The sequence below is a fragment of the Montipora capricornis genome, chromosome 13, assembly GCF_036669925.1.
Source record: "Montipora capricornis isolate CH-2021 chromosome 13, ASM3666992v2, whole genome shotgun sequence".
Lineage (NCBI taxonomy): Eukaryota > Metazoa > Cnidaria > Anthozoa > Scleractinia > Acroporidae > Montipora > Montipora capricornis.
The window spans coordinates 42,432,853-42,503,949 of record NC_090895.1 but is presented as its reverse complement, the minus strand read 5'-3'; the positions used below and the strand labels follow the sequence as shown (position 1 = coordinate 42,503,949).

Genomic DNA, 71,097 nt, shown 5'->3' with positions numbered 1-71,097 from the left:
TCCCCCCAAATTTTGGATAAGCATTGTTTTTGTTTTCTCTTGTGACCATTGTAAGTCCCAAGAGAAACTGAAAACAATGCTTATGCAAAATTTGCAGTTATAAGCAAAGAGTATTATGGTATTTTCCACAGTGGCCTATTGCAATTGGCTGTTTGGGGTTTGAGGGATTAAAGGACAAGTAGGAATTTTGCATGACAGAGTTCAGCGGGTACTTAACCCATTGACTCCCAAGAGTGATCTGCATGTAAATTCTCTTATCAATTTCAATGAAACCTCAGTCAGACAGGTATTGAGAATGAAGATTATAATCAGCTTAAGAGGTGTGATCTTGATATAACATCAAATTTTAATGACTACCCAACAAAGAACTCCCTGGTACTAGTTGGGAGAATGAACGTTTCAATCGAGGGAATGTTAATGTGTTTGCAATTTGTAGTGTGAGGCGAAGGGTCCCTAGACTTTTGTCCCTGATTGTAGCTCTTGTACTTTTTAGCACGAATACGAACCTGCTGAAAACATGAAAAAGGAAAACCAAGAAATGTCAAAATCTGCACTTAAAAACAAGAAAAAGAGAGAAGCAAAGGCAAGAGCCAAACAAGAACAGGGAGCAGCTGCAGAGGTAAGTGTCTTGTTTTTAACTCATCCATGGACAACAGACTGTGCTGTTGGTAGTATGGACATCTATTAACTTGAAACTTGTGACCAAAGGGTCACGCAGCACACCCAACGCAACAATCTGCACAAGTCCTATCACGTGACCACCTATCGCAACAGTTCAAATCAACTGATTGCTACATACCGGTACATGTAATATGTAGCCTTGTCAATCATGTTTTATATGATTGAGTTGGCTCGCAAAGCAAATACCAATTTATTCACTTGATTTTTTGATTCGACAGTCCAGTGGACCACAAACTGCACATTTATTCTTAGTGATCTACAATGTACACCCTGTTTCTGCGCAATTTAGATGGAACATGAGACAAACATTTGTAGTGCTTCTGTTTTGCTTGTCTAGTATAAAGATGGCTTATGTGATCATAGTTAAAATCTCAAACTATTTCGATTCAGTCTATTTCTCCCTTATTTGTTAGGCCGGTATTTAAAGTACGATAGTTCTGTAATGAGTCAACGTCATTTTATTTGAAAGTGCATCAATTTCTCTTATCACAATTAATCGCTGGTTTTGGGGTATTGTTTTCACCTGACGTTACAGCAGCCATGTTGGTACACAGAACAATAGAGAAAAAAGTCATTTGGGAATGCGACTCTCTTATAATGCAAAACATGAGCCATAATTTGCTATTGTTTTGTGCAGCAACATGGCCGTCTCATCACGTGAGTGAAGACCATCTCTAGGAAAGGGGTGATATGAAAATTCTCAGTTGATGTTGTCAACCAAAAGACTTCTTCTTGGTTTGCTTTAGGCAGTGAGTCCGGTTCTTTCTTCACCTCCGTCAACGACAACAGCAGCAAGTTCAAGTGTTCCAGCAGACAGAGATAAGAAACTCCGGAATTTAAGAAAGGTACAATCATTTTAAGCCACGTTAAATAGGCCGTGTCATGACAGTGCATTTCATTTTGTGCACTTTTTTCCAATTACTCGCCCCTACTTGCTATGCAAGCTGGAGTTAATCCAGAAATTACTTTAAGAACAACACAAATCAAAGTTTCGTGACCAACACAAATGTCTGTAAAGCATACAAACTTATAAATCAAGTAAAGCCAGGATCCTCGCAGTTATGAACGCAATTTTCGGAATTTCGTAGAGAAGGCAGAAAAATTCAGGACTTCAACGGGGTTTGAACCCGTGAGCTCGCGATACCGGTGCGACGCTCTAACTAACTCAGCTATGAAGGCACTGACGTTGGGAGCTGGTCGTTTGTGGATTCTAATGTTCCCGTGATGAATGAATCAACGAATGAAATGATATATTTTAAGAAGACGACGAAACCTTTGAGTTCATAAAACATGTTTCCATAGAAACTTCTGCCATCCTCAGTTAGCCAACACGCAAAGCGATTGAAGCTGAATTTATGATAAATGGAAAATGCTAATGTGAGAAATAGTAGCAACGGAATGAAGCTAAGCCTGAAAATGCGGGAATCAAAAAGATAGTTTAAGGTTGACATGGTGTAATTGTTGATTCAAAGAGGGTTGTTCTTTCTAAATATGAATAACCTCTTTTATCGTAAGTTGAAAACTGGTGGAGGCGCGATCTAAAACACGAAAACAATCTGCTGAACACGACGCATGACAATGTTCAGCAGATTGTTTTCGTGTTTTAGATCACGCCTCCACCAGTTTTTTGTAGGAAATGATTTTAAAGAAAACAAGTCAGTTTGTCAGTTTTTGGCAAAGTCACGTTTGTCGCGAACGTGTTTCAAAGTATTATTTTTTGAAAGCTACTTGCATGGTTTGCCTTGGGTACGAACTAAATTGAACTGTCTTTGAATGCCGCAACTTAGAAACTTCGGCAGATTGAAGATCTAAAAGCACAACAGAAAGCAGGAAAAACGTTGGAGAAAAATCAGGTGAGACAATAATTGACCTTCGATTTTCCACTTAACTGTGTTTTAGTCCAATCGGTTAATCGTTGTACTAACGTAAGCAATCACATGAACTTGACTTGCCGTAAAAACACTTGGATGCTGCTAAGTATGGAAGACGCCTGCGAAAAGGATACACATTGTGATTGGTCGAGAAAGGAGCGGGAAAAAAAATTGCCCGATGACAAAGCGTAATGTTGCAAAACAAAGTAAGTCTAATCTGCAGATGTCACTTCTCTCCAAGAACACGGTCATTACAAGGTTGGAAGACTTAAATTCCATCCTCTCTGTGGTTGCATGAATTGAAGAAGGTTCTAGCTCAAGGATGATATTAGATTAGAAGCCATCTTTTTCGTGGTTTTGTCTATCTCACTCTTGAAGAAACTAAAAGCTCTGCTTCCGCCATGTTTTGGTGAAAAACTGTTTTGCTGAACAGTTTTCAAAAACCCCAATCTTCTTCAATTTTAGTTTTTTTCTTTTTGTATTTGCTTTTTTCTTTAAACTTTCCGTCACTATTTTGAGAAGTTATTTTCACGTTTCGCTTGATTTAGTTGCCAGTTCCCAGCCTCATTTACCTTTTGTTCTTTTTTCAGCTTGAAAAAATATCTGGAGAGGCTTTTCTTATAAAGGAAATACAAGAACTAGAACTTAGCAGCTGACACAAAAATTACAATTACAATGTAACTGTTGAAATTAACTACTACAGCGTTGTTTTGAAATTAGAAAATGGAGATAGGAGCTTTGTATGGAAAATAAAATTATTTTGGAAAGGATAGCTAAGAAATTTCAAGGGCTGGTTATTTGAACAGGGTTTAGCGGTTCAACACAAAAGTCAACTTTTTCAGCCAATCATAATACGTTAATGCTATTCCACTGTCAATAACAGTGTCGATTAGAGGAGTGTACTTGAAGCAACTCTTTTGTAGAAAAATCTGGATATAACACGATTGTTGTTAAACCTTGTCTAAATAACCAGCTTCAAAGATTTTGTGATGTCGCAGCTCTCGTAACGAAATAATGTAATTGGATCTCCACCCTAGCGAAAACAAGACAATGAAACAATGACTTAGACTTACAAATAATAGAAGGTTACGAGAGCTGCTACACTACTGGAAAGATTGGATTCATTGTTATGAAAACTAGTTTTCATTCAATGGGCCCTTTGCACGAAACTGTCACATGGTATAAAATCTGCCCTGCTGGATGGCAAGCTACGCACTGGGGCATCCAAAACAAATAAAAGTCCTGCTTGGCTGGTTGAAATTGCTTTGTTTTGGAGGCTGTTGCATACCTTTTGCCATCCAGTATGGTGGATTTTGTACCATGTGACAGTATCATGCTAAAGAGCCCATTGAAATGTGAAATGAATGATACTGTTAAAAAAAGGAGACTGAATTGTACTTGAAATAAATAGGTTATTCTTCTCTTAAAATCCTTAAAACCAGGAAAGTTAAAATGAAGAACGTGTAATTAATTATATCATTTTTGGCTGACCATGTGATGCTGATTGTGTCCCAACCCCTCTTCTGCCCTCGCTGTCATCCCCTTACCACACCCATCTATCCACGCGTACGCGGTAGACAAGGATAAAACACTCTAGTTTTAGTTTCTCTCGTAGTATGTAGATAGAGGTTGTTAACCCATAAAGCTTGTACCGATTCGTTTCAAATCTAGCTAGGTGATGTACCCTATTTCTTTTGTATAGAAACAAGATTGCTTGTTTCGCATGCACTCTAAAGAAAAAATATATATCGTGTGGCTTTTTATCTCCCTATAGCCTTTTCTTGAGTATCACGAGTTATTACTATATCAAATACTACATTAGAGAATTTGATGGGGCTCAAGAAATTTGAAAAATATTGGGCCACCGAATTGGTTTTGAGGTATTTATAAACGGTGTGTACCGTTAGCATGGCAACAGCATAGGCCTCTACCAAAGTTAAGAGAGATGTCGAAATTTTGCCTTGCTGATAGGATCGACAACCAATTGACTCTGACTTTGAAGCATTCTTGTTCGCAGAGCGCATAATTACTCTTGGTCAGCGCCTTCACTGGGCTTCTTAGTAGGGAGCTTACGAAACGAGGACGACCACGGCTAGGAGGACTTCATTTAAAATTACGAGTTCGCGTTATTCGCATCACTACGAAACTATTTCATGTCGTTTCCCGTTGAAAATGTGTAGTAACTATCGAGGAATTAAACTTGTATGAGTGGGTTGGAAGCGTAGAGAGAGAACTGAAAATTCATCGTCTTGTGGTAACGTCCTCCACAGAACCTTGAATTTGGTGATTTTACGTCGTCATTTAGGAGATGACGGCAAAGAAATGTACCAAAATGTAAAACGCACGTGCAGAGCGTGCAGAGCCATTGTTTTTGCTCACTAAACCTATTGTTTTGTAGAGTCGTCGTTGCCGTCGGCGTCGTCTTTTCGTAAGCTCTCTAATATCCCGTGTCCGACGGTTGTGAGGGCAAGCGGCTCGGGGACGGGAAGCCATCAAGAATCAAACTGACGTATTCCAAACAACGGTACCAGAAACCATACAACTGTACCCGTTCGTCTACGACTGCTCCCCAGCCGCCCATATCCTCAAAGAGTTATCAACTTGCATCCCTAGGTCCTGTTCCATTGTTTCCTCGTTATCACTATAATATCCGCGCACTTCGAACTGTCTTTGTCCTGAGGTTGTTGCCAGCAGAGGAAGGCTGGGGTGAAAACTAAAAAGACAAAATTAATAAGAGGAACGCTGAGGGCTAAGGTTCAATGATCTCCCCGAGTATAGTCAATTAGGGTCAAACCTGGACATATCTGATCAGAGTAGAGAAGGGCGTGGCCTGCGACTAGCTTCTGAAGTAAAACGTAATGGAAAGAGGAAACGGGAGAAAAGCAGCAGGGGACTCGGCAAGCAAGATAGGAATGATGAAGATAAAATAAAAAAAAGAGATTCATGAAAATAACTCAACCGAAAAAAACTACAACTAATGCAATGCAAGGCAAAGCAAAACGTAACGAAATGCAACGAAGGTTTCTTAGGTCTTTCAGTTTGGTATCCAGCACCTGGCAATAGCTCAGAATCCATTCTTGCTAATCCAGCCAGCCTGTCGGAAATGTGCTGGCAGAGGTGGACTACCATGAAGGAAACTCCATGCCCTACTCTTCGCTAACAGGACTCTAGGAATACTTATGAGCACAGTCCCTTCTTCCTTTTCGGCAAATTGGTGATCTTATAAAAAAAAAAATTCTTGTGATAGCTTTGTATGACCCTGATAAAGACACTTGAAAGGAAAGTCGAAAGGTTGGGTCCTTGAATTGTACCTTTTTAAAGCCACAGGGCCCACGGTTTACAGTCCTTGTACGACAAGAATTCAAGAAGTGAAGTGAAGACGTTAATACATGTAGTAATCTTCGGAGCTGTTCACGACCTTTTCACATGGCCACCATTTTTAAAGGGGCTAGGTCACGCAATTTTAGGCAATTTCAGCACTGATCGTATGGTCATAGAATTAACTAAAATATCAAAATAACTGTTCAAAACTATAGAAGAACTCTAACAAAACACAGGGAAGCCAAGAAGGGACATGGATGGACAAAACTGGAGAGGACTGAAATGGAGTGAATTTGGTCAAATTTGAAAAACGTCGGCCCACCTTTTTTCAAATTTATATCAGTCTATATCAAATTGTCATTTACACAGCTGGAAAATCATTCTCAGTTGTTATGTGGCCGTGATTTTGCAAATGAAAGACTCTTGCTCTGCCAATTTGACGTTTAGAGCTCATAATTAACAAAATTAAACAAAATTACCTAAAATAGCGTGACCTAGCCCCTTTAAGTCCGACTGACTGAAAACTTTTATTTTGGGCCCCCTGAGGGTCCCCTGAACTCGCGTCCAAACACATCATCCAGGGGCTCGGGGTATGAACTCCACTGTCTTTGACAAGCATGGCCGCCGGGTGATAAGGGTCCACAGAACAACAACCACACTCCAAGCCCTGCTCTTTTCGAATAGTGTGAGGGATCTTCAACGTCCCCCAGTGCTTATGAACTTGGGTTGCACTGAGACAGGGGCTACGGTTTATCGTTCTTATCCGAGAAGACTTGAAAGTCTAACCACTTGCAGATGAAATTACAAAGGCAGCACTTCCTCCTCAGTTATTTAAAGACCCTGAGTGTTGGTCCGGCGGGAGTTGAACTCACGACCTCTCCCACAGTAGTCCAATGCTCAAGCCAACTAAGCCAACTGGTCGGGGGTTGGGTAATCATCTGCAAGTGTCAATACGAAGGAAGCACTCTCCCCTCAATTCTCCTAAGACCCTGAGTTTTGGTTCGGCCAGGGTTCAACCTCTCTCACAAGGTGGTCCGATTCTCCACCAACTGAGCCAACTGGTTCGCGGTAAAGTCACGAACTAACTTTACCTCGCTCCATTTACGAAGTCTCCGTGAGCAACGAACTTCATAATTGGTTGCAGAGTAGCTTCTGTTGAAGAGTCATTTGTGGTTGGTGGAAGCGTTGTATCCCACACTGCTACGGTACCGTCCGCATTACCAGAAATAATGTACTGTCCAGATCTAAAAGGATAGCATCAAATTCAGTGTTAACCTTTAACACAACTTATTTACTTTACTCCTCTCGAACAGTATGTATGGGTTATTGACCAAGCTTTTTCGGTCAAGATGGCTGGATGTTGGCCAAGTTCAGTTCTTTTTTTGCGAGCTCGACTTCGACTTCATCTCGGTCCATAAACACGCAAAAAAAGAACCAGGCTAATATCCAGCCATCTTGACCGAACAAGCTTGGTCAATAAAGGAGTTATTATGTGGGATAAAACACTAAAAAATGATCTTTGATCTTGCGGGACAATGCGAGAAATCCCGAGCGGGCAAGATAGCTCCAGCTTGCCCGCTCGGATAGCCAATCACAGCGTGGGATTTGGTTCATCTTTCTCGATCACGGAGCTAGTCATATAATAAATGTGCTCATTGACTAAGGAGGGGAGGGGGGGGGGGGTGGGGGGCAGACTGGAAAATATTTACCTCGAGGATGTTTTGCACAGTTTGTGCACAGCGAGATCCGAGTACTTTGACAGAGAGCCAAGATTGTCCCGCCTGGCCCGACCTAACTCAGTCAATTAGTGTTTTACCACCAAGTCATCACTACCCCTCTTGGGCACGACTTCTTCAAAGGGAAAGTGCTAGGCGATTGTCCTAATACTCCAATGACTAAATCGTCTCTTTGTCAATGGAAACAAACAATGCCATATGTCCATTACTCAGAACAATATCAGTGCAATCTGGGTATTTCTGTTCTCCAGAGCTAAAGAATGGAGACGATGGAAATGGACTGAATCTCGACAGTCCTCGACGTAGCAGGGGCACCCAACGAAAATATAGCATTGTTAAACGTATTTTCGTATTTTAACAGTAGATATAGGCGTATTTTTATCCCCTAAAAATTTTCATCTGTTCGGATTCCCTAGCTGAAAACGTACCTTTTCGAAAATTTCGGCCAAAAAATGCTCTCGAAATTTATACCATCTTTTAGATGTTCGAAAATCCTAGGACAGGCAGGCAAGCAAGGAATTTTACAACAAATGTTCCGAAAATTCTAGATCTCAAATCGTCTTCCGAACAGATATTTTCCGAAAATTGACGTTGGGTGGCCCTGACGTGTTGTTCTCCAAACTTCGACAGACTCTTCCGGCTCTGAAAAATTTGATGCTCTATCTTTGAGTTGTCAGGAATGTCAAGAACCAAGTTATGAATTTAACCATTTTCATCTAAAAACAGTAGAACTAAGCTAGTCCAAAAATATAAAGAAAACTCTCCCTGAGATTTCCTGGCTAAATGTCAACAACATTTTCGCAACATCCCCCGACTCAATACCTGTCGATATCGAAGTACACTCGCTGGTTTGTATTCACAGACCGCATCATGGAATAAAGAACTGCCCCTGGATTACGAACATCCCAGCACAAGATTTCATCATCCTAAAGCACAAAATATAAGTAAGTATAGTATATGTATACTGCAGTCAATATACTTTTGTCAACTCACTCGATACATGTACAAACTAATTTCTGTGCTTTTAATTACTTGCCTACTACCGCACCACGGATTATTTAGGGGTTAGCCAGGGCACAGTTGTTCGAAAGCCAATTAACTTAATCCAGGATTAGCGTAAACGTTTGTTTCATGTTCTCAACTTTTTGGTTATTTTCGTTTTTTTGGGTTGACTTCCTCTAATGTAAAATTTTGCCAAATATCAGCGTTGAACAGCATTTGGGAGTAGAGAAATAGACTCTTTGGTAAATTTTTAATCTGGGATTAGCGTTAATCGGCTTTTGAACAACCGGGCCCAGGGGCTGAAGCATAGCCACAAGCTGCCATCAGAATAACCTGCGTAACTGGAGGTAATAAAGTTTTGGCGGCGGAGCCGCTAATCGCGAGCGGCGATTCGCCGCCAAAACTTTATTCCCCACGCCTACAATACCGCAGCTACGCAGGCTACAACTGGAAGTGAAGTTGGAACCTGTCTGACACTACCTCATTTATATTGCGAGGTAAGTTCTCACTATCAGAGGCAATTAGTTGAACAATCTGGGAGAATCTGTCCTGGAATGTGAAATGTTCACTTCCGGTTTCCATCCATAGCTAAAAACTTTATAGATCGTTTTCACATGACGTCACGGCGGCCATGTTGGTGTTCCAAAACAAAGAAATGGCGGCCATGATGGTGTACCAAACTAATCCACCGGTTTTATGCAAATACTTTCTTTTGTTTCAGTAATCCAAAATGGCTGCTGGTCACGTGAGTGAAAACGCTCTACTCACCTTTCTGCCGCCACTGTAGAGCTTGGTTCCATCAGGAGAGAACATAACATGTGTTACTCCACCCTGCTGGCCTTGAAGAAGGAAAACAAGCTGACCACCATCTGTTTCTGAATACACACCAACTTGAACAAAAAAATATATCAAAATATATTCTTGAAAATTTATTTATAAGGAGATGGCTATTGTTAACAGGAGTCGAACCTACTACCTTCTTATTACTGGTCCCACTTCTCTACCACTGAGCTAAAAAAATTCTTGCCGGAGTTCGGCCAATAAACAAGGGTTTCAAACTCATTAATAATTCATAATCCAAAAACAAAAGAAATCACCACCTTGAAGGAAGTTTGGATATGTGGTCTTAATTAGCATAAAATTTTGCCAACTTTGATCCCAAATATCTCTTAAAATACTGATTCCTTTGAGAAGCAATAACAAAGACTCGAAAGAGTGTTTCATCAGATATCCAAACACCTCGAAATTGGTTAAAAAACTCGGCCTCAGCCTCTTTTTTCAACTCGCTTCTTGGTGTTTGGATATCCAATGAAACACTCCTTCTCGTGTTTGATATAATTATTACTCTTCACATTGATCTAGTAACCGGAAAGTCATTGTCGCTTCCACTGTGTAAATAGTCAACTGATTGCTTCCTACCAAAACAGGGGGATGATCATGTTTTTTTGTTTGATTTGAAACTTTCTTGGCTGGTCATCATTTTAAAGTGCATTACATCCATAATGATAATTCTACCACTGTGGTAACTGTCGACACTGTACATAACAATAATTATTAATAATTCAAGTCGAATCCAATTAAACATTGATATTTTGAGAAAGGTTGAATCCAAGTGCCCTTTACATAGACAAACTGCTGCTCCTTCATTTACCTGACTTTGAATAAGAACCAAGAGCATACAGGCCAGAGATATCAGGACTAAATGCAATGCTTGATATGATCCCAGTCTGGCCATCCTTTTTAACTAAAACAGCATGGAGACAAAACTATATCAACCTTTCAATAACAAAGCCCTGATCAAAATGAAAGATGAGATGAAAGTCTAACTATGATATTGATAGTATACACAAATTAAAGACAAGAAAGAACATGGGTAGATACAAAGCCTTTGTAAAGTATTTCTATCTAATTTATTTTTTGTCAAATTTAACCCTTATCTGGAATATTGTCTCTTGTAGACATACGAAACATTCAGAGTTGAATCTGCACAATATGATCACCCTGACTATAAACTAGGGCAAGTTTGCAATGTACCAATGCCTCCCTATGGATCATGAATTCATTCACTGGCCTATTAACCTTCTAAATTCACCTGTAGTTGGTCTCTCCTGAAAATCTCTTCCAGGTCTTGCAGTATCAAAGACTCTCACCATTTTGTTGAAGCCACAATAAATCTGACTGCCATCCAGGTTGAATGATACACAGTTTGCAGCCACTACTTCGTCCTTATGAAAGCAAACAATTTAGAGAAGTTAAGTTCTGTTGATTAAATTGGATGGTGAATACTGTTGTTTGTTGACAAGCCCCAACAGTTTTAGGTGTTACAATTATTTTTTTCTTCCCCTTTTACATCCCATGGAGTTTTGTTGCAACTCTTTGTTCTGTGACTGCAATGTTGGATCTATTTATACAGCTCTCAAGCGAGGTGTGGCTGCACATGTATGTTATGCATGGTCTATAGAGATAACATGGCATTAACAAACTTCAGATTGCTCTATGAGAACAACTAGACTTAAATCCCATTCTGAACACCAAGTAGACTGCTTGCAATCTTCTTTTCTTTATGTCCAATGAGTGCGATGTTAATTAAACAATAGTTAGTGTGAATCAAACAGTTAATCATATACAAGAGAAGAAAAATAATGGCCCTTTGATCCAATTACTTGTACCCAAACTGAACTCTAAACTCATGTTGGCTTAGGACTGGACTCCTCAGAAGAAAAAAAAGACAGACGTACAAGTACATTCTGTTATGCCACCCTGTTTGAAAACTGGTTACTACCTTGCATATGGAGATATTGTTGCTGTGATATCTATTTGAATAATGATTTTCTCTAGAAAACAACATGGTGACCACACCCTTTGAATAAATAACAGTAACTCCTAGCTTATTCCATCTATGGTGCTGTGCCCCGAGGTCATGCATGGGTCGTGTTCTGGGGCCGAGCGCAGAAGCACAGCTCCTTCAGTCCAACCTTGCTGAGCTGCACTCTTATCAATTCACTATCTGACTGCAAGAAATGGCGATTAACAAGCCAGCCAGGTATATAATAACCTTGTTAGGTCATTACAGCAAAGTTGCTGGTGTAAACAAAAGAAGCTCTGATTATTTTCATCCCAACATCACGGCAATGAGTTGTCACCCGCATAAAGTCAAGGATACTACTGTAGTAACTAAATTACAATATTACCTTACCAAGTGATTGTAAGTTCTGTAAGTGCATCGAATTGTTCCCATGAAAGCGTCCCACATGTGGATGGGATGGTCACGACTGCTGCTTAACAGACTACACTTGGAGAAATTTGATTATGAAAACAATGCATTTAGAAAGTAATCTCAGTAAACAGTAAACAATACTAAGAAAGTACAGTTGACTCCTGATAACTCAAACCTTCAAGGGAACTTAAAAAAGGTTCGAGTTATCAGGAGATTGAGTTATTGGGAGTAAGGAGTTAAGCAGCAACCCTGTCACTGAAGTTAAATGCACCCTAAAACTAACAAAGCGTCAACTGGACTGACATGTTTTGTGTAAGGCAAAAAAGGACAAAGATTACAGGGCTTCGTCAAAATAAATTAAAACATTATTAATGGTTTTGGACTGCAGTACACTGTTTGTTTTGTCACATACTGACAGACGTGGTTTAAGTTATCAAAGTTAAAAATATAGAAAGAATGACCTAAAAGGAAATGGAAATTGCTTCCAGTTATCGGGAGGTTCAAGTTATTGAGGGTAAAATCGCAGTAAATGTGTAACAAAAATCCAGGGGAAATCAATTTTGGTTTTAGTTAGAGAGGGTTTGAGTTGACAATAGTCAACTGTGTTTTTGACAAGGCCAAAATTAAATTAATATGATATGAAGAATTATGCATGTAAAGGAGAGTATAATCCAACAGAGCCTTTATGACATCATATATAAACTCATAAAGTGTAATCTGTTTACTCATGTATAAAGGTCATGAAATAAAAATTGGTTTGTGCATTACTTGTTCTGATCTGAAAACACAGAAACTTTCATAATGTAACTCCTTTAATTTGCAGTAGCACTTCAAAAGAAAAGAAATAAATGGGACTTACCAGCAAGTGTCAGGATCAAGGGAGGACATAAAAGGATACCAGCAGTAATCATAAATTGTTTCTCCTTCTGGCATCCTTAGAACTGACACCTTTAACAAGAAAACAGAGCGGTTTTCAAATGAGTTTCGAAAGTAATTATCGAATTACTTTGGTTTTGCATTACTTCACTCAGTGATTGGTTTAAAGTTCTCAAGCCACTTTTCCAACCAATTAGAATTGAAACCAAAACCAATCTCGCGTGTGTACATTTTTCTGCGCTTTGTGTCGGCTACGTGTAGTTACCGGTACTTCGAATTTTGATTGGTTTACTGGATTGTCTGAGTCCTTTTTGATTGGCCAAAGTAATTACTTTGGTTTTGGTTTTACAATACTAATTTAAAAACAGCTCTAAAGAAAAAGAATTATATTATTATCTATTAGTATTATTGTGGTATGTCCAAAAAAACCATCTAATATTTCAGCTGCATGAAAAAGCATGGAAAATAGAGTTTTGTGTCACAGCAGCAATAAAATGTTAAGATTATATTTTGTAAAAAATAGCAGATTGCAATAACTTGAAAGAAATAAGCCATTACTATATTACAGTATTATTTTTGTTAACTGTGTAACATTTTGGATACATAAATTGTTATTTCAAGTGAAAATATCTGTTCTTGAAACAACTTGATAAAAAGCCTTTAATTTGTAAAATCTATAACAGCATGAATTTCTGGACAAGAGTAAAAATATTTTGTGGTGACATAGGTCTAGCAGTCAAGCAAACAGACTGAGGAGAAATCACAGGGACAAACATGAAATCTCCAAGCAGATTTATTCCTTAACTCAGGAACCAAAACTGGCCACCACGGCAACTAAATAGCATGTACCAGTACATATTTTCTTTCTTCAGTGGAATACTCTACAAGGAAGGAAAATGAACCCCAAAGCTAGGGAGCAAGGAATCAAATTAAAGATAATCTGTTCTCTAATAGCCATCAAATAGACCAATTTCGATATATTAAAATTCAGCCCAAAACAAAAGGCATCCTCTCGAGCCTCTCGGGAATAAACTCATACACACCCTTATATTTATTCCCCAGATCCTCGAGATGATGCCTTTTGTTTCGGACTGAATTTTAATATGTCGAAATTGGTCTATTCCACACCATCTCTGACAGTCCTTGCACAGCTGTCCCAGTGTACAGTTCCACAGGGAGATTAAATATCCTTAGTACATTATCATCACTGTTGGTAAGTATGCACGATCCATCAGGTGACCTGTACAAAATGAAATTTCATTGGTAAAAGAACTTGAAGTTACTGCCATTAACTTACGTTATTGCTGCTAAATTACTGGCTTGACTTACTTTTCTTTTTCAGATGCCTTCATGGGCACATAGATCTAACTTGTGACTTTAACAACTTTTTTTCTTTCATTAAGGGTCAAACGCACTATGCTTGCTTACGATTACGTTAAGACAAATCTTTCTTGCACATCTGCTTTTCGTGACTATTATTTTCTTTAACAGAATAACCTAAATATGGAACAATAAGAAAATAAAAGTTGAGAATGTTGCTGAAAGTGCCAAAATCCAAATGTCCAGACGTTTCGGGACTGTGCCCTTCATCAGTGCCATTCCACTGATGAATGGCACAGTCCCGAAACGTCTGGACATTTGTTAAGATTTTGGCACTTTCAGTAACATTCTCAACTTTTATTTTCTTATTGTCGTAACAAGTGCCACGCAGCATTCGAAGTTTTTAACTTTTTTGCTCATTATATGTGGAACAGCTTACCAAGGGATATTAAGGAATCAGAGTCTCTTGCCTCCTTTAGACATAAATTTTTAAAAGTAACTTTATTTATCAATATTAGACTTTTTAATATTTTAATGGCGATAATTTTGGTTCCTTTAACCTATTGACTCCGGTTTCGACCAGTTTTAAAGTAGTTTGTCTTAAATGTCGCCATGTAAATATTTTTTACATGGGTGATGGGGAGGGTTTTTTGATAATTCATGGGTTTAGGTTTGGTTTTTAAACCGAGTAGGGGACATGACCTATTGTTTACCTTAAATAAAATAACTAAATAAATATTTTAACTACAGAGATCATAAAAAAGGTACTTCATGACAAATTTAATGCTTTCAGCGCATGTTACAATCCCAGCCACCCAAAATGAAATGAAAGACAGAATAAAATGCACTGCCAGGCCCAAACTACATACAGTCCCTCCTCTTTAGATTGTAAGCGCTGGGTTCTTTAACTAAGTCAAATTCTTTATGAAAGTTAGCCACAACAAGATTAGCAGCTTCTCCCAGGAAAAAACCCGTCATTAAAGTGCAGGCTAATGTGGAACATTGCAACTATGTTTGAGCAGTTTTGTGGCATTAATTTTCAAGCAGTCCTGAGTGATTAAGTAGTGGTTGTTTTCAAAATCCTTCACTTCACTTCAGACTGTCTGACTCATCTAAAAGGAATGGTTTTTTTTTCTCTTTTCCTTTTGCACTGTATTTTTGGATGGGCTTTGATAGGTGCACAGTGTGAGACACAAACAACTGTGTATCAAGTGCTGCTACTGTAACGGCCCTACTATAGCACCCCAGGGAAGTCTCTATATCTTCAACCTGCCTCCCTTTGGAATAACAGTACTCTTGTTCAGGGAATTTGCATAGCTTCCAGCATCATCCCCTGAAAGGTTACCATCCTTTTTGAGGATAATGCAAACTATGGCACCATAATTTATTTTCCAGATCCACCTCTACAATCGCCATTGACAGCACTTTCTACTTCCACCACTACCTTTTCATAATCACAACTCCAGGTACCATCAAATCATTGTAGTCAGACTGGTCTGGATAAGCCAAATCCACAGGTTATCCCAAAATTTGTTCACATCACCTTCAGATCATGCTCTGCCACAGTTCAAGAGACCTTTTGGTTGTGCAACTGACGTTGCATGATCCAAGGGGTTACTTACGAGTAATTTGTAAATTGATTCTAGTGGACTTTAATTAATTTAAGCTAGGTGAAGTTTTTTGGGGAAACCATTGTTGTATCTTGTGTGCCTAAGGATTAAAAGCTGTTTAAAAGTGTGGATTTTTGTGTAATTTCTCATATGCTGCATATTGAAATAGTTGGGGAATGTAAATGTAGTCAGCAGCCACTAAGGTACAAGAGACTCATGGGCGCTGCAATCAGGAAAAAAAACTTGTTGAGATCCATTTCCTTTCAGAACCAATATTTTCAAACATGTCACTGTCCTTGTCATGCAAATCCACTCGACATCACCTCTCTTTGGGTGACTATATTGTTACTTCCAAGAGCACAGAGAAGGCTAGCTTCCAAGGAACACTAGACTATTTCTAGTCTAACATTGTTACCAGTAATTAAACTGGGATGCGTCAAGTCTTTGAATGAGATTTCAAGTTGGTCAGGTCAAATTAGCAGAGGGGAGCCAAGTGGTAATGAGGACCCGTCTGTTTGAAATTGCCAGGTCAAGTCATGTTTATACGTATATAACAACTGTGATGCATGGCAGAGTTAACGAAAGTTAAATTAATGTATATATTTGAAGATGGGGCTACAGAAGAAAGAGAGAAATGATCCTTGTGCACACTTATCTGGACAATAGGCCATTTTCAAAACATCAAATAATCAGCTTGATAGTGAGGCAGTGAGGACAAAAACAATAGAAACACATTGGAATGAATGTGAAAAATATTTACATTATCATCCACTTTCCTTTGTCTTTGTCCTCTAAACCTCTCTTTCAAGATGAATTTTATATATCGAAAAAGGTCCTCTTGAGCAATAATAATATTATTGTTTGTTTGAGACACCTAAAAAATTCCAGATAATTGCAAGGATCATTTATGTCTTTCATCTATAGGAAGGAAACACTACTATTTCTTGTCTAAGTAAGTAGGTGCGAGGATCCTTAATTTTGTCACCTTAAAGTTTAGACTTAATGTACCTTACATTTAGAACCAGATTTTTGTCCCAGATTCCACTACCCCATTACCCCTTTGATGTCCAAACTGGCCTAAACCGGCCAATCTTAGTATTTTACTCTGTCTAATACCAGACAATTTTACTCGTTGATGAGGAACCCGTGGGAGTCAATGGGTTAACCTGAGTTCTGGCAGGTTTACTTAAAGGGGCTAGGTCACGCTATTTTAGGTAATTTCGTTTAATTTTGTTAATTATGAGCTCTAAACGTCAAACTGGCAGAGCAAGAGTCTTTCATTTGCAAAATCACGGCAACATAACAACTGAGAATGATTTTCAAGCTTTGTAAATGACATTTTGATATAGACTGATATAAATTTGAAAAAAGGTGGGCTGATGTTTTTCAAATTTACCCAAATTCAATCCATTTCAATCCTCTCCAGTTTCGTCCATCCATGTCCCTTCTTGGCTTCCCTGTGTTTTGTTAGAGTTCTTCTATAGTTTTGAACAGTCATTTTGATATTTTAGTTAATTCTATGATCATTTGATCAGTGCTGAAAAATGCCTAAAATAGCGTGACCTAGCCCCTTTAAATAACTCATGCAGTTTTCAATCATTTTACCTACCATTTACATCCCTTTAGAAAGTTTGATGCTGAGCTCTCAAACTCTCCCCAGGCTCCACTCACTTGTTGAGGAGTGATAGCAAAATTATAATGGATCACTGGATACCTGGAAATTTAAGATTTAAAAAGAAATAAACATAAAAAGTATTAGTGAGATGAATGAAAGGGAATGCAAAGTTAACTCAATTTACAGGGATTCTGATACCATTGGGTTGGTTTGGTTGAGTATCGGACTACAATGCTACAAGTCACAAGTTTGAAACCCAAAACCTTCGACATTTCAAATGGAAATCGAAGACCACCCCTCCCCCCAATTTCATTGATGAAAAAATGGCAGGCTTCAACTTGTGCGCTGATTCATCATTGATTTTGGGGGAAGGGAAGTACTAATTTTTCATTTTTATTTTGTCCAAGAGTGCAGCTAGTTCAACACTCAGGTTTTTAAAAAACTGAGGGCTGCTCTATTACTTTGACCTGCAAATGGCTTGAATTCCAAGTCTTCTTGGCCAAGGAAAATAAAGTTGTAGGCCTTATATCACAACCCTTGTTTATAAAACCTCTGTGACATGAAAGAACCCATACGCGATATTCACTATGAGTAGGTCACAGAGTTTATGGTGTTGTGAACCTTTGAAATAATGTTCGCGTCTTAGCCTGCAAAAATCGTACATTAATTCATTATCTGTTTCCATTGACATGTCGTTTTCCTGCTTGTCATCACTTGATTCCTTTTCATGATTATTGAGTTTTGAGTCTATGAAATCCTCACTTTGATTGTCAACATGGGTAGACTCTAGACTGCCATCCCTCTCTTCTGGCTGAGAATAATCACGTAAGTCTTTCTGTTGCTCAGAGTCGTCCGGTTCAAGAACCTTAAAGCAATGTTGCTCTTTCACAAAAATGTCTGTTGCGAGTTTATCTTCATCGGTGCCTTCCGTAATGGCTGAATTTCTTCTGTAAGGACTAGCGACCTCATCTTGCAAAACATTTTGAGCGGGACAATCTTCCTTGGAAATACTAGTATTCGGCGACCTGACCAAGCCCAGGTTTTCGCTCTTGAGATCGCTGTTACTTTCAACACTTGCAGCACTTTCAGTTGTTGTAAAATTCAAATGCCCAGGTGTATTGTTATCGTTTGATTGAAAGATTCAATCGCTGAACTCTGCCCCACAGTCTCACATTCAGTTTCGTCATTTTTCCCTCTTTCTTTACACTCAGAGGTATCAGCAAGATTTGACATTGTGTTGGGTTTTTTGGTCGTAATTTCATGATACGCTATCACGAATATATGCAAATGAGTTAAAGGAAAGTGTAAGCTACTCCTCATGTACACTAAAATGAACTGTCTACATAGAAACAACTATCTACACTGTCTACAGTAGGAACAGTTATATACACTGTCTACAGTAGGAACAGCTATCTACACTACCTACAATGGGAACAGCTATCTACAGTGTCTACAGTAGGAACAGCTATCTACACTGTCTACAATGGGAACAGCTATCTACATTGTCTACAGTAGGAACAGCTATCTACACTGTCTACAGTAGGAACAGCTATCTACACTGTCTACACTAGGAACAGCTATCTACATTGTCTACATTAGGAACAGCTATCTACACTGTCTACAGTAGGAACAGATATCTACACTGTCTACTTTAGGAACAGCTATCTACAGTGTCTACAATGGGAACAGCTATCAACACTGTCTACAATGGGAACAGCTATATACATTGTCTACAGTAGGAACAGCTATCTAGAGTGTCTACACTAGGAACAGCTATCTAGATTGTCTACAGTAGGAAGAGCTGTCTACACTGTCTACAATTGGAACAGCTCTATACATTGTCTACAAGCGGAACAGCTATCTACAGTGTCTACAGTAGGAACAGTTATCTACAGTGTCTACAGTAGGAACAGCTATCTACATTGTCTACAGTAGGAACAGCCATCTACACTATCTACAAAGGGAACAGCTATCCACAGTGTCTACAATGGGAACAGCTATCTACACTGTCTACAATGGGAACAGCTATCTACATTGTCTACAGTAGGAACAGCTATCTACACTGTCTACAGTCGGAACAGCTATCTACATTGTCTACAGTAGGAACAGCTATCTACACTTACTACAGTAGGAACAGCCATCTACACTATCTACAATGGGAACAGCTATCTACAGTGTCTACAATGGGAACAGCTATCTACACTGTCTACAATGGGAACAGCTATCTACATTGTCTACAATAGGAACAGCTATCTACAGTGTCTACAATAGGAACAGCTATCTACACTGTCTACAGTAGGAACAACTATCTACACTGTCTACTATGGGAACAGCTATCTACATTGTCTACAATGGGAACAGCTATCTACACTGTCTACAATGGGAACAGCTATCTACATTGTCTACAGGAGGAACAGCTATCTACAGTGTCTACAATAGGAACAGCTATCTACACTGTCTACAGTAGGAACAACTATCTACACTGTCTACTATGGGAACAGCTATCTACAGTGTCTACAATGGGAACAGCTATCTACACTGTCTACAATGGGAACAGCTATCTACAGTGTCTACAGTAGGAACAGCTATCTACATTGTCTACAGTAGGAACAGCTATCTACACTGTCTACAATGGGAACAGCTATCTACACTGTCTACAATGGGAACCGCTATCTACATTGTCTACAGTAGGAACAGCTATCTACACTGTCTACAATGGGAACAGCTATCTACATTGTCTACAGTAGGAACAGCTATCTACATTGTCTACAGTAGGAACAGCTATCTACATTGTCTACAGTAGGAACAGCTATCTACATTGTCTACAGTAGGAACAGCTATCTACACTGTCTACAATGGGAACAGCTATCTACACTGTCTACAATAGGAACAGCTATCTACACTGTCTACAGTAGGAACAGCTATCTACACGGTCTACAATGGGAACAACTATCTACATGGTCTACAATGGGAACCACTATCTACACTGTCTACAGTAGGAACAGTTATCTACAGTGTCTACAGTAGGAACAGCTATCTACATTGTCTACAGTAGGAACAGCTATCTACACTGTCTACAATAGGAACAGCTATTTACAGTGTCTACAATGGGAACAGCTATCTACATTGTCTACAATAGGAACAGCTATCTACACTGTCTACAGTAGGAACAGCTATCTACATTGTCTACAGTAGGAACAGCTATGTACACTGTCTACAGTAGGAACAGCCATCTACACTATCTACAATGGGAACTGCTATCTACACTGTCTACAATGGGAACAGCTATCTACACTGTCTACAATGGGAACAGCTATCTACATTGTCTACAAAAGGAACAGCTATCTACAGTGTCTACAATAGGAACAGCTATCTACACTGTCTACAGTAGGAACAGCTATCTACACTGTCTACAATGGGAACAGCTATCTACATTGTCTACAATGGGAACAGCTATCTACACTGTCTACAATGGGAAGAGCTATCTACACTGTCTACAATAGGAACAGCTATCTACAGTGTCTACAATAGGAACAGCTATCTACACTGTCTACAGTAGGAACAACTATCTACACTGTCTACTATGGGAACAGCTATCTACAGTGTCTACAATGGGAACAGCTATCTACACTGTCTACAATGGGAACAGCTATCTACACTGTCTACAGTAGGAACAGCTATCTACATTGTCTACAGTAGGAACAGCTATCTACACTGTCTACAATGGGAACAGCTATCTACAGTGTCTACAATGGGAACCGCTATCTACATTGTCTACAGTAGGAACAGCTATCTACACTGTCTACAATGGGAACAGCTATCTACATTGTCTACAGTAGGAACAGCTATCTACATTGTCTACAATGGGAACAGCTATCTACATTGTCTACAGTAGGAACAGCTATCCATTGTCTACAGTAGGAACAGCTATCTACACTGTCTACAATGGGAACAGCTATCTACATTGTCTACAATGGGAACACCTATCTACATTGTCTACAGTAGGAACAGCTATCTACAGTGTATTCAATGGGAACAGCTATCTACATTGTCTACAATGGGAACAGCTATCTACATTGTCTACAGTAGGAACAGCTAGATACATTGTATACAATTGGAACAGCTATCTAAATTTTCTACAGTTGGAACAGCCATCTACACTAGCTACAATGGGAACAGCTATCTACAGTGTCTACAATGGGAACAGCTATCTACACTGTCTACAATGGGAACAGCTATCTACTTTGTCTACATTAGGAACAGCTTTATACACTGTCTACAATAGGAACAGCTATCTACACTGTCTACAGTAGGAACAACTATCTACACTGTCTACTATGGGAACAGCTATCTACATTGTCTACAGTAGAAACAGCTATCTACACTGTCTACAATAGGAACAGTTGTCTACACTGTCTACAATGGGAACAGTTGTCTACACTGTCTACAGTAGGAACAGCTACCTACACTGTCTACAATGGGAACAGATATCTAAACTGTCTATAATGGGAACAGCTGTGTATACTGTCTACAGTAGGTATACTGCCTACAGTAGGGACAGCCAACTAGACTGATTGCAGTTTAAACAGGAAGGAAAAGATGGGTTCATAACACTTGATTGAGAGGAATCATTAAATGATCATTAAAGTAAAGGGCCTGGCTTGGGCCTGGCTAGTTTGAAAAGTAGAAACTTCAGGAGCTGCAGATAACTGAGGCAGTAACCTATCTCAAACGGACACAGAACGAATCAATCCCTTTATCCAACAGCGTATCACCTCCAGGATGATCGCAAATGGATTCACAGTCCAAGTGGAGGAGACGTTTTTTTAAAGAGAGTTAAGGGAGACCGAACACTGGACAAATTCTGGAGAAATCACACCCGACTAGTGATGAGGGGGACGTGGGTTCAAATCCCGCTCAGGACAGTTACAGTTTTTCGATTTCCCCAGCAGTTGTCCAGTGTTGGGTCTCCGTTTTATATATATAAATTGCACTCGAGAGAAAATTGCTTTAATTCAAACCCAACGCGTTTCGGCTTCTGCCTTCATCAGGGGTTTTTGCTTCAGGTATAATTACAAATGGTTAAAAAAAATTACTGTGACGTAATAAATAGAGTGATTTAGTAATCACGTGCCAATTAGTTATGGACGTAATGTTCTTGCGTTCTAGAGCAGAAGGCCCTTTATAACTTATGTTTTTAAACATCATTAACGTACGTACTACTTTATAAAGGTCTTTTGCACTTCTAAACTCTAGCCAGTACGTTTATTCAGTACAGTAGGCTGCAGGGTTCTTAGCCTACTTTGCCAAATATGTCCCTTTCGCGGGGTAATTCTTTTTGCCGTTGAACAGTCGTATCAATACGTTGAATTTGCTCGATAATTGTAATGGTGACGTCGTTGTCAAAGTTATGACTTCTAGGGTTAAGGAGGAAGTGCTCCGTGATTTCGCAACTACAAAAAGCCTTTTTAATGTGGTTCCTGTGCTGGTTCAGCCGTATGGTGAAGCCTGGCTCACTCTTTCCGACATATTTTGTAAGTTGCAAATGTTACATTCGATAATGTAAATCACCCACGTTGATTGGCAATTCACTACATATATATATATATATATATATGATATATGATATATATATATATATGATATATATATGTGTGAAGCGATTCACGAAACAGGCTTGTCGGGAAATGTAGTTGCGTCCTTTTTTCCTCTTAAAATATTTATTCCGCTCTGCTTCAACGTATTGAGCACTGTTCCACGAGAAAATCGACTTACAGACTCCCTATATATATATATATATATATATAGGAAAGGAAATTAAAACATTAAAACACTACAGGGGATTGATTAGTGGGCGACCACAACACAGGCTTGTAGGGATGAACTTGTCGTTTTACTTGCTTTCTTCTTCAATATATACTTGAGCACTGTTTTGCGAAAATCAAGGGTTAATAAGCGCCGAGTACTATGACTCATGTGACAGGATTGAAATACTTCGCCATTGGCTGGACTCTAATTAAGTGTGATCTGTATGATTAAGAAGGTATGTTGTGTTTAAAATAAGTTCACAACGTAGATGCCACACGCATCAATGCCCTTTTTTTCAATTGGAACACTCATATTTAATGGGATCCTGAGCATTCATCACTTCAGGATTAGTAGGAGACATCAATCTAAGAGAAATCATTGATTTTGAATGAGCGTTGGTTGGGAGAACTTTGTGTACTGTGTTGTAGTCATTAGACGAGACGAGATACCAGGACGACGACGCATTTATGTAAAGAAGCAATATCGAAGGTATTAATACGTGAGGCTAAAAAAAGTAAATTTGGGCCAATGTCGAATTTGTTGAAATTGTCTGAGAGATTATTACTAGTAAATGTCCCTTGTCAAAAATCAGCGTGAATTTACACGCTGGCTGTAAATGATCAATACGACTGCAAAAATCCCGCGAGGGTGGTGCCCCTGCAAACAACAAAATAATCTTGTGGGCGGCTAATTTGGTGTCCCTTATGGAGAAATCTTGCAAGACCAACCACACACAATAAAATTAGATCTCATTCTCCTCCGTAGAACGCAATATTTAAGAGAACGCAAATATTGAGTGCTTCGAACGCGGATATTTCGAGTTTCCCGCTATTTCGAACCAAATTCTGTATTTTCTCTTTCCCTTGCGACGTCGAATTAACGGGGTTGTACTATATAAAAAAATGGCTCAGTGTATAGACCCCTTTCATAATGGTGGTCAAATTAAATATTCTTTTCAGTTTTAATGCTAATAAGCCTTTCTAGCCTCGTTACGACGAGCAAATTTCAAAAGAATATTTGTAGCCTGCAAGCAGGCTCTCCGAGGGACTGGGGTTGGGGATAGTATTTGTTTCAAAATGAGGGCACTAGGTCTAATTATAATTAACATAAATACAAAAGAATGAAAAAGTGGTCGCCATTTATGAAAGTGGTCTATAACCAAATTGCACAGTCTTGGAGGAACAAAATTTGATTGCAGGCTGAATGGGGTGAAACGTTAATAAACTAAATCAATATTCGACGTACACGTTAGTATGTGTCTATTTATTACAAGAAAGATTTTCGTACTGGCCCAAATAGAAGAAACTTTCGTAAAACATTAATGCTGCGTATTTCCTTAACTAGCGCTAATTATCTTTTAGTCTCGATTACCTTTAAATTTTGCTTCTCGCGCAAAAAGGGAAAAGAGGAGAAAGAAACTATAAAAGAACTCTTCATCGTAAGCTACCGTATAAATCGTTAAGCAAAAGTTATCGTGTTTAACTGTCCTTGATCAGGGGCACCCAACAAGAATATAGTTTAAAACTACTTAAACATAGCATTGTTAAACGTATTTTAGTATTTAAACGGTAGATATAGGCATATTGTTATCCCCTAAAATTTTTCATCTGTTCGGATTTCCTAGCTGAATGTCTAGTTATCCGAAAATTATAGAGATCAAAACTTTTCTTTTTGGAAAATTTCAGCCAGAAAAAAGGCTCCCGAAAATTCTAGGTGACCTTTTTAGGGTAAAAATCCGTTTAAAATGGACAATTATACCATTTTTCAGATGTTCGAAAATCCTACAACAAATGTTCCGAAAATTCTAGATCTCAAATCGCCTTCCAAAAAGATATTTTCCGAAAAGTGACGTTGGGTGCCCCTGCTTGATGGCTTATAGCTATGATTTCTAAGAAGGCATTGATTAAAAATCAGCTGGTAAGTGTTTATTGGGTCAATGATTTTCTTTCACTGATCGCAAAAGGTTCATTTTACCGATGGTATAGCATTAATTACTGTTATCAGACGCCTCCATTGACGTTCACTAGACGTCATTTCGCTGATTTTTGTTCACAAGTCTAATAGAGTGCTCTAATTCTCCTTGTGAATGTGTCTCTATTGGAAGGAACATAAGGGTATCGTGTTGTAAAAGTAAGTCAGCGATTTCATTATAAAGATTGGAAATCTGTTCGCAGTTGAAGCATAAGTCCTTTGATATAGCATATTTTACTATGGAAAAAGAACAAAAAACTCTAAAGCATTGAGAGACCCTGTTGTAGCCTTCTTTTCAATAGGCTTTTTGGTTGGGCTAGAGGTTATGGGCTGGGATCCACGTTTCCATGACATTCTTTGATTTTTCGTTGATTTTTTAGGTGTTGTGGTGTCATTCTTGCACTTAACTCCTCCACATTCCCCTTGACACTTGCAATTTGATGAGCATTCTCCCTTTAGAGACATGCATTTACAACGGCTCTTATAAACTCTTCTCAGCGTTCCTCTGCTTTTAACACTGATTCCACATCGACAAAATGAAAGTCTCGATGTGTTTCTGCTACCAAGTTGATTAACGCCTTGACAAGCAGTAGCAGTGTTTGCTTTATCATTTTCTTTAACTGGTACTAGCGCGTCATAATGTCCAGGTCCACTGTTTTCATATGCCAACATCAAAGGAGGGATACAGTCCACGTGACATCGAGGAAAAACAGATATAAATGGTGTCAGGTAATGTGGTGCCAAAATTGTTATTGGAATTTGCAAAACGTTTGCCATGGCCAATGGCATGGAATCTCCCAAACTACTCGAAAAATGGCCATTTTCTAGAAAATTTCTTGCCTCCTCTTGGACGTCTACGCCAACAAAGAATGGTTGGTAATCTTCGATAAAAGGACCTGTCCATTCCTGGACAATAAGACGGCGCAACAAGCGTACCATGTCTTTCGTTGAGGCATCACAGTGTATGCCAAGCATGTGAAAGTAATTTATCAGTGATGTCGATACGTCATGGTTTTCTAGAAGCTTCTGTATTTGGGCAGCGACCGCAGAAAAGAAACAATTGCCATCCCCTTCTATTTCCAATACTTTAAACCCAAAGGCGTTCGCCAATTCCTGTACTTTCGAGGGATTTGTCTCTCGAGTACTCTCTACACTTTCCCTTTCTTCTTCTTCTCCCCAGTTAGTTTTAACTGGTCGAGAATCCTGAATTAACGATTGGTGTTGCACAATTTTTTTTCCAAATATGTTTTGTAAGTAGTTTGCAGACCTCCATAGGCAAATTGAATTGTGCAGAATGTTCAGTTTTCTCTTTGTCTCTTCTCGTTCACTGAGGACGTACGAATGACATGGAAGTGACTGTAATGCACTGTCACAGTCAGCGAGGAGAGATTTGATATAGTTATCTACGGCTTGAATCTTTTCATCTTCTACAATATTTATGTTCCACTTCTTGTAACACTCCTCCTTTTCTCGGTATGCCTCGTTTCCGATGCCAAATGATTCTAAACGCTCCTTGGACTCTTTAGAATTGTTGTCACAATGATGTTCGTTACCTAACTCATTTTGCCAGTTATAAGAAGTAAAGTATTCCGTAGTCATTTTTTTCATGCTCGATAGTTCTGCAAACAATCTAAAACATCTCGCATAAGCAAGGGAAATGCCTATTTTGTTTGAAGACAAAAAGTCGTTCAAATGTTTGTTTAATCGTTCGTTTCTATTAGTGCCACATCCAGGAGGAATGCCTGATAAACATTCGTTAAGAATGTGAACCTAGATATTTTTCATTTCTCTTGTCGCATTGGTATTTAACGCCAGGTGACCATTACCATCTGTCACGTCTTTCCATTCCCTTTGAAACTTTTTTAAGTTATCAATGAGAACTTCTGGTTTAGGGGTTTCAAGTGCGCGTTGTTCCCCTAAATCCTTGGGGTCCCTAAATACCAGTGCGTAGGCTCGAAGAATCTTTGCATGGTATTTTGCTCTCTTGGGTATCGTGCTAGTAAAGCGTTGCACGGCGTGGAACAGATCCAGCTTGACAGAGACTCCTGGAAATATATCATTTAGTTTGCCAGCCCACTTACAACACGTGTCTGTAAAAATACCGCTCAGTGTCTTACCCTGAGTTTGAAAACGCTCAGCAAGTTGGTTAAAGATGTTTCGTACCTCTTCGAATTGTTCAGTTTTTGTGAACTTCCACTGGACTGGCTGGCCTCATTTGTTATGACAAAAATGCCTTTGAATTTCTTTATCCATCTTCCATCTGTAGTTCTGAAGTACCCTACGTTGGCCACGGATTTGTACGTGTGATCGCAAGCCAGCCATTCCGCCGACAAGGAGGTAAAGAGTCCCCTGAAAGCTTTCTCGTCTTTCTCAAACCTTGACAATATCGCAGCAGATAAAAGATTCGCTGAAGGAACGGGCCAGCTCATTCCTTCTAAATATTTCTGCTTTGATACTTTCAGCAGGGAACCCTTTTTTGGGTGTGTGTCCAGCCAAAACCTCAATTTGTTTTCTTCGTAAGTCTGCTCATATCGTTGTTTTGACAATTCTGCGATGGAGTTAAGACTAAGCCCCTTATCTAAAAGTTGTTCACAGAGTTGCAAAAGTTCTTTTGTAACACCAGACTTATGACTTGTATAAAAATCGATATACGCATCCGGAAGCTGTTTAAGAATGTCTGGATCACAGGCAACAATTTCTTTGTGCCCTCCGAAGCAGCAGTATAGTTTGGAAATGAGTGCAATAGGACTTCTTATTCCATATATTATTCGAGGGTTAAGTCTTGGAGTTTTGCCATTCTTCCATGAAGGCGTGTCCTTGATATATTGAATTTGTTTGTTCCTTAAACACAATGGGCAAAGAATCTTTGTCACGCCGGCCTTTTAAATAGGGTGGGAAACTGATTTAAAGGATCACACAATATGTAAGGTAATGTGTCGTGAAAATTCAGTGAACTTCGTGGGCACGTTTTCTCCAGTACATCGTAGAATTCAACCTGTATAGAGTTATAGAGTTAGACTACAACAATATAGAATTTAAAAAAAGAGTACTAAGGGCTTGATGGTCGTTTCTCTTCTACGATCCGAGTGCCTTTCCACAACTGACGATTTTTTATTCTAAATTGACTTTTGATCAGTAACAAAGATGTCTAAATAACAAACAATACAAACGATAGCAAACACAAAGCAAACAATACAAAGGTAAGCTTTCTATCGATAAACAAATAAAATAACAGCTCCTGTTGTACAGAGTAAACACATTAGCTCTTAGTAAAGACAGTGTACACAGCTGTTTCCATTCTACACATGTAAAGAGAGCTGTTCCCATAATACTACTGTACACAGTGTAGACAGCTGTTCCTACGGTAGACAGTGTAAATAGCTGTTCCTACTATAGACAATGTAGATAGCTGTTCCTACTGTAGACAGTGTATATAACTGTTCCCATTGTAGACAATGTAGATAGCTAATCCTATTACTGTAGACAGTGTAGATAGCTGTTCCCATTGTAGACAATGTATATAGCTGTTCCCATTGTAGACAGTGTATATAACTGTTCCTATTGTAGACAGTGTAGATAGCTGTTCCCAATGTAGACAGTGAGGCTAGCTGTTCCTACTGTAGACAATGTAAATAGCTGTTCCTATTGTAGACACTGTAGATAGCTGTTCCCATTGTAGACAGTGGAGATAGCTGTTCCTACTGTAGAAAATGTAGATAGCTGTTCCTATTACTGTAGACAGTGTAGATAGCTGTTCCCATTGTAGACAGTGGAGATAGCTGTTCCTACTGTAGACAGTGTAGAGAACTGTTCCTACTGTAGACAGTGTAGATAGCTGTTCCTATTGTAGACACTGTAGATAGCTGTTCCCATTGTAGACAGTGTAGATAGCTGTACCTACTGTAGACAATGTAGATAGCTTTTCCTACTGTAGACACTGTAGATAGCTGTTCCCATTGTAGACAGTGTATATAACTGTTCCTATTGTATACAGTGTAGATAACTGTTTCTACTGTAGACACTGTAGATAGCTGTTCCTATTGTAGACAGTGTAGATAGCTGTTCCCATTGTAGACAGTGTAGATGGCTGTTCCTACTGTAGACAATGTAGATAGCTGTTCCCACTGTAGACAGTGTAGATAGCTGTTCCTACTGTAGACAATGTAGATAGCTGTACCTAATGTAGACAATGTAGAGAACTGTTCCTACTGTAGACACTGTAGATAGCTGTTCCTACTGTAGACAATGTAGATAGCTGTTCCTATTGTAGACAGTGTAGATAGCTGTTCCTACTGTAGACACTGTAGATAGCTGTTTCCATTGTAGACAGTGTATATAACTGTTCCTATTGTATACAGTGTAGATAACTGTTACTACTGTAGACACTGTAGATAGCTGTTCCTATTGTAGACAGTGTAGATAGCTCTTCCCATTGTAGACAGTGTAGATAGCTGTTCCCATTGTAGACAATGTAGATAGCTGTTCCCATTGTAGACAGTGTAGATAGCTGTTCCTACTGTAGACAATGTAGATAGCTGTTCCTACTGTAGACACTGTAGATAGCCGTTCCCATTGTAGACAGTGTAGATAGCTGTTCCCATTATAGAGAGTGTAGATAGCTGTTCCCATTGTAGACACTGAAGAGAGCTGTTCCCATTGTAAACAGTGTAGATAGCTGTTCCTACTGTAGACAATGTAGATAGCTGTTCCTACTGTAGACACTGTAGATAGCTGTTCCCATTGTAGACAGTGTAGATAGCTGTTCCTATTGTAGACACTGAAGAGAGCTGCTCCCTTTGTAGACACTGTAGATAGCTGTTCCCACTGTATACACTGTAGATAGCTGTTCCTACTGTAGACAGTGTAGATAGCTGTTTCCATTGTAAACAGTGTAGATAGCTGTTCCCATTGTAGACCGTGTAGATAGCTCTTCCTATTGTAGACAGCGTAGATAGCTGTTCCTACTGTAGACACTGTAGATAGCTGTTCCTATTGTAGACAACATAGATAGCTGTTCCTACTGTAGACACTGTAGATAGATGTTCCCATTGTAGACAGTGTATATAGCTGTTCCAACTGTAGACAGTGTAGATAGATGTTCCAAATTTAGACAATGGAGATAGCTGTTCCCATTGTAGACAGTGTAGATAGCTGTTCCTACTGTAGACACTGTAGATAGCTGTTCCCATTGTAGACAGTGTAGATAGCTGTTCCTATTGTAGACACTGAAGAGAGCTGTTCCCAGTGTAGACAGTGTAGATAGCTGTACCTACTGTAGACGATGTAGATAGCTGTTCCTATCGTAGACACTGTAGATAGCTGTTCTCATTGTAGACAGTGTAGATAGCTGTTCCTATTGTAGACACTGAAGAGAGCTGTTCCCATTGTAGACAGTGTAGGTAGCTGTTCCTACTGTAGACACTGTACATAGCTGATCCTACTGTAGACAGTGTAGATAGCTGTTTCCATTGTAGACAGTGTAGATAGCTGTTCCTACTGTAGACAGTGTAGATAGCTGTTCCTATTGTAGACAGTGTAGATATCTGTTCCTACTGTAGACACTGTAGATAGCTGTTCCCATTGTAGACAGTGTAGATAACTGTTCCTATCGTAGACACTGTAGATAGCTGTTCTCATTGTAGACAGTGTAGATAGCTGTTCCTATTGTAGACACTGAAGAGAGCTGTTCCCATTGTAGACAGTGTAGGTAGCTGTTCCTACTGTAGATGATGTACATAGCTGTTCCTACTGTAGACAGTGTAGATAGCTGTTCCCATTGTAGACACTGTAGATAGCTGTTCCCATTGTAGACAGTGTAGATAGCTGTTCCCATTGTAGACAGTGTAGATAGCTGTTCCTATTGTAGAAACTGAAAAGAGCTGTTCCCATTGTAGACAGTGTAGATAGCTGTTCCTACTGTAGACGATGTAGATAGCTGTTCCTACTGTAGACACTGTAGATAGCTGTTCCCATTGTAGACAGTGTACATAGCTGTACCTACTGTACACAATGTAGATAGCTGTTCCCATTGTAGACAGTGTAGATACCTGTTCCCACTGTAGACACTGTAGATATTTGTTCCCATTGTAGACAGTGTAGATAGCTGTTCCTGCTGTAGACACTGTAGATAGCTGTTCCCATTGTAGACAGTGTAGATAGCTCTTCCTATTGTAGACACTGAAGAGAGCTGTTCCCATTGTAGACAGTGCAGGTAGCTGTTCCTACTGTAGACGATGTAGATAGCTGGTCTTACTGTAGACACTGTAGATAGCTGTTCCCATTGTAGACAGTGTAGATAGCTGTTCCTACTGTAGACAATGTAGATAGCTGTTCCTACTGTAGACACTGTAGATAGCTGTTCCCATTGTAGACAGTGTAGATAGCTGTTCCTGCTTTAGACACTGTAGATAGCTGTTCCCATTGTAGACAGTGTAGATAGCTGTTCCTACTGTAGACACTAAAGAGATGTGTTCCCATTGTAGACAGTGTAGATAGCTGTACCTACTGTAAACGATGTAGATAGCTGTTCCTGCTGTAGACACTGTAGATAGCTGTTCCCATTGTAGACAGTGTAGATAGCTGTACCTACTGTAGACAATGTAGATAGCTATTCCCATTGTAGACAGTGTAGATAGCTGTTCCTGCTGTAGACACTCTAGAGAGCTGTACCCACTGTAGACAATGTAGATAGCTGTTCCTACTGTAGACGATGTAGATAGCTGTTCCTACTGTCGCCAATGTAGATAGCTGTTCCCATTGTCGAGAGTATACATAGCGGTTCCCATTGTAGACAGTGTAGATAGCTGTTCCTATTGTAGACACTAAAGAGAGGTGTTCTTATTGTAGACAGTGTAGATAGCTGTACCTACTGTAGACGATGTAGATAGCTGTTCCTACTGTAGACACTGTAGGTAGCTGTTCCCATTGTAGACATTGTAGATAGCTGTACCTACTGTAGACAATGTAGATAGCTGTTCCCATTGTAGACAGTGTAGATAGCTGTACCTACTGTAGACAATGTAGATAGCTGTTCTTACTGTAGACACTGTAGATAGCTGTTCCCATATTAGACAGTGTAGATAGCTGTACCTACTGTAGACAGTGTAGATAGCTGTTCCCACTGTAGACACTGTAGATAGCTGTTCCCATTGTAGACAGTTTAGATAGCTGTTCCTATTGTAGACACTGTAGATAGGTGTTCCCATTGTAGACAGTGTAGATAGCTCTACCTACTGTAGACAATGTAGATAGCTGTGCCTACTGTAGACACTGTAGATAGCTGTTCCCATTGTAGACAGTGTAGATAGCTGTTCCCACTGTAGACAATATGTAGATAGCTGTTCGTAATGTAGACACTGTAGGTAGCTGTTCCCATTGTAGACAGTGTAGATAGCTGTTCCTGCTGTAGACACTGTAGATAGCTGTTCCCATTGTAGACAGTGTAGATAACTGTCCCTACTGTAGACAGTGTAGATAGCTGTTCCCATTGTAGACAGTGTAGATAGCTGTTCCTATTGTAGAAACTGAAAAGAGCTGTTCCCATTGTAGACAGTGTAGATAGCTGTTCCTACTGTAGACGATGTAGATAGCTGTTCCTACTGTAGACACTGTAGATAGCAGTTCCCATTGTAGACAGTGTAGATAGCTGTACCTACTGTAGACAATGTAGATAGCTGTTCCTATTGTAGACACTGTAGATAGCTCTTCCCATTGTAGACAGTGTAGATAGCTGTTCCTATTGTAGACATTATATATGGGCATACATGACGGTTAAAGATTAACGTATGACTCTAATTTGCATATATTCGTGATAGCGTATCATGAAATTACGACCGGTTTTTTCCTCTGCTTAACTGTCCGCCATGTTGACCACGGAAGCCTGGAGTGCACTGTGACGGAAGTTTTTTCGGCTGTGGTCGGCTGATTCCGACAAGGTGTCGAAAATCGGCCGCAAAGACACCACAACCGGAAAACGTCACTCTCTCCCCGGGGACTCTGGAAAGAAGGAAAATGGAGTCCCTGCCGAAAGAAATATTGTTTATGATATTTCAAAATCTTCATCCTTTAGAACTCGTGCCTTTGTCACGGGTAAATAATCGATGGCGTGATGTGGCGTTGCATCCCCGATTACACAAGTATTTTTTTATTGTTCTCTGTCGTTGTCAAATCGAATTTTCAGTTGTTAAAACACAGAGCGGGACTTCATTCTTCTCTCTTAGTGACTCTCAATGCTCTTTTCGCTTCCAGCAGAGTTGCTTTAATATATCTACGTATTCAATCAAAAAGGGTTTTCCATTGTTTGAATCAGGGGGGAGGTTTGAGTCTTAGAATTTTGGGGGTTATCCAAAGCTAAGAGTTCTAGAGTATAACAATAATTAATAATAATAATGATAATAATAATAAAAATAATAATAAAAATAATAATAATATTAATGATGATGATGATGATGATGATGATGATGATAATAATAATATTATTATTATTATAATAGTAATAATAGTAATAAGGCAATGATGATGGCGATGGTGATGACAATGATGATGATGATGATGATGATAATAATCAAGGTTGTTTTGCTTGGTTATGAGATTGGACATGTGCACCCACCCACACCATGGCTGGTACTATGGAGCTACACAAGTAGCTAACACCATCTATAGTCTATACCTCAAATAAGACAGGCGTAACACATGGTAACATCCCTTGTAGACTGTATTGGAAGTTCTCTGAGACTCTCCCACATGTATTAGTCAGGTGTTCTGCTTTAGCCCAAATTTTCCAAGCAACTGGAGAGGCATAACATACAAGCAGTATTAAAAGATGTTTAGAGAATTGAAGCTGGTGGGATCTGTCCCTCCATGTTACTCATCTGTAGTGTCCAATCCAGCCTATGAGCTGCCACATACACAAGCATACATGTACTGGGATATTCTGGCCAACAAGAATGGCAAAAAAAAAAAAGTTTGGGCTGTAGAGATGAGCTGCCATGGCTCAACAATCATGAAAACAAGCGTGAGGAGGAGACAGAGAAGTATTGCCCCTTGCAAATTATGGGATTTAAGAAACATTAGGGAACTTATGCAAGGATGAAGATGACATCTACTAGAATGTTACAAAACAATAAATTAATTGAAGTTGAAGAAAAAGAATCACTCTGCATGCTCCACACACATGGCATAAAATGACCAAATTTGAGGTTATTTGAAGGATGTGAGCACCTGACGATAAATTTTCAAATTTATAACAATAATTTTAATCCAAGAATGATTATACGCACTATGCATGCCAAAGGACTTGGAGTAATCTAGAAATCATTACAATAACAGTAAATAATAATAATTATTCTAAGACAGCATTCTTGTAGTCGTTGTCGTCATCCTTGCGTTAACTCCTTAATACAAAATTCAGTGGTGATAACTTCTTTTGTTTTTCTTTTGTTTCAGATGTTTACATTTACAGCATGGGCAACGCATCTCTTCTCTTGCTGTTTGCAAGTATATTAGCAAGTTCAAGCATTCCTTAGAGGATCTAAATTTGCAAGATTGCTACTGGCTGAAAACTGGCCCACTGTCTAGTGCTCTGCAAACATGCCGAAAGCTAAGGTCTCTTAATGTTATGGGTTGTGAGGTTTCAAAGAAAACAATTTGCTCTGTTTTCAAAAATAATAAGAATGTCTCTACATTGGAATGGTCATTGAATTATGATGATATGTACACCTCTACAACATCTCTGTCAAGAAACCAAGAACTCAAACTATTGACCTCATTCTGTGGTGAACTAAACCAAGCTTTCAAAGGACTGGACCGTCTGACAATTGCTATTTGTTTGACACGGAAAAATGCACAATTAATGAATAATTCTGCAGTGCCAATCATTTGCAGGGGGCTTTGTTTACGAAAGTTTACACTGCAGTGGACTGAGATTAGAGGAGGTCCATGTTCTTGCTTTGAGCTTGCTATTGAAGGAAGTCGTTCCCTGTTTGAAAATCAGAGTTGTAGTGGTGAACACCTTCCTGAGAGAAGTGTAGTATTTTCATCTAAATTGAAGGAAATTTTCTTGGTTGCATTAGCATCCCAGCGTGACTGTGGTAAACTGCATTCATTTCTTTTTCCTTACTGGGCCACCATGGAACCTCCTTCTTTGTACATCAATCATCTGCAAATTTTGGAGGATGTTTCATTAACCAACATTGATTTAGGAGACTTGCGTGTGTGTGATTCAACTCTTCTTTCAGCTATCCTCAGTAAGCAAACATTACATTATTTGAACCTCTGCGGATTGAAAATTGATGGTCATTTGTTGCAAGTGGTTGCAACGTCATCACCAAACTTAAAGGTTTTAAACCTGCACAACTGTGTTGGCTGTTTTGAGCTGGTAGGTGGTACAACAGTAATAATAGAGAGTATTTCCATGTCTGTATGTCAAATATTAATACATGTATGTATTAATGTTATACATGTATTCTCTATGATCCTCAACTTTTTGTGATGTCTGCCAGTATTTCTTCATTTAGCAAATGAATATCTTTGATGATCTTTCAAAAATTCTTCAAAGATCTTGAAGGTATAAAATCTTCATCGTCAAGGATCTTCTTAGGTCTTTCACTGGAGATACGTACATGCATTACTATTTACTTGACATGTTTATATCTGGTAAATTATGATACAAACTAGTTTTGGGAATTATGTACTCACTCAGCACAGCCAGTGTAAAACAAGGATTATTATAATTAGACTCCAGATTGAAAATTGAGAATTAAACATGGACTGCATGAGCACAAATACAGAATACAGAATGCAGACCCTGTGGTACAATAATTATTGTCAGCTCTAGTGTATGCAAAGTCAACAAGATGAGGTGTGGAACATTCTATATACACTCAAAGTTTTCTTGTGTAAATCAGTTTGGCGCAAAGAGAATTTTATGAGTAAGCTTCGATTAAGGATTCTTATTTTGAGAGGGCACAAAAAATAATTCCATTTGTTATTTTGTATGGGAAGAAATGAATCAATGCTTGATTTTAGAAGAAGAGAGGAGGTATTTTTGGCACAATTTATTTTCCCATTTTTAGACAAAATTTAGGATATGGAGTGAGTGCAATCATACAGTTTATATTGTTTTTCTCAGGGAAGAACAAATTATAATTTTACACTTTCACTAGTTTTATTAACAAACAATGGTTACTTTAAATCTTTCTACTTTCAAGCTTCAAGGATTGAAATCACTGGCAATATGCTGTCCCAACTTGTCCCAGCTGAACCTCCATGGAGTACACCTCCAAGCATCTAATGGAAAATGGCAAAATACTTTAATAGAGGTTATTGCAGAATTCAAGCATCTTGTGTCACTCAGTGTTTGTGCTTGCGTGTTGTGCCAAGCTGGTGAAAGCAAGAGGGTTGGGAGCAGTGTTGACTTTTCTGGTAAATTAATGAAGACTGGCAAAAGGGTTTCCCACTGCTCAAGTGTGGGGTCAGCAACTCAAAATGAGTTGAGCTGTGAAGGTTGCTTTGAACGAATGACAAAATCATGCAGGGAAATAACAGAATTTGAGCTGATACGTCTATCCGTACCTGGGCTGACTTTCACAAAGACCCACTATGATCCTGTTCAATGTAATACGTCAAGGTAAGCCAAATATGCAAGTGGCAGTTTTCAAAACTATGAAATTATTATGAACTGCCCTCAGTATGTGAGCCTGGCGAGTGATTATTGCACTGTGTGCCAACAGCGCTCAAAGAATTATTGATTTCTTGGAAAGAAAGTTGTTCAAAGTAATCTCAGTTTATGAGTCCATAATTTATTAACGAGGGTGAACACTGATTACTGATAACCCAGTCTTTTACATAGTGACCCTCAAACGAATAAAGCAAAGCAATACAGATGATCACAACAGAGTTAAGAATAATTAAGTAAAGTACAATCGTCTGGGTGTCGAGTGTAGTCCTGAGAAGAACTATTTGAGATGACATTGACTGATGTTTTGTCAACCTGAGCGGAAGTCATCTTCAGAGTCAAGTGATTTGTGTAACCTCAGTAGATACTATAAGAACTCCGGTTGTACATGTCATTGGCCAACTTATTCGTGATGTTATTGGTCAACTGTCAGTTGAGCGTAGATGTAATTGGCTGTGAAGACTGAATCGTGATTGGTGCGTTGCGATCCGTCTATAGGTCTAAGGCCGATCTGTATGACTGTGTATCATAGAATATGTTGGGCAGTACTGTGATAGAGTAAATCAGTGTGTTGATTGTCTCTTGTTGATGTCGGTGATGAGTCGTTTGTTGTACCCATGGGTTTATTGGTGTCTGTTCTAAGTAAGTATTAACCAGCTTTCCAGTACGATCTGTTAAGAATCCCAACTGTTGGTGGGCAAACCAGTTGGCTATTTACAAGTGCAGCTGAGGACTTGAGCCTGGGAACACTCAGAACAACTCCAGCTGGTGACCAGAGCGAGACTTGAACCTAGGACCTCCAGATGTCTCAAGTCCAGCAACCTAACCACTCAGCTGTGCTGCAGTTTTCATACCTGGCATTTAATTTGATCCAGAAAATGTTACATAGCAACATGACATGTGTTTTGTTTTATTTTGTTGGTTCTCCCTTTCTTTGCAAGAAAGTAGCAATGGAAAAAAACACTTCTATCTTAAGGCAGTGTTTAAAATCCACTACAACAAAATGAGACTTAGATGGAATTTTTGAGCAATTTTGTTTTGGTGTGTTTGTCAATTTCTTCGAGCCTTTTGCTCATGGCTTTCTAAATTTATTCCTGGTTTTTGTTCTTTGATCAATTGTAGTATAGAAAGGTGTCATTCTATAAGAGGTGTGTTTGACACTTTGGTAGCAGTTCAAAACTGGACAAGCCTACAGAGACTCACATTAGCAGGTACATGCTGCATTAAGAACTCATTCATATTGGTGTAGAAACTTAAACAATGAAAAGACCTAGGCCTGTAGGATTAATGACAAGCCAAAAATGTGGATATCTCTACTGGTCGTTGTACAGTTGCCGATGATGTACATGCAGTCATCCTTGCTATGAAAAGAAATTCACAAAAACCTTTGCAAATACTTTACTTGGTGTTTTTCTGGAAAAGTTGAACGGTTGCATTTTGACAAAAGAAAAGTTTGCATGCCTTGAACAACTTGGGCCTGATTTCTAACTCATGAAACCCTGCTAGGATACTGTCAGAATATGTGGCAAAATGGAAACGAGAAACCTTACTGTATTAATTAAAATGTAATGGCATCTGATCATGAGTTTTGAGCCCTATGTGAGGGAAACACTTAAAGTAACAGCTGAGATTAATTAATGAGCTTGTAGACACCACAGTACATGCAAAACTGCAAAAAAGACTGTTTGTGGAATAAATGAAAGCGTGTGCAGGACTTAAAAGTAATTAAATGCATGCTGATGTTAATAAGCATTACAAAGTTGTATGGGCCTCTTTTCACTTCTCCTCAATTTCAACATTACTTATGTATAGAACAAGAACTGCGGGTGATAATCAAGTGTCACTTTAACACTATTCCTCAAGTATACATAAAAACTGATGAAAATGTTCATTAACTGAAAAGAACACAAACGTCAGCATTGACTATGCTTTAATTTGTGAATGTACGCGAGTGGCACGTAATAGACTTAAGGCGCGTTCGATTGACCCTATTCCGGAATAAGAATACTTGGAGTGATGACTTAAATTAAAACGGTATGTCAGGCGTTTTGAAGCAACAAGGATAATAAAGATATGTTTAAAGTAGCATTTTAGCAGGTGTTTGACAATTTTATTGTGAATCTTCGTAAGAACAAAGGATTTCTAACTTCTATTCCATGTATTCCTATTCCGGAATACGGTCAATCAAACGCAGCCTTAATGGGACACTGTGTGGTGTTTATCAAAATTGGGTGCACACTTTGACCCATTGCTTCCTATGAGTGAGACTTGATTTTACTCTGTCAAATGCCAAACGATTTTACTCATCAATTGGGGGGGGGGAGGGGTGGTTTAGGAGTCAATGGGTTAACAACCTCTACATCCACTCAAAAGCTACATGTATATGTCCCCTTTAATACTTCCCCTCCTGGTTCCGATTGTTCAAAAGCCAATTAATGCTAATGCCTGGTAGGTTAAAAATTAACCAAGGAGTTTATTTCTGTTCTCCCAAATGCTGTTCAATGCTGATATTTGGCAAGATTTTGCATTAGAAGAAGTCAATTTTGAAAAACAAAAATTAAAGCAAAATTTAAAATGAAACTTTCACCAAAAAGTTGAAAACATGAAACAAACGTTTATGCTTAAAGTGCATCGTGCCTTACCGTGGCCACCCAACAAAGTTTCACATTTGACAGTTATGTGTAAATACGTCAACTCGACAACCCATGCAACGGCATTCAACTTACAACCGTACGAGCTTTGCAAGGAGGTGTGACTGTCAATCAAATTCACACACCCTTATTGGAGGATAATTTTTAAAAAACTTTGTTAGGTGGCTACGGTAAGGTGCGTTGCACTGTAAATCCTCAATTAAGTTAACAGGCTTTTGAACAACCTGGCCTTGGACGTAAGCATTTGAAAGGGATATGAGCAATATAGGTACCCCTCCCTAACTCTCTATCAGTAACTTGTCGGTAACCTGTCGTTAATGTGTTGGTAATCTGTTAGCCGACAGTGGACCAACTGTCGGTTGAGGTGAGCTGTTCTTCACTTTTACCCACCATTGGCTACGGTAACTTTTGCACTTTTTCTTTTCATTATTATAGTGCCATTTATGAAAGGCAACTTGAAATTCCTTACCGTTATAACACAGAACTGCTCCAAACTTCAGTTCTTATCTCTGGCAGTGATGGCTAGTCTTGGACATTCAGGCAATGTTGTCCTTCTTCAACAAGCACTTTCTTATTGTCATCAACTGAGAGACTTAAGGTACAAGACACAGTTTAGTCAGATTCAGTAGAAACCTAAAATATTTTTAAAGGGTGGCTAAATTATGCCATTAATTGGCTCCCAATATACCTTTTTTGTATCAGGTTTGAAGTGATGAACTGCGTGCTTTAAGATCACAAGGCAAAGGTTGTGTTCTTCTGGAAGGAACCATTTTCTATTAGCTTGATTTTTTCTCATTTTGTTGAGTGAAAGCCGTTTTAGTTGGTTGTCTCAGCCTCCTCCAAATAAAAAAAATATCTTAATTGAAATTGTTGCACACAATGGAGAATACCAGATTTCCTCTTTGCACACTTTTTAAAGTGGTCACGCATCACATTACAGGCGAGTTAAAGTCAAAGTAAACAACACAGAGAAATCAGGTGTTATGACTGTTCCTGAGAGTTCCTCCTCCATTTTCAACCAAAAATGGTTAAAAAAAAAAGTTACAACTCCCACAATGCAAGCCATTTTTAGTTGAAATGTTCAGTTGATCCAGTAGAACAGGACCAGAGAGATATTACAGTTTAATGCAGAAAAATAAAATCAAGAGTGGCAAAATGATAAGTATTTGGTCCTTTTTACATCAAGCTGTGCACACAACTTGCACAGTAGGCTCATTCAGCAACAGAACGGGAACATCAGTTGATAATGGCGCATGCAAAAAAAGATTAGCTGGTTCAGATCAGAGTAGAATTCAGACTATTCCGTATGCTCTCTGTCATCAACAGAGGTTCCCATTCTGAGCTAGATCAACCTACTGTCTGCAAAATCAGCCACCTGTAGCTAGGAACCTGTGATTGGACTTTCACAATTATTACCATTTTTAGGCAAATGTGGAAAAATAAAGATATCTAAGTATATAATAATTATTGTGTTTTAATATATACAGACTGGAGCAGCCAAGCTTTGGAATTACAGAGTCCTTTATGCTGACCCTAGGGCAACTAAAACATCTTGAACGAGTCTGCATCATTGCAAAAGGGGGAACTATGAAAATGTATCCTCAAGCAGTCCTCTCAGTGTTTGAAAAGGTATGTGAATTATTGCATTAACACTTGCTGAGTCCTGCTAAATTTAACCAGCATGAAGTAGAATCTTATAGAATTGCTTTCTGACATTTTTTTTTTTTTTTCAAATAGACTTTCTCCAAAATGGTGCCCGAAAATTTAAATAAGCTAAAATTAAAAACTAATATCGGAAATAGGAAGAACGCCTTTACTTTAGTAACCCTGCAAAGCTTCGGCATATCAGGTGTAATATCAGCTGAGAAAATGTAAGTTGAAAAATGAATGATTGGGGTATGGCGTATACCCCCAGTCATACAAACTTCTGTAAATTTGCCAAATTTCAACTTACATTTTATCAGCTGATATAACAGCTAAAACGATGAAACTTTGCAGGGTTACTTATAATAAGTAAAGGTGCTCTTTCTATTTCTGGTATCAGTTTTTCATTCAGTTCAATTTTAACTCATTCAAATCCGCTTTTAAGCAAATAAAAATTAATGCAATAATTGTGAAAATTTGTGAATAACTTGTGAAAACTGATTGCGAGTGGGACTTTGAACGAGATGTTCAGCGAGTTTGCCGAATATCAGAAAGGACTCTGAAGACTCTGAAGAGTCGCTTGGCAGCAACAAAACAACTGTTGTCAGACTAGCCATTACAGTATTCACAAGTCAAGTATCACAAATAAAATGTAAACTGTTTTGTAGGTTATATTTGTAGGTATCTGTTTTTTCTCATAGTGGCATATATGGTTCTTTTTCACACTTGTTACTCCGATTTGTTATCAACTCTGTATTCTTTTGAGTTGTTCTGGTCCAGTGAATAGGACGCTTGATTTGCATGTAGTTGTGCCATGTTCCGAATCCAACTCTGATCACTGGCTAGGTATGCCGTAATCAGTCCCAATGCACTCTTTGCCTCCTGTCAGTAATGTTATGTATCATTTGAATAGTCTCTGTTAGAGTATTTAAGTCTAGTTCCTGTGTACTGTCTTGCTTGCCAAGTGCACTTTTTCCATGAAGAAATAATTTTCTGGTCCCAATTGTTCAAAGCCTGAGTAACTCTACCCAGTGGATAAGTCATTTAATTTCCAACAGTTTAAACCTGTCCAAAGATTTCAGTATTTCCTCTTGAACGGTGAACTTGTATGCACACTTGGCTAAGCACATCTAAGTAAAAGTGTGTAGGAAAAACCCTGGCCAATGGTAAATGTAAAGTATAATCTGGATAGCGACTTTAATAAGTATCCACTGGATAGAACTAAGGGGCTTTTAATCAACTGGGGCGTGGCACTCAATGCACGACCCCATAAGCTGCATAGCTTTTGTTATCATCATGCTAAAATAAAGGCTGTCTGTCTGTCTGTCTGTCTGTCTGATGACAGCCAGACTCAACCGGCTAAATGTTTGAGAGGATAAGTTCTCTTTAGAAAATTTAACTCCCCCAGTGTATTTGGTTGCCTTTTTCTTGCAGTGTTGTAAGCTGTATTTCTTTCAAGTGCTCTGTGACATAACACTCAAAGCCAGCAGAGCCCTAGTGGATGCTGTTACTCAAAGGTGTGCATAATAAGTATTGTCACTTTCTCTCTAAACATTGTCCGACAATTTTGAAAGTGCATTATTTCTTTATTTGGCCAATCCTACATGTGGAATATAATGGTTTTTCCCTTGTCATAAACTGCGGCGAGAGGGCAGGAGCGATGGGGGAAAGCATTTGTCTGCTTGAAACATCTTAAAGTTCCAGAGGCAAAAAAAGACAGTTGACTACCGCGGTGGGTTAACCGGTCCCTGGGCCGTTACTCGAAAGTCCCGAAACTTTACTGACCATTTCCGGGTGTCACAATTCCCTCTGTATCTCAAGAACAGATAGGAATTAAGTCGTTAAATTTCGCAGTCAGTTTGCTTTTTGTTACCTTGAAACATGTTAAAGAATCGGCGTTCTTGTATAATCGGTTGGCTGGTTTACAAATGGCTTTTCAGGGCCGAAACGTTTTTGGGACTTTCGAGAAATGGCCCCTGGATCGCTGTAGCTTCCGTCTAGAGCAGTTTGCAGTCAATTAGTGGAAAGTCAAATTTTCTTACGTAACTACGTTTGCCAATCACGATGGAAAAGTTGGTTTTACCAAACGAGTCGACAACGGTTAAGTAACCACAGTAAGAGACATGTGAGCTGACGTTTCAAGCGTTCCCCCTTTGTCAGAGTGGCAACCGGTCGTTCTGCTCTACGTATTAGGGAGCTTAAGCACGCGCGCTTTTGCGACCCAGACGGCAACCGGAAGTGAGCTGTTTTCTCTTTTAACTTGTCTTTACACAAAACATTTACATTGCTGAGTATCTTTTCTCCATTAGAGATGATTAGTATAAAAAATCTGGGAGACACCACTGTCCTTGCACACGAAATGTTCTCTTCCGGTTGCCGTCCGCGTCTCAAAAACGCGCGTGCTTAAGCTCCCTATTGGGTCGACTCTGTGGCAGAACGACCTGTATTCGGATTTTTCCGATCATCCCCTATAGCTCAGTGGTGTTGCATGCGAACTAGTAATCAGAAGGTCGTATGTTCGACTCCTGCAAAGGAACACTCCCGAGTCACCATTCTCAGCAGTTACCAACTTCAGTCGTGTCTTACACTTTGTGACTCAGACAGTGCAAGACAAATAAATAATAAAGCAAAAGTAAATTAATAGAATTTCAAAGGAAAAGTTACATTTTTCGTGGTTATTCCAATTATATAGCTTGGGGTCGCTGATTGCCATTTACATCTAAATGTTCCATCACCCGGCAAGTGTCCATAACTTTTGGCTGTTTCTGCTAAAGGTGGCCTCATATTGAGACATCACTGCCAGGTCAGCGACTTTTTGCTGGAGAGAGTACAACAGACCACAGCGCTGGGAACTCTGTTTCCTACTTTTTCCAATAACAGTAAGGGAAAATGATGTTTTTTTTTTGCTTTTATGAAACAGGTTTGCAAAGGCTCGGCCTGGTCTTGTGATGTCAGTGGTTCCATTTCGTGACTCTCGTACCCAGTTGCTTTCATTTGACATTGCCAAGTCTATTCCAGTGGTCCATTTCAAAGAAATGTTTCTATTTGGCTCCACAGTTGCGACCAAACTTCCTGTTTAAAGTCACTTTTATTAAGTAACTTACTGTAATCCTTTGGCAAATAGTGACATTGGCTTGGTCGATAAATGACGTTTTAGACTTAATCAGAGCAAGGCAATAAGTATACTTTACTTGTAAGATTGTCAGGATTTCGGTTAATTCAGGTCCAAAATACAATGATGAATTGATTTCCATAGTCTCCGGTCAAAGAATGATTACGTTCTCCCACATCTAAACGATTCCTCCGTCTTCTTTCAATGTGTTACCCACGAGCCATCGCGACCCTTCAGTTTAAGAGCTTGCGCGATTCAGTTGCGAGTACCTTGCGAGTACGTATAACGAACCATTAAAACTTAAGACAAATAAAGCGTACCCTAATTGCTTAAAGAAACACCGGGGTTTTGAATAACTTATGAGCGCAGCAGAAGCGGTTCTTACTGCAAATTATTATGTAACTAAGCTTGAAAAAAGAATTAAACTTGTTTTACCTGAATAATACTATAATAACACTAGAGTAATACTATAATGTACTGCTCAGTGCTACTTCTGCTACTAAGCGATTTGTGTTGGAGTCATGGCCCGAGCTGGTCGCCTGCGAAATCTTTATGACTAAATTTAACAAAATGTTAACATTTGGCAAGATACACCGCCAAAGGTCTGCTTTGAAACTGGTTTTGTAATCAAAACAAGCAAGCAAGGTGAAATCCGTAGTCTATGAGTTTTAGCCGCAATATAAAAAAAAAAAGTTTAACTGCGGCACAAGGTATCCCAAGTAAGCGCTTGCACAGTGTCTTGTTTTAATGAGTGGTGCCACGTGCAAATTATATTTATCATTGACTCTATATTGGTTGAACAACAGCCATTTCTCAGAACAATCTCAGGCTCAAATTGCAAAAATATAAGAACGTGGAGCCTCAGAACAAAAACTAGATGCTATTATGGGGAATTTTAATTGTTCATTGAAAGAATTTCAAAGAAAGAGCACATGAAATGGTAATTTGGCTTTGAAACCCGATGTCGAAGCATCTAATACTCTTTTATTTCCCCTGTAACTTGAGCATTGAATCTCACTGGAGAGGATAAATGAATATAAAATTCTTTTGATCAGGGAGGAAAAAAAAAAAAAAAAAAAAAAGGTATGCGCCCAACGTGGGGCTCGAACCCACGACCCTGAGATTAAGAGTCTCATGCTCTACCGACTGAGCTAGCCGGGCACCGCTGAGAAGAAGGGAAATTTTAATTTAATTATACATAGCTTTTGGGAAAAATGCGTCTTTGGACATCAATAACAAAGCATTCTGGGAAGCACATGATTCTTCACAACCATGTAATGGCGGCGAAAGAGTCTGAATCCTCCGAGAAATCTTTGCCTTGGGGCCTATCCCCGGATGGGTTAGCCCCAGGATCTATGAAGGTGAGCGGCCACTTCTTGCTTTAGCTTTTCTTGAACCTTATAGGAAGACAATTTGTGGTCAAATGTGAGAAGTTAAGCAAATTACAGATCAAGATGGTTGCCAATTCATGTTCTTCTAGACTATCTCACAAAGCAAGTTAAAGTCTTTTTCTGTTGGAATGATGAACGCTGGTCTAAAGAAGTCTGCTAAATCAAAGCAAGATGTTGAAGAGAAGAAAAAGGTTTGGAAAGAACATCAGTGTTTGTGATTTACCTTTTAAATGTATAACTCACTTTAATTTAAGCTTAAGCTTAAATTAATTCGAAAAGTGGATCAGAAACTCAAATACTTTTCTGGGAGAAGAGATCACGAAATTTGTCGTTAAATCTGAATAGCATGATCCTTTCAACTTGTTCGTGATTTTGAAAAATACCATTCCCTGGGGATCAGAAAAAGAAAATACATAAAGAACGATCAATTTCTCATCCCTAGTGTCGTTGTACAGCTTTTAATGTACAAGGATCGTTTTAAGAGCCACCCTCTCCCACTCTCTCAATGACAAAGATATCACATGCCGCTAGTAAATATAAGGGATGCTTCCTGTACAGTAGTGAACATCTCTCGCAGACCACATCCCCTGCAACCTGGGTTTTAATCCATGTACTACAAAGTTCACACAGCTTAATTCCATTTATCTGAGGGTGGTAAAATGAGGAGCAATATTACTAGGACAAGTTGTGCATGTAATGGGTTAGGAGTGGCACCTATCCCTGCCATAACAATGGTAGAAGCCATACAAAAAGGAACATTCTGATTGCCTTTGACTGCAGTCTGTCTCTTGTCTCGTCTTGTCTTGTTTGGATTTGACTTGCAGCTGTAATGCAGTGATGACGTACATGTAATTCCTGCAATCAGGACTTAATAATAACTTTTATTTCAGAAACTAACAGCCACAAGGTGACCCTCCAAATTAAATTAAAGCACTCAGGGGTAATTCCAGAGATTCAGAGAAGAGTGCAAATTCAGGCTGGTAATTTTGTTGAATAAAACTGTGGTAATTTTCTATTATAGAAGCAGGAAGCCGAAGCTGCAGAAGTGTTTGCCGATTTTGTGGCTTCCTTTGAAGACTCGCGTGCGGCTGGAAAAACGTTTGTGCGTGGCAACACGATCAACCCTGAAACAAAAGGTAACTTTGCTTGAAATTCCTCGTAGCTGTTATAATATATGTATATTGTCCATGATGTTTCCTTTGCAGTGGAAAAAAGACTTAAAAACTACAGCATTGCACAACAGAGTACATGAATGGGCAGTTTATTTTCCATTATGATATATAAATAATATTATGAATTAATCTGAAATAATAATATTTTCATAGCTGATAAATCTGTCTGCTTGAAAAGTTGGCAAAGTCAACTTGATTTGAGGTTTTGATCTTCTATCATGAATTTAAAGAATCTTAGTGCCTTGTCTTTTGCTGTAGTACTGAGATGGCAGAAACATCGTTTTGTTTCTAATTATTTTTAATTAGTGTTTTGATTCTTAAAATGATTTTTAGTAATCTTTTAAGAAGTCAATCCTCTTTCCTGTTGGGTCACTCCATTTTTGTTGTGCTCAGCATTTGTTAATCTTGGGCATCCTGTGCATAGGGTGAGCTTTAGCAAATTTTTGGTTTTTCGTTCCTCTGCTTTTCAGGGCCATCTTGAATTACACTGTACATGCAATGGTCCATTTCCGAGTTGCTGTTTGTCTTGGTTTTGAAGTGAGTCTTGGTGCTCAACTTTTGAAAGGGAAATGAGTTTGATTTGCATAAGAATACGCAACTCATTTCCATTTGAATGGTTGTGGATCAGGACTCGCTTTGAAACTGAGGGATGCAGCAACTCGGAAATGGGCTATTTATGTGCATTGATATTTCATATGCACAAATGATGATCACACACATCATGATTTTCCTATAAGATTGTTTCTTTCCCTACCCTTGTCCTTTGCTTCCAAAGCAACTGTCGAACACTCTTTAATGGACCAAGATACCTACTTGTTTTTAAAGCAGTTTTTAGTAATGGTATTTACAGATAGAGCCATTCCTCTAGCTGTAAGACAACTAACCTGCGAATAGAGCCACCCTTCATTGCTTCCTGTTATTCCCATGGGAGTGGCAGTGAGTGAGAAAGGGCAGCTGTATTTGCATGCTATATTACTACAACTCCCAGGCAGTTTTGCCATTTGGGTCGGGAGGAATGCATACTTTTTTATGCATACTTAATTGACCGCTCCCCATAGGGGCTTTTCAGGGCCAATGAAACACAACGAAACAACAACAGAACAATAACAACAACTGTTAAGAATCCCAACTGGCCGGAGGCAAACCAGTTGGCTGGGAAGTTGAACCAGGGACTACCAGGAACAAATTCAACCAGTGGTCAGAATGTGTCTTGAACCCTGGATCTCCGGATCTCAAGGCAAGCGCCCTAACCACTGGGCCACACTGCCTCCACTTTTCCCTCTAATGGGAATTTTAAGATGCTGTTTTGTTCATGGAACGTACTAAATGGTGTTTTTGAACAAATTTTTCCTTTCTTTTTTATCAGAGGAAACTGCCTCCAAGCAGGCAGGAGCATTATACAAACCAATGGCCAAAATACAGACAGCCGTTATGGAACAGAAGATAAAAACTGAATTTAAACAGGCAAAACCTTCGGTATGTGGGATCGTATTATAAGGCTCCTGCCTAAGAAAATTTTTCTGGATCCCTTTAGGCTTCCAACATTAAAAGTTAGTAGCCCAAGTAATTTTTTCAAGAGTCCAGAATTAATTAATTAAAAGTGAGGATGAATCACCTTGTGATAAGCTAGGCGGCCGTTCGGGCTACTTGTTCAGAAATTTGGTCGCCCGCTCAGGGATTTCAGTAGAAGCCGGCAACCGGCGAACTCCGGCGGCTACTCCCCACTAAGGAGCCGGCTACTTTGGAAAACATTCAATATATCCTGAAGGCAGTCAGTGGTTTTTGGTGATATTTTGTCCCCTCTTTGCTTGTTGGGTGATTTTAAACGAGTTCTATTATAATTTACTCAACACGTGTACGGAAGAAGAGAAAGACTGGTGACAAATTTGCCTGGATTACGGCTGGACTGTCTTTGTTTTCCACATAGAAGAAATAATGTTCTTTTCAGGAAGTGAGACTTGTTATAATTACTCTGAGGAAAGGCAATTTTTGTCAATGTCAATAAGTCAAACTCAATTTGCTTCCAGGGGCTTCACCCCCTGGACCCCCAACGGGGCTCTGCCCCTGTACCCCGCTGGGGGCCTGGGCGGCCCCCAGACCCTTCACCTATGCGGGGGCCTATGACCCCCAGTGCCGTCTACTTTCACAATTTCTCCACCTACTTTAAATCTTATTGACAACCCTGTTGCTCTTGCAAGTAAGGTGCCTCAGGCAACTGGGCAACCATTAGGCAGCAGCCTTGTAGAGCGGAGGGGTTGGCGCAGTGGTAAGATCTCTGCCTTCCAACCCTAAGGTCCCGGGTTCCATTCCCGGTTCTGCCGAGAGTGGACTATTTGGCGACCTTCTTTCCCGCTGAAGTTCACTCAGCTTTCCATCCTTCCGAGGTCGGTAAAATGAGTACCAGCATGCATGGACTGCTTAGAAGCGGCTGCAATTTGCGCCTGTATATGCTTCCAGTCCGCTGGGGGTAAGTTGATCATTGTAAAGCGCCTTTGAGACGTTTGTGATAAAGGCGCTATATAAATGCACCACTTCACTTTACTTTACTTTGTATCATGTCAAGTTCTCACATCAAACAGTGTAACAAACAAATCTTTACTAGGGTGTTAACAACCTTTTACAAGCTTTGCTAGGGTGAGCATTCCTTTATAATCAAGGCTATAGGCATGTGGATTGATGACTCTCCCTGTTGTTTTTTTGGTTTTTTTTTTCAAGTCTAAAGCTTAGGGTTTTATTACTGCAAGTAGAGCAAAACAACAGCAAGAAAAAAAACTCATCTTTCTTTTATCTGCCATCCTGTTTTTCATGGTTTAAGTTTTCTGTGAAGAAGCCTGAACTCTATCCTAGGCCCATCATTGTGAGTAAGTGGTTCACAATATGGTTTACAAGAAAATATTCTTTTTGTTAAATGTGAAATAAAGCGTGTCAAGTTTGTTATATTGCAATCTTGGACACGAGTGAAAATCCAAGTAGAACGAAATTTAAAGTTTAGGGACACTTTAAAATTACTTTTTACTCTGGAAATGTTATTAGGAACTCAAGAAAAAAACCAAGGAGAAAGAAAAGAAGAAGAGCAATTTGGAACTCTTTAAAGAAGAATTAAAAAGGTAAATGGGTGACCTTTAATTAAAGATTATGGATTACTCTCTCAGTAGTATTCGCAGCCACTTTTGTATTAGGTCAATAGTGACCTCTTGTAAAGAATGAATACTGCAGGGTCTGGGTATTATCCAATTAAGCCATGCTAGGTTTGAGTACATTCAAGTTTGGTGAAGATTAATAATATTTATTAGTAATGATTATTATTACTAATAATAGATGAGCTTGGGGGAGGTGCCGATAAAAGCGGGTATTAGTGCCAAGCAAAATGCAGGCCTTGAGGAGGGTGCGCAAATATCCACGGCAACCTAGAGAGCGGCAACCACCACCAGGCACCGTCAATACTCACCAAGTCTTCCTAAGAGGAACGGAAGGGGGAGGGGCAAACTGCCGCACAAAGCACAATTCAGAACTCGAAACCATTATACAACCACATACAAGCAAGTATGTGTCATCTGACACTTGGCAAAATCTTGTACCTCAAATAGGCATACATGATCCCCGATTACTGGTGACCGGCTCGATTTTAACTTTACCTAAATTACGTGTAGTCACATTCATTATTACTAAATTATCATTAATTATTAATTACCAAAATTGAAGGATGCAACTGTACAACGATGGGTGCTGAGGTTCCCTGCAATCTACAGACTAATTTAGAATTTGCTTATCTAAGTATATTTCTCACCAGTCTGCAAGCTGGGCATGCAATGCTTGACTTTTCAACTCTGCACTGAGTTGGTTAATTTTCTCATCATTTACGCTTTGTGGCTCAGTAGATTTCCACCACTAGCCACTTCCACTTCTGTGAATAGTATGTTGTTAAATACATGTACATGTCTCACTCTAAGGAGGAAAACAGGTAACGTCTGTTTTTGTACATAAAGTTGTTAATTGAAATGTACTTCTTTAAATTTGTCCTTTGTTTCATTTTCACAGATACCAATTGGAACGTGAAATAAGACACAAAATTAAGAAGGGAGATTTCTCAGAAATTCCCAAAGATATGCTGGACACAATGGCTCCCGCCATGCTTGCGCCTCCAAAAGGTAAGGATGTTGGTATTTTGTGATAAATCAGGGATTTCAGTAAACATGGAAGAGAGGCATTGCCTCCTTTGTTCAATTCTCAAAATTTCAAAGTCAATCTTTTTACAATCACTGACGGACCGAAGCAAGCACAAATGCAAATAAGCCAATGTGTGTTTCATTCAACACTTTTCAATCAAAACTGAACAACTTCTTATTTTGCGGATTTGTGCTTCTTTGATCTTTTGTGCGCCTTTTGTTTGTCATGTATTATGTAAATCACTGATTGTAATTTATGGCATGCATGATGTATGTAAAGTTTTGTATTTTGTACAGTTATACCTGTACAAGGTTGCTGCCTAACGGTCGCCCAGTCACCTGGGGTGCCTTATTTGCGAGTGCTGGCGACCAAATTTCTGAACAGGTAGCCCGAACGGGCGCCTTACTTGATTCATCCTCACTTTCTTGTAAATATGATCCAAACTGGAATTAATTAATTCTGGGCTCTTGAAAAATGACTCAGGCTACTAACTTTTAATGTTGGAAGCCCGAAGGGCTACTGGACAATTTTCATAGTCAGCAGCCTTGATGTAGTGTCAAAAAATTAATTAAAAGAAAACTGAACAACTTAAGTAAAAAAAATTCTGTTTTGCTTTTGTTATCGAGCACAATCGATGGACCAAAAATGCACATAATTATCACATACATGCATAAAATAATTTATTGATATCCAACACGAGGTGTTCCATTAAGTCTGAGCATTTGTTACCAGTACGTTTTTCCAACAATAAAGTAATTATTGTTGAAATTAGGGTTATTTTTACATGTACATGTAGGTGATGGTAAATCCAGCTTTTTACCTCCACTTGAAGACCAGAGTTTAGAGCTTGCTTTGTGACGTTACTTGTCAGTAAGCCCACGAGTGACTTTGAATTTGTGGAGAAGAATTCTGAAGGGAACAATAATAATAAACTTATTATTATTATTAGTGAAACAGATCATTATTGATGTCATCCAACTATAGACCTTATTCCAAAATGGCCGTCATTTAAATATTCTTTTGTTTTTATTCAAATTAGCCCTTGATGCCTCGTTCTTGAGCTGAAAATCCACAAGAATATTTTGCCTTGAACGAGGCATCAAGGTCTAATTTGAATGAAAACAAAAGAATATCTAAATGGCAGCCATTTTGGAATAAGGCGTATACTGTAAGCACTTTTCTGGCCTTCTTTATCCATACAACACAAAGAAACCAGTATGTGGAATAAGTACTTACATGTACCCAAGATGTGTAAGTATATCAAAAGCACCAAAACAACTTGACTTTTGGGCCTTCTTAGCTTACAATTACAGTACCTACGTTCAGGAAATTGTATTAATTTTAACTGCCAGATATATATTTTGTCTTTTAGAGGAAACCTACTCCTATGGTTCACATGATACAGGAGATCCCAACACAACAAATTTGTACATTGGAAATATCAATCCTGCGGTAATAAATATGTTGAAACAAAATTGTTAAATGGGCAAAAGAGAGAAACTTAACTTGAGTTAAGGACGGTGCCTACTAATTCAAAGGTAATTTTCCGCGGTTTACTGAATATGCGGGAAAAGCAGATCTTAACGAGTGTTATTGAAATCCAAAAAGAAAATTGGGGGTAGCCTCACATTTTTCGAAGATAATTAATCAACAATATTTGTAAAAAGCTTTAAAATACAAAGCAATGTATGGCGTTCTTCTCCAAATTGAAGCCTAATTATCTCTGAAGAATGCGTGCTAAGTTCTGCTTTCTCCGCATAGTTTTGACCCGCGCAAAAGTATCCCTGTATTAATAAGCACCATCCATAGGAAATTCGAGTATCTCGAGATGCGCAGAACGTACGCGCAATAACAATAGTAGGCACCCTCCTTAATGCCCCCTCCATTAACCCTTCGACCCCTGGGAGTGAGACAAGTTTTAACAGATTTTATTCTGTCTAGCACCAGTAGATTTTACTTGTCAACTGGGGCCCTCCTAAGGCGTTTGAGGTGTTAATGGGTTAAGCAAGGTAAAAGTCTATTTACAAGCCTAGTGGCCCATTAGAGCCAGAGCTTATCCCTGTTTCTGTAGCATGAAGCGACTAGGAGTATTTCTACTCCCCCCTGGATGGGATGCTAGTCCATCGCAGGGTTACCCCCAGCAAAAAGTCGCCAGCACCCATTTATACACCTGGGCCCAGTTCCCCAAAAGCCGATTAATGCTAATCTAAGATTAAAAATTAACCAAGCAGTTTATTTCTCTACTCCCAAATGTTGTTCAACGCAGATTTTCGGCAGAACTTTACATGAGAAGACGTCAATATTGAAAAACAAAAATAAGCAAAAAAAACTTTCACCAAAAAGTTGAAAACGTGAAACAAAAGTTTACGCTAATACTGGATTAAGTTAATTGGCTTTCGAGGAACCGGGCCCTGGGTGGAGAGAGGCACCATGAGGGTAAAATGTCTTGCCCAAGAACACAACACAATATTTCCCGGCCAGGACCCGAACCCGGATGACTCAATCCGGAGTCAATCACTCCAACCATGAGGCCACTGCACCTCCCCAGCTTTTAATATACGAGTCAAACTAAATTAATCCTGGGCTTGCATAAATTATCTCAAAACTTTAATAAGGGTTGAAGGGTTGGGTGTCTTTCTCTTGATTTTCGGTAAGGCTTGCTTTCCACAAATTGAAGATACTGTAAATCCTTGACAATACGTGCTCAGATTTATCGTGTGTAATTTAGATGACCGAAGAGATGTTAATGCGACTTTTTGGCAAGTATGGTCCACTGGCTAGTGTGAAAATCATGTGGCCCAGGACAGAAGAGGAAAAGGCTCGCAACAGGAATTGTGGTTTTGTTGCTTACATGAGAAGAAAGGATGGAGAAAAGGCTCTGAATGCACTGAAAGGTTGAAAGCTTTTGAATAGACCATCTAGCTATTGATATATGTTACCTGTAGAACCACGTACAGTTACCAGTGAGCGGTTTAAAACTTATCAACAGAAGATTACCTAGGTTACTTGTACAGTGTACGTCCTGGTAGCAAAAAAAGTATTTTCTACTGGGAAGGGTGTATCTAAAAGAATCCTGACATTGCTGGTGTCTGCAGAATACTCACCGAAAGCTACTACTTAATGCTAGGAGCAAGTGTAGAGTTGGGAGTGCAACAAAACATCCATAAGAATGAACAACCCATGGCAAAATCATCTCACTTGTAGGCCGTAAAGCTTAGCTCTAGTAGAGCGAGTATTGACAAAAAAAATGTTCAAGTACCATATTTACTTGTAAATGCCACGGCGTTTTATTAAATTTTGAGCGTGTCCAGTGCAGCATTTATTCAAGGGTGGCGTTTATTTCAAAATCATATTTTGTAAATCACTGAGAACAATTATGGTAGATCATTTTGCAAGTGTTAGTTGAAACAAAAACATGTTAAAAGTTCCAATGTCTTGCATTTTTTCTGAGATAGAATCGTAATTGTCTGGCTTGTGATCGACGTTCAGAGAGTTAAATGCATATTTGTTTTTTTCTCACAATCCTTGAATAAATGCTGCATTCTTCTGATTGGGGCCGGTGTTTATTGGTTCTTTTCCTTCCATTTGGGAGCGTTTAATTAAGGGAATATGGTAAAGATCAACACTCTTCAAAGTTGCTAGGACTGGGGCTAAAAGATACTTGTAGTGATTCTCAGTCCGGGTTGTCAAGAGTAGCCAGATGCCAAAAAAAAATTCACCTTCGTATTAATTAGCACATATTAGACTAACTTTATTTTCCACCTTCTAGTTTTCAAAAACAGCTGTCTATTGCAAAAACCTAACAAGCCTGCTAAGTTTGGACAGTACTAAGTTAACGTTACCATACGTACAAAAAAAAAGACTTAGATTCACTGAGTAACCCCTTGCTTGTTGTTTTGTCAACAGGAAAAGAAGTCATGTCTTATGAAATGAAGCTGGGATGGGGCAAGGGTGTCCCTATACCTCCCCACCCTATATATATTCCACCTGAGATGCAAGAAGACACCACACCCCCTCCCCCCTCGGGCCTTCCATTCAATGCTCAACCTGATAACAAAAAGAAAGATGATTATTCTAGTGCCCCTCCCCCACAGGGTGGGGGTGAGGAACACCCACGTGATCTTGACCCAAATGGTTTTAACAAAGAGGTGAGTTGGTAACAACTTCATTATGATTGTAGGATTCTTATGTTAATAATATTATTGTCCACTACTTTCCCACTTGACCCTTAATAGTTGAGGGATTTCTTAGATGGGGAAAACCCTTTGGTACATGTATGAGCTGGAGTCACATTAATTCCATATCAAAACATAAGATTAAGGAATACAACCATTTGTCACAAAAAGGAACATGAGGCAATAATTATTATGCAGGTGCATCAAAAGTAAGTTGTAAATTCTCAATTTTGCTTAACTTTGTTTGTTCCTTCAATTTATTGAAATTCATGTACTTCTGGGATAAGCTTCAATGACTCTTAATTCAGTGTTCTACATTCTCCATTAAATTGTTATATGGAATACTGTAAAGGTAAATTAAAAATCACATTGAAAATCACCTTCCCACTTTATTTTTATAAAATTATGACTATTTTATTAGATTTTTTGTTGATTATTGTGTTAATTTATGACTCGTATATCAACATTGCTATTATTTCATGGTTAAATTTATTATCTCGTTGATGAACTATATTATTTTCAAGTCAAAGTCGTATGAAATCTTTGCATATGTGAATCTTTTAATGTATTTTTGGTTTGCGTATCAGTTGTTTTTAAACGTTTGCTTTTAAAACAAATATAATTTTAGTGTTGGTCATCTTTTTTTCAGCAATAGAAAAAATGTTACATCCCCATTCATTGACAAAACAGTTTTACATGTAAAACTGAGAAAAATAGTGTCTGGCAGAGATGTTTACCACACTGCTGCGAGAAGTACTGTTTTTGATGTTCCCAAAACACAATGTTTTATTTTAACTACTTCATAATTTGTAATAATTTTGTAGCTGTTTTTCTGAATACTCACAAAGTCTTTGGCAATTGTCTCTTAGACCTTAGCCAATGCGGTCGTGAAAGTTGTAATCCCGACGGAAAGGTACCTTAATGCAAACTGACTATAAAGTATACATTGTGATTTTATTCCCTTGTGGAATATCCTGGTTGGTATGTTTTCCAAAAGCTTTCTTTTTGCTAAGGTATGAACATGACGATTCTTAGCATGCGTGGCCTTACATGTGATTAATGATGTTTATGTCGCTGTTTGTATTATGAAATAATAATAATAATAATAATAATAATAATAATAATAATAATAAATTATTATTATTGCTTTGTAGCACCTCTCCACTGTCTTTTGACCTTCATTTCACTTTAAAAGCAAACAAACCTTTCTGACCAACAGAGTTCTTCCCTACACTTCCTCATCGTAGACAACATCTGTTTAGTGTTTCCTTTATATCTCTTCCTTCCTACTTAATTAAATTCATTCTAGTCTACCCCAAAAGCAATCCCAATTATCAATACAGCAGTATTCAGGAAATACCAAAAGTAATGCTTGGTGATTGACTTAAGAATCTTAGACAGATTTTATCGTTGACTACAGAACAAAACCACAGTTATGTTACAATGTCCAACACTTCAAGAAAATTACATGTTTGCCTCAGCATCTGTAGTAGTAGAGGACTTTTCCTTGCACGTTCTCCAAGAACCAATAACATTTTTCGTGTGGACCAGGTGTAATCTAACCATGGAAAGTTGGGTTGCTTAGCCACTAACTTTTATCTATTGTTTGTTGTCGTGGTAACCATGTAATTCCAACAGGAACCTGCTGTGCCTTGTACACCGAATGGTGGAGTTTGTGGTGCGTGAGGGACCAATGTTTGAAGCCATGATCATGAACAAGGAATTGAATAACCCTATGTATAGGTAAAGTGTGGGAAATTCTTTAATGCACTTACCCATATCAATGAACTCTTTTTTTTTTTTGAATAAGATGGTGTTTAAATTGGTTCCAGACAAATCAATTAAAAAATTATTCAGCTTTGAGTGATCTGGAGAATGTCACACAGTGATTTTAGTTGTGAATAATAATAAGAATAATAATAATGATAATAATAATGATAATAATAATAATTATTATTATGCATTCTCTCGCCGAAGGCGAAGTGATTATCGGTGATTATTCACCAATAATCACTGAGCCTGATTCGAATATTTTTTTTTGTATAAATACTCTGGTGATTATTTCAAAAAAGAGAAAAAAAAAAGATTTCAACTCGAAATCATCTTCAATTACAGTGTCAAAACGAATACTGGCAGCCATTTTGTCTGTCGTGGTGATTATCGGCTGATAATCCGAGATAGCGAGCCAATGAGAGCGTGCGATTTTGTATAATCACCTGTGTATTTATACTAAAATAAATTATGTGTTTCATATGGCAGCACTACAGTGTAGTTTATTGTTCCTATAAATTTAATTTGCTTAGTATGAATTACGATGTACAATTATGCAGTGTTTGGCTTTGTCATGTCATTACTCAGCTCTGTTGCACAGAAGATACTTTCTTCCTACTAAGCATCATTATTAGCTACTTTCATATACATGTACAACTGTAACCTGCAATGCATTTTGTTTTTCCCACATATTTTGCATAAAGTATTATCAACTATTCCTAAGTGCATTTGAAAACAATAGTTTATGCAAAATTTGTGGGAAAACAAAACGAATTGCTGGTTATGTGAAAGTAGCTAATAAAATAGAAATGAATGAACGAAATGATATCTTCAAATGAATCATATACTAAACTGTGGATATGAAATCAAGTAAAGCTATGATCCTTGCAGGGGATTCAAACCCAGTTGAAGTCCTGAATTTTCCAGGCGTCTCTATACAATTTCTAAAATTGCGTCCATAACTCCGAAGATCATAGTTTTACTTGATTTCATATCTGCAGTTCAGGGTGTGATTCATTTCATATATCCTTTCATTGATTCATTCCTCACGGGAAAATTAGAACCCACGAATGAAAAGCTCCCAACGTCAGTGGCTTTAATAGCTCAGTTGGTTAGAGCGACGCACCGGTATCTTGAGGTCATGGGTTCAAACCCCATTGAAGTCCTGAATTTTTCAGGCTTCTCTACGCAATTGCTAAAATTGCGGCCATAACTGCAAGGATCATAGCTTTACTTAAAGTACAAATGGTTAATTAAGTTTCCTAAGTTGCTTGTCTCACTGCTTAAGCTCTGTATAATTATTGTAAAGTTACACCAGAGCTTATTTTAATTCTTGCGTAAAGTAAATCTTTATTATTTTGTGTGAGTTCATTTTACAGTGTTAGTATAAAATGTGGCTCTTTTTGTATATTATCATTATACGCAGGTTCTTATTTGACAACCAAAGCCCAGAGCACATTTATTACAGGTGGAAATTGTTTTCCATTCTCCAGGTTTGTACCTGTGTTGCCTGTTCATTGTTCTATGCGGCACCTAATTTTTCATTTTGTGAAATTTTGATTAAACTTTTTGCAACAACACAATAGTTTTGCCCAATATTTCCACCAAGAAAAACTTACCACATTTAAAACACAGTTTGAAGGTTTTCTATTGGTGCCATGGAAACACTGAAATTTCTACTCAGAACATTTTTGTATCTCCTGTGTGTGAACAAATTGCTTCTGACAAAATTTATCGTTTTTCTTGAAGGGTGATTCCCCAACCAAATGGCGGACAGAAAAGTTTAAGATGTTTGAGGGGGGCTCTATGTGGAAGCCTCCTCAATGTCATAAATACACCATGAGTGCCGCAGCATTCAACGCCAATAAACAACCTGTCCCTCAAGTAGAAACCCCAGCATCGGCTGCTGCCGCAGTTGCTCCACCTGCACCCTCACCAACAGCTGCTCCTTCTCAGAGCTCAAGTGGTAGCCATAGCAGTAGTAGTGCATCGTCATCAACAGCTGCAGCGAGTAGAAAGAATGTACTGTCTAACAGGTGGGCTTTTTTCCTTCTGTTTTTTTAATCAAAAATTTGCAAAAATAAAGACCAGGGCCCGGTTCCTCGAAAGCCGATTAACTTAATCCAGGATTAGCGTAAACTTTTGTTTCACGTTTTCAACTTTTTGGTGAAAGTTTCTTTTGCTTCTTTTTTTTTTTTCAAGATTGACGTCTTCTCATGTAAAGTTCTGCCAAAAATCTGCGTTGAACAGCATTTGGGAGTAGAGAAATAAACTGCTTTGTTAATTTTTAATCTTAGATTAGCGTTAATCGGCTTTTGAGGAACTGGGGCCAGAATGATAGAGTAAAGTAAAGTGGTGCCTTTATATGGCGCCTTTATCACAAACGTCTCAAAGGCGCTTTACAATGATCAATTTACCCCCAGCGGACTGGAAGCATATACAGGCGCAAATGGCAGCCGCTTCTAAGCAGTCCATGCATGCTGGTACTCATTTTACCGACCTCGGAAGGATGGAAAGCTGAGTGAACTTTAGCGGGAATGATGGTAATGATGAAGATGGCAACAGCAACAACAATAAAATCACCACTTTGTTTCACAACATTTAACTTGTTGAATGGCGTATTTCAGCAGTCAACGTAACATAATACACTGTTTGAGATTTGCTGAACAAGAACTGTAACATCTGTTCATCAAAAGGTGGTGAACAGTCTGTGTTTTGCTGGCTTAAAGACACTTCTTCGTTTAGGTGCTCAATGAGGACAACCTCAGCCTAATATGCTGACATCCTGACAAAAGTAATGACACTTTGTTGTTGTTGTTTTTATTTCTGCAGACAACGCGACAAGCTAGAAGACATGTTGAGGGACTTGACTCCAGAAAGGGCTAAGATTGCCAAGAGTATGGTGTTTTGTGTCAATCATGCTGACTGTGCTGAAGAGGTGATTGCTTCACCATCATTTCATTTCTGATCTAATTTGTGTTTTATTGTTTCTTTCCCTCACTATCTTATTATTGGTTCTGCTGTTGTGGAAAACGTTTTGTCCAGCAATTGTCTTGAAAAGTATTTATTTGCACAGGTTGTCGAGTGTATTGCTGAATCATTATCTATCTTGGAGACGCCTTTGCAGGTTAAGGTGAGATACGTTTTCATGTTGTATCATTGCTCAGGCACAAAAGTGACTGATTTATTGTACCAAGAGAAATGAGTGATTCTACAATAGTCAATTTGCATCATTAAAAAGTGGATCTTGTAGCTGGGATGACACAGAGGTGTGAGTACTCTCCTTCTACCAAGGTGACCCTGGTTCAGTTCCCAGACTCAAGGGCATTTGTGGGTTGAGTTTGTTGTTGGTTATTTTCTCTGCTCGAGAGGTTTGTGAGGATTGAAAACTGTTCTACAGCAATTGTCTGATGTCAGTCAGTTACCTGATGATAAGTTCCATTTGTTCCCAGAATGAGATATAATGTTATCATATATTCTCAGTCAATACTGACTTAGACACTTGATTAACATTTATTAATTTTTGTCTCTAGGTTGCTCGACTGTATTTGGTGTCAGACATTCTTCATAACTGTTCAGTCAAAGTGCCTAATGTGTCGTACTATAGAAGAGGGTATGCAGTTTCAACCATTCTTTTAAAGTAACTTATAATGTCATCACTCATCAGGAATGCATAAAACCCAGGAGCAATAATATAGATAGTTTGAGATAGTTTTTTTAGCTGGTGAAGTGGATCCATTGTGTGAAATTTGATCCTGGGTTTTGTTGTTATTGTATGGTACGAGGTATTCGTCAAGTATTCAGTGGTTGCTGAGGTAGAACTTTGGCATGTTGACCATAGTTAAGTTAAGTTTTCTATGATCTTAGAATATATGAAATTCGTTTATTTGAACTGTGGAATAGACATAAAATAGTTACTACAGTTAGAAAGATTGTTGCAGTTTAGCAGGTGCAAGCAAGCCTGACAATCCACGCTTGAACAGGATTCAAACTCATGGCCATGCTTCAAGTTTTCTATGATAAAGTTATGCTCTAAGTTTTATATGGTAAACACATAATAATATTAATTTTATTTTTCAAGTGATTGCATGTTTTCACTTTACCGTGGTAAATGTAAATTAGGTTTGTTCACAACTTTGTAGAGTAAGCTTTTTTGGTCACATGATAGTAAAGGATTTTTTTGACAAAAAAACACAGGTTTCAAGATGTATTTACTTTTTTGTGACAGATTTCAGAAACTCCTCCCTGAAATATTTAACAACTTAAGCGCTTCATTCAAAGCCATAAATGCCCGCATGAAAGCAGAGAACTTCAGGGTAAGTCAAAAATCATTTACAGTAATATTATAAGTCATTTTCTTGCATTAAACCAGATTCTCCAAGGAGATTCAATGGCATCACTACACCATCTCTGCTTTTGGCCTTTTAAACCTTAGGACGCCCCCAGTTGAGGAGTAAAATTGTCTGGCGTTTGAGTAAAATCTTTTAGGTCTAACTCCCAGGGGGCAATGGGTTAAGAGTTTTGTAAATTCAATGTTCCTTTGTTAGTGGCACTGGTATGCACAGTCGACCATGTTTTAGCATTCTACTGGCTACACTGTATTTACTGTACCTGTGCCCTTGTGAAAATGTCAACTCGAAATGACATCAATTTTTTATGCCACGCCCTATATTTCAGTTGGCGCTACACTGCCATCAATATGGGAAAATTTAATATTCTGTTCACAAACAGTCTTTCTCTCATTTAGATCTTTCAATTTCTGGACCAAATGAACCCTTGTTTGTAGGTGGCATGTTATAACCAAAACGTATCTTAGCTATGAGATTACCATCCGTTGTCTAAACTGATCCCCTGAGCTGTGGTGATAGCCCCTTTCTGATTGTCAAACTCCCAAATTCCGTATTGAAGTTTGGCGTCGCATTCCACTTATAGTTTAAGGATCGTCCGGGTGAGAGTAGCCCTGATATAGACTGTTGTTTGTGACATTGACGTTTCTACAACCTTAGCGGAAAGTCAGCCGCAGAGTCAAGTGAAAATGTCTTACATGAAAATTACTTCTGCTAAGGCCATCGTGAAGTTAAGCCCCGTCTACACGAGCAACTGTTATGTGACAATGTTTATATGTGGCAAATACATTTGATTCTGTAGATAGCACAATCAAATAATTGTTGACAATTTGCAGTTAAGTGGGTCAGCAATGCCTTCGGACAGCAGAGACAAAGCAGAAATTAAAGGCGAGGTTGCCTGGTCCTTCTCCAATGACACTCGCTAAGAGGCAGAAATTTGCTACATTTTATGTGACAAGTCGTCTACTCGAGCAACTTTTCGTATTTGTTAACTTTTATTTGTTAATACAAGAGCTAACACGTCAGCTATTCAGCAAGTACATTTGTCGCGTAAAAATTGGCCAAATGTCCTCGTCTACACGAGTAGACACGAGTAAATAAAAATTGTCGCATAAGAATTGCTCGTGTAGACGGGGCTTTAGTCAATATCAACAGCAACTTCTCAGGACCACTCTCTCCCAAACGATTGCATGATATTATGGTATTAACAAACCAATATTACTTTTTCAATCCTCTTCAGAAACAAGTCCTTCGCTGTCTTGCAGCATGGATGGACTGGGCGGTCTACACACCAGATTTCTTATTTGAACTTGAGAATGTGTTTTTGGGTCATATTGAAAAACCTGGTCAACCAGAGGTAAGATAATCATTACATCCGTTTCAATATTTGCTTGAACGTTGGATAGTCATATTGATTGTTCAGATAAGAGATTGCATTTTGCCTAACAAGGGTTTGTTTTTTCTGATCAAGTTTTTTTTATTCCTATGCCGATTTAGGGAAATGTGATGAAGTGGAAAAAGAAAAAAAAAAGAGAAAAAAAAAAGAGTAGTTTCGCGCATAATACATGTATATATCCTGATGACCATTGCAAAAAACGTTAGGGTTAGAGAGAAGGAGATTTCCAGTTTCAGCCTCGGGACTTCTTCTACCGTCGGTAGTTGTTCGTCGAAACAAACGGGGAGGCTTAATGCTTTCATCTATTTCTTGGTATCTGGATGCCCCCGACGAAGAACTCACTCTCGTTTATGAGCCTAAGAGATTTCTTCTAATTGATTAAACAGTGATGTTTCTGCGCTACTCGTCTCGTCAGACTTTATCGGCAGCCTACCGACCGATGCCAATTCAATGCTGCGAAAGCGAGGAAACAACTGGCGGGTCAAAAGTGCTGGTGACTGGTAAAAGGCAATTCAACCCTTACCCAAGCCCTAACCTTAAACCAGAAACCCATAAGGGTTGAAACGTGTAACGGCCCCTTGTGTGCTGGGAAACAAGCTTCTGAATATTCAATTTGCTAAGTACCATATTTGGAACAACAAGAGCGAGGGGTTCCAAATATGGTACTTATCACTGAAACATTCAACCAATCAGCTCGCACTGAATATTCGGAAGCTGTGAACGCGCGTTACACGTTTCGACCCTTATGGTTTTCTGCTTAAACTTAACCCAGTTACCTGTTACCAGTTACCGTTTACCTTTTGCCAGTTACCAGTTACCAGCATTTTAGACCCGGCGGGAAAAATCTTTAATATCCGGGTTACAAAGTTAGTATCCGTTTTTCTTGTGTGCCACTTTTGTCAGGCTCCCGATGAACCTCTGCGTTCGTTGTACCCAGTGGATGATGGTGTTGGAAAAATGAAAGCCGATGTGGACGGAGCTCCTCTGGATGTTGATGGCGTGCCATTAAAAGCTGTGGACCTTGATGGTGTACCAATACGATCAGTGGACATAGATGGCGTCCCTTTAAGTAGTACTGATATCGACGGTTCTCCGTTAACTCGGGATGATATTGATGGAACCCCAGGTAAGTGTTTTAGCTGCTTGAAATCAAATGCTCAGTTTATCTCGAAGACGCGTCATAGAGGTTGAGGGTACATACCAAGCATTTGTCAATCAGCCGTGTTCTCATGCAGAACTCTGTCATAATTTGTACCTTGAATAATCCCGTTTAGAAATCTATGCGTAAATGTAAAAAAAAAATTGGCATTGTCTTTCTTGTTCTTAAGATCATCAGTCACAATGATCAACAATGAAAATATCTCTTACAACTTCCGTCATTGCTTTGCTGTCTATCGAACGCCATCTTGGATTATCAGTCATGTATGAATGAATTAGCGTGAAGCCACGTTTCAACCCTAAATGTTTTTGTTAAGGAAACTCGGCGGCTTTAACAAACATATTTTGCGGGAATTTAGCTTTTAATGCGTCGTAAAGCCTAAAGGTTGGCAAAACTTTCAGTTAACGAGCGTGTAACGTCACGTTACGTCTTTTCATGTGACGTCACGGACTCCAGATTAAGGGTGCGTTCGATTGACCGTATTCCGGATTAGGAATACGTGGAATATAAGTTTAACATCCTTCGTTTTTACGGAGATTCACATTAAAATTGTCAAACATCTGGTAAAATGCCATTTTAAACATATTTTTATTATCCTTCACCTTGCTGCTTCGAGACGCGCCAAACATACCGTTTTAATCATCACTCCACGTATTCTTATTCCGGAATAGGGTCAATCGAACGCACCCTAATTCATCGGAAAACGGACATTTTAATTGTTTTTCTTGTTTGCAGTGAATAACAAAAAGATGGCGGAGAAGCCACGCGATAAAGGTAAGCATGTGCATTGATTGATTGCTATGATTTTAGGGACGTTCACTGCATTAACTCTTAATCTTTCCCTCTGCGGCCCACGATTGAACACCTCCGGTAAACGAGCGACGCACCTTTGAGGCTCTATGGAAAACTGAGTGACACAGTTTATATTTGTTTTGAACTGTTTTTCACTGTATGAAATGCTTAAACTGCTCCCTTTGCATCAAAGCTTCCTCTCTAGAGGTTTTAGATATGTCCAGAAACGCCCAGAATTAGCTGCACGACGATTTTGATAAGCGTCACGAAGTGTCCTCTTGTTCTTCTCTGCAACTTCAACATCACTCACGTCTGGGATTACCTCAATGGGCCTTTTGCAGCTGGCGATCAACTGGTACAAAAACCGCCACACTGGAGAACAAATTGCGCGCAGGGAAATCTAAAACAAAGTAACTTCATTTCAATTGTCTTTGTTTTAGATGTCCCAGTGTGTAATTGGCTCTCCAGGGCCCGGTTGTTCGAAAGCTGATTACCGTAACTTAATCCAGGATTAGCGTAAAGTTTTGTTTCGTGTTTCGTGAAAGTTTCTTTTGCTTATTTTTGTTTTTCAAGATTGCCTTCTTCTTCTAAGTTTTGCCGAATGTCATCGTTTAACAGCATTTGGGAGTAGAGAAATGAACTCCTTGGTTAATCTTTAATCTGGGATTAGCGTTAATCGGCTTTTGAACAACCGGTCCCAGGCCCCGGTTGTTCAAAAGGTGGATAGCGCTATCCACTGGATAACTCAATTGGTTTTAATAGTGTTCATCCGCTGGAAAGTGATTTATTCGTTGGATAGCGTATCCACCTTTTGAACAACCGAGGCCAGTATGGCGGTTTTTGTACCATGTGATCACAAGCTGCAAAGGGCCCATTGAAGATAAACAGCTGCATGTAACCTCACCAAATAATAACACGAAGGCTTGCAATTGGCTCATTGTTAGACTGAAGTAGATAGCACGGGCTTGGACTAAAAGGGAAACTTGATGTGGGTCTAGTTACCTGCTTTTCATAACGGGGAGTTTTCGACCTTAGCTGTCCACTGTAAGAGTATCGTGAGGCCGAGACTTCATTGAAGGCTGTAATTAACACAACGAGTGTCACTTCGAGTATGAGTCCTGGGATTTGATTACTGCGCATCCGTACTGCGCAGCCCGGCGTGCTTAAGTCGTCCGGGCAAGTTGGTTCCCATGGAGTGTTCGAGATCTTTAAAAAAGCGCGAATGGTGCTGATTAAGAACGTTGTTTGCCATCAGATATTCCTCATGTCGCTTCAAAATGGGATCGCCCTGAGTGGGAACGAAGCGAAGAACCGGAATCAGCCGCTGTGTGAGTATTGAGCTGTTTGATTATTTCCACTGAAAGCGATTAAAGGAACCTCCACTCCTTCAAAAGAATAACTAATCCGGGAAAAAAATGTTTGTTTTCCGAACAAATTTGGTTATTTTTCCTTATTAAAATGATTGCGTTCTGTCGTTGTCGTTGTTGTCAAAATGTGACGGTGACTAAGGTTTTGTTTTCACTCTTCAGACCTTCCTCCGTCAAAGAGGATTCCCCGAGCAGACCCGAAGAGCCGACGGCTTCTTCCTCGGAAACACCGCGTGTCGCGGAAATCGATGAAGGCCGACGAAAAAAGCTTCGAGAAATTGAACTTAAGGTTGCAGAGTACGCTCAGAAATTGGAAGCAAAAGGAACTAGCAACATAGCACAACAGTGTGATGTGTACAGAGCCAAGCTTCTCGAGGTATAGACTGCTAATAAAGTCAGTGAGCTTTCTGTTTAATGCTATTGAGCCATTTAGATTCTCCGCTCGGTTGGCTAACTCGCTTGTAAGAAACATCTTCACTCCCTGCAGCGAACCAAACAGTGACTGGCTCCAGTCACGCAATTCTCTCCTCGCCCTCATGCGGGTTAAGCTGCAGTCACTTCCCTCGGCTGGCTGGCTTGTTTTCGTAAATTAAGCAAACAACTAGTCTCCTTCGCTCCTTCGCAGCCGTTATTGGGGCGTGGCGTCACGCGACTCTCGCCCCATCAACCAGCCGTTCTTTGGGGGGAGAGTTGCGTGACATTCAAAAAACGGCTGCGAAGGAGACTAGCAAACAACTCGTTTCTGGCAATCTGTGAAACGCGCCTGACAAGGATCAAAATAAAGTGGAATCGATAGAGTTTGCAGGCCATGTGCGCATCCTGAGCGTAAAAAGGTTGGGAAACATTTGACCGCCGACCGGTTGGCTCGAGCTCAGTTGATTGCACATCGGAGTAGCGTGAAGGAGGTCGTGATTTCAACTCCGGCCGCACCAACACTTAGGGTCTTTAAATAACTGCGGAGAAAGTGCTGGCTTTGTAAATGTAACTGCAAGTGGTAAGACTTCTCGGATAAGGACTATAACGATCCCACACGCTATTTGATAAGAGTAGGGCGCGGAGTTGCTGGTATTGCGGTCTGGTCTGAACTCTCCAGCAAAATGTGGCCGGCCTGGCAGTGATTTTTCACAACGGCTTTATGGTGTATGAGGCCACGTTAGCAAAAGCAACCATGTTGCTTAGTGGTGGAAAAATGTAGATGTAGATACTGCAATTTTCTTTGTTTGCCCCTCAAAGTCTTGCATAAGCATTTTTTCCAGTTTCTCTTGGGACCATTATGAATCCCAACAGAAAATGAAAACAATGCTTATACAAAATTTTGGAGTGACAAACAAGGAGTATTATGATATTTTTGATATTTGCTCAGTAGAAGAATTGTCAGAAACGGATTCCTTTCGAGTAAATACACATTGTGGCTTAGAGAAACTGGATCCAGGCTATGCTGTGCACTGGCTCTCAAACCCCTTCCATCCGCGTTCTGCGTAGTTCCGACAAAATTGACGTTAAGTTATTGTGTTATATTGCAAAGTGATATTTGTAACCTTTAATGGTCATTTCGTTGACTTGCAGGCAATCGAACCAAAAGAAAAAAAGAAGAAGAGCAGCAGTCATGCGTCTTCTCCCTCAGATTCCAAGCGTAAGAAGTCTCGCAGTCGTTCCAAGTCCCCCTCGTCAAAGAAACGCACCCGTCGTTCCCAGTCATCTGAAAGTCGCTCGACTTCACGATCCCCCGCGCGGAGCAGGTCACGATCGCCATTGGCTGTATCTCTGACGGTACTTCAACTTTTAAGTGTTTACTTTGGCTTTTACTTGACTTCCCTCGAGTTACTAAGCAGCCGGCCTCAAACCAAATACACCACGGGTAAAGGGTAAAATGTGAGGTCGACCTCTAAACGGAAACTGATCAACCTAAAGGCATCCAACTTTCAGTAAACATTACTAGAAGAGTAAGATTGTCTGTTGTTTCTCCTTGCTTGAGTGAGGCAGCGTGGTCGAGTGGTTGCCAACTGGTTGCCTCCTGCCAGTTGGGGTTCTTAATAACGTTTCTGTTAACTTTGAATTGTTTCTTTCACATTGTTAAAAGTGGGGTGCTTGTAAACTAGCTTCATAGCTAAGTGCACTTCCACCATAAACAAGGCATTTACATTTTTATTTTTTTTTACAGTGGAAATGAACCTTTTAAGTTATGGCCCCCTTTGGAAACTAGGGAAAATTAATTATTTTTTGGCAAATTTATGTTTAACTTGATTTTATTTGAATTTGTTTCCTTCTCAGTCCCTCAAGAATTACGAATCCCGTTCCCCTTCCCCTTCAAGCTCCAGAAGGTCAAGATCCCGCAGCCGGAGTTCATCTCGGGGACGCGGGAGATCCCGTTCCCGAAGCCGGTCTCCGGGTAGCAAACAAAAACGAAAGCGTTCCAGGTCCCGAAGTGGGACTCCCGTGAAAAAGGGCTCGTCACGAAAAAAGCGGTCCAGATCCCGCTCAAAGTCTCCGAAAAGGAAGAGTAAAAAGAAGAAGAAGTAGAATCCTGAAGATAAAATAAAAGACAGCTTCTCAGAAATTTTCCTTCTTTTTTTCTGTTTTGCATCCAAGTGGATGTGATTGCGTCACTTCTAAGCCGTCAACTAACGATTGTGTGAGGGGCGGTCACAAGCTCAGCGGACACAACTCGGAAGGAAACGACATGGCAGACGAGAGGAAATGGTCGATGGACAATATACTTCAAGAGCGCTCAAAATTACACTTGTTAGGGCCGTTTCTCGAAAGGTCCTTTGCCACTCAGGCGTATTTCGGCGGGCACAAGCAGTCTCTTTGTATTTTCAAACAGACACGGTTTAGAGGCATGAAAATTTGCAATTGATTTTCTTTCTGGCCCCAGTTGCTCAAACGATGGATAGCGCTATCCGCCGGATAAATCTCTATCCACTGGATAATTCAATCGATTCTGCTAGTGTTTATCCGCCGGATAGTGATGTATCCGGTGGATAGCGCTACCTATCGTTTGAACAAATGGGGCCTGGTCTTGTAAATCAGGTGAGAGAGCAGACTTCTAAAGTAGGTGGCTAGTATTTTCACAATTGGAGAAAGCCCCCCTCCCCCTCTCCCCCCTTTCCTGAAAATGAGCTCAGTGCTGGAGGTGATCTTCTCTCTCGTCTTCACCACTCTGGTATTTTTAGTAAAAAATTTTAAGTTGGTTGCATTAAACAGGACGACTGGCACAAGAAAACTAGCAAGGTCTGTATCTAAAGAAGGTTATGTCGGTCGAACACACAATAGTCAAATAACTCGTTGTCAGTAGAGTATTTGGTGGGTGTTTATAACCCGTGGACTACATTTCTATTGTTTGCAGAATTTTAATTGTCCCTGAGAAGTGTTGAATAAAGAAACCTAGTTTAAAAACGCCTAGTGGCTTTTTTGTGCCTTTCTGATGGTAGATGGCTTCGCCTTCAGGCGAAAGCACTAGTTAGTGTCACCATACAGAGGGATGGTTGGCTCTTTAGTGTGTCTATCCCAGCACTAAGAAATGACACTTTTTTAGACAAATGTGGCTTTCCAGTCGTGCATGAAACGGAAAGTCGGAAAGTCGACTCGTGATTGGTGGCAAATGGCGTCAAGAATCTTCACTTTCCAAGTAATGGCATCCGAAACAAATATTATAGATAATTATCTCATTAATAATAATAATAATAATAATAATAACAACAACAACAACAACAACAATAATAATAATGCCTAAAACGGAAGTGCTGAAAATGGGTGAAATGGCAGTTGTATGATTTCCTCGTAAAAAAGTATAAAGCGATATTCATGTTCTTAAATTGTAAAATAAGTTTCTTCGGTAAACATTTGTATAATGGAATTTGGGATTAAAAGTAAGAACGACGTTCGACTTTCAAGTTCGATTCAGGGAATGGTTGTGAAATGAGCATCTAGAGGCAAAACTTAACATACGTACATGGGAACGCGGAAGTATTAAAAACCAATAAAAATGTATAAATCTAAAATAAATAGATTTAGCCAAGCCTAAAAGTGGAACTCCCGGTTTTTACAAGTATTATTATTATTATTATTATTATTATTATTATTATTATTGTTATTATTATTATTATTGCTTTGCGTTTTGCTGTCTTACAAACTTCTCTCTGCAGTGTCAAACGCAGTTGGTCATGCAACTTCCCGCCAAAAAACTCTTGTTGCACCATAGTTTAACATTGGCATACATGGAGGCGTGGACGGTCGTATGTTTTTCTCACACAGATAGGTATAAGTATTTATTAGATTCTCATCCTCGGATAATGCATTTCGCGTGCTCTGATTGGTTCACTCAATCTCGGTTATCAGCTCCTATACCTTAGTTTAACCTTATATGGTAAGTGATTGCGTTAAGCGTTGCTAAACAATTTTTTTTTTCTTTGAATAAAGCCAAAAAAGAACAAAAACTTGTTTTTGTAGAAAGTTTGGATCAGTTCCGACGTTTAGAAGTACACGAAAAGGCAAGAAATGTTTTTGTGACCCTACGTCTGTCTGACTAAAGGTATCGCACAACATCGCATCTTCATCAAGTTTTCTCGATTTCGCTCGGATTTTCTTGCTTTTTTCGCTCGTATTTCGTACTTCCAAATTTTTGGAGTTAAAGGAATCTAATAAAACAATTATTCCGTTCGCGCTTGTTGGATATGGGACTGGTTATAGCCAACTCGGCGCTACGCGCCTCGTTGGCTATTTACCATCTCATATCCAACGCGCGCTCATAGAATAATTGTTAAATACCCACAAATGGGTTACGATATTTTCTTACCCATGATGCTCCGCTATAACAATGGGAAGGTGCAGGAATGATCCTCCAAAGAAGTAGCAATGAAATTAAAATATTGAAATGCTAAACCCTGGTTTTCACTGGCGACGCAACACAAACCCAAGCATAAGTAGCTAGTGAAAACGAACGCCGAAATAAGCATGAAAATCACCATTTTGTTCAATTGCTCAGACACGGGGAATCTGGAACGAGTGCTTTGATTGGCCAGACGTAGCAAATTTCCTTGTGCTTATGCTATGTTTTGTTCTCACACAACGCAAGCGAACGCAAGCATAAACGCAAGCACAAAGAAAAGGAACATTTTTTATCTTTGTGCCTGCGTCAACCCCGTTTCACGTTGAAACAATTAGCAACTATTCATCGAAGTTGAGGCGATATTCCGCAAGATTGAACAGGATAACTTTTATCATTCAACACATTGATGACAAGGCACAATTTTC

At 39.2% G+C, this 71,097-nt stretch overlaps 4 protein-coding genes and 1 non-coding gene across 8 annotated transcripts in view; 3 read left to right on the top strand and 2 right to left on the bottom strand.

Annotated features, from left to right (window-relative positions):
• The window catches only part of LOC138028424 (eukaryotic translation initiation factor 2A-like), a 20,533-nt gene extending 16,491 nt beyond the window's left edge, over positions 1 to 4,042 (top strand). Inside the window, exons 18-21 of the mRNA XM_068875963.1 lie at positions 494 to 619; positions 1,428 to 1,526; positions 2,469 to 2,534; positions 3,143 to 4,042. Coding sequence (XP_068732064.1) covers positions 494 to 619; positions 1,428 to 1,526; positions 2,469 to 2,534; positions 3,143 to 3,208 — 357 coding nt within the window. The 3' untranslated portion in view covers positions 3,209 to 4,042. The remainder of the gene's footprint in view (positions 1 to 493; positions 620 to 1,427; positions 1,527 to 2,468; positions 2,535 to 3,142) is intronic.
• Positions 4,043 to 4,459: 417 nt separating this feature from the next.
• On the bottom strand, positions 4,460 to 18,599 carry LOC138028425 (telomerase Cajal body protein 1-like). 2 transcript variants are annotated; one of them, XR_011127661.1, is made up of 12 exons: positions 17,912 to 18,599; positions 17,244 to 17,348; positions 13,833 to 13,944; positions 12,688 to 12,776; positions 11,808 to 11,898; positions 10,704 to 10,836; positions 10,263 to 10,355; positions 9,380 to 9,501; positions 8,432 to 8,535; positions 6,965 to 7,117; positions 4,996 to 5,265; positions 4,460 to 4,615 (listed from the first exon to the last, which is right to left on the bottom strand). XR_011127661.1 is itself a non-coding variant. In XM_068875964.1 (11 exons), the coding sequence occupies exons 1-11, from the start codon at positions 17,938 to 17,940 to the stop codon at positions 5,109 to 5,111; spliced, it is 1,188 nt and encodes a 395-aa protein (XP_068732065.1). In that variant the 5' UTR covers positions 17,941 to 18,599; the 3' UTR covers positions 4,460 to 5,108. The 2 variants fall into 2 exon arrangements, 1 of the variants encoding a protein (XP_068732065.1); XM_068875964.1 differs by having other exon boundaries at positions 4,460 to 5,265.
• Positions 18,600 to 32,965: 14,366 nt separating this feature from the next.
• Positions 32,966 to 44,547, top strand: LOC138029379 (F-box/LRR-repeat protein 18-like). Of its 3 annotated transcripts, XM_068877127.1 has the most exons (8): positions 32,966 to 33,163; positions 34,473 to 35,403; positions 36,236 to 36,654; positions 37,825 to 37,913; positions 39,789 to 39,951; positions 40,841 to 40,982; positions 42,432 to 42,514; positions 43,918 to 44,547. In XM_068877127.1, exons 1-8 carry the CDS (start codon positions 33,039 to 33,041, stop codon positions 44,075 to 44,077), a joined length of 2,112 nt encoding a protein of 703 aa, XP_068733228.1. In that variant the 5' UTR covers positions 32,966 to 33,038; the 3' UTR covers positions 44,078 to 44,547. The 3 variants fall into 3 exon arrangements, with proteins under 3 accessions (XP_068733228.1, XP_068733230.1, XP_068733229.1); XM_068877129.1 differs by lacking the exons at positions 42,432 to 42,514; positions 43,918 to 44,547 and adding an exon at positions 40,056 to 40,098 and having other exon boundaries at positions 33,001 to 33,163; positions 40,841 to 40,885; XM_068877128.1 differs by lacking the exons at positions 37,825 to 37,913; positions 39,789 to 39,951 and having other exon boundaries at positions 33,001 to 33,163.
• Positions 44,548 to 45,197: 650 nt separating this feature from the next.
• Trnak-cuu (transfer RNA lysine (anticodon CUU)) lies at positions 45,198 to 45,270 on the bottom strand. Its single transcript has one exon. It is a non-coding gene; the product is annotated as a tRNA-Lys (tRNA).
• Positions 45,271 to 45,373: 103 nt separating this feature from the next.
• LOC138028993 (U2 snRNP-associated SURP motif-containing protein-like) lies at positions 45,374 to 69,240 on the top strand. Its single transcript, XM_068876651.1, has 24 exons — positions 45,374 to 45,470; positions 45,590 to 45,691; positions 46,522 to 46,636; positions 48,039 to 48,148; positions 49,706 to 49,779; positions 50,711 to 50,820; positions 52,212 to 52,291; positions 53,568 to 53,733; positions 54,746 to 54,987; positions 55,884 to 55,927; positions 56,653 to 56,757; positions 58,211 to 58,277; positions 58,534 to 58,820; positions 59,617 to 59,722; positions 59,861 to 59,917; positions 60,318 to 60,397; positions 61,013 to 61,100; positions 62,371 to 62,487; positions 63,430 to 63,652; positions 64,421 to 64,459; positions 65,733 to 65,805; positions 66,007 to 66,220; positions 67,411 to 67,614; positions 68,116 to 69,240. The coding sequence occupies exons 1-24, from the start codon at positions 45,387 to 45,389 to the stop codon at positions 68,362 to 68,364; spliced, it is 3,036 nt and encodes a 1,011-aa protein (XP_068732752.1). The 5' UTR covers positions 45,374 to 45,386; the 3' UTR covers positions 68,365 to 69,240.
• The last annotated feature ends 1,857 nt before the right edge of the window (positions 69,241 to 71,097 follow it).

Coding starts and splice junctions, on each gene's coding strand:
- LOC138028425 (XM_068875964.1), bottom strand. CDS start 17,940: ATGTCAATGGAAACAGATAATGAATTAAT. Junction 13,945..17,243: donor TTTCTAAAGGGATGTAAATG/GTAGGTAAAATG, acceptor CATTTTGTACAG/GTCACCTGATGGATCGTGCA. Junction 5,266..6,964: donor GACTTCGTAAATGGAGCGAG/GTAAAGTTAGTT, acceptor TTGTCTTTTTAG/TTTTCACCCCAGCCTTCCTC.
- LOC138029379 (XM_068877127.1), top strand. CDS start 33,039: ATGGAGTCCCTGCCGAAAGAAATATTGTTTATGATATTTCAAAATCTT. Junction 37,914..39,788: donor ACAGAGACTCACATTAGCAG/GTACATGCTGCA, acceptor TCATTATTATAG/TGCCATTTATGAAAGGCAAC. Junction 40,983..42,431: donor TCCTCTCAGTGTTTGAAAAG/GTATGTGAATTA, acceptor TTTTTCTTGCAG/TGTTGTAAGCTGTATTTCTT.
- LOC138028993 (XM_068876651.1), top strand. CDS start 45,387: ATGGCGGCGAAAGAGTCTGAATCCTCCGAGAAATCTTTGCCTTGGGGC. Junction 55,928..56,652: donor GTTGTAATCCCGACGGAAAG/GTACCTTAATGC, acceptor TAATTCCAACAG/GAACCTGCTGTGCCTTGTAC. Junction 59,723..59,860: donor ATGCTGACTGTGCTGAAGAG/GTGATTGCTTCA, acceptor TTATTTGCACAG/GTTGTCGAGTGTATTGCTGA.